The sequence below is a fragment of the Nilaparvata lugens genome, chromosome 12 (genome assembly GCF_014356525.2).
Source record: "Nilaparvata lugens isolate BPH chromosome 12, ASM1435652v1, whole genome shotgun sequence".
Lineage (NCBI taxonomy): Eukaryota > Metazoa > Arthropoda > Insecta > Hemiptera > Delphacidae > Nilaparvata > Nilaparvata lugens.
In genome coordinates, this window is record NC_052515.1 from 14,525,455 (window position 1) to 14,597,543 (window position 72,089).

Genomic DNA, 72,089 nt, shown 5'->3' on the forward strand with positions numbered 1-72,089 from the left:
TATGAACAGAAAGATTATGCAAAAAGATGTGGAGAGGAGAGAATGATATATAGTAACTTCATTATGTTTATCATTTATTATTGCAGAGATAAATGATTGGACCTACACAAGTGATCAGTGTCAAGTAATTAAATAAAATATCTACTCTATGATAATACCTAGAAGCATTCTTGAATTGTATCATGATAATAGTATTGTAAAACTGTAGGCTACAAGAAGGCAGATATGTTTAAAATTGAATATGCTTTCAATTTGAGATAGGATCAATATTTTAAAAACTTTGTATACCTACTCTAAGGCTTTTGAAATTGTATTAATCAAAAATACTAATCGTAATGAGGTGGAATAAAATAAATTTTCATGATGACGCCTTTAGTAGTGCATTAAAATTTTAGTTTGGCTCAATAAATAAACAAATAAATTATCCCACACAGCACAAAAAGTTTAAAAAACGTTTAATAAATGTTTAAAATGTATAAATCCGATAAACGTTATGAAAACAACGTTTAATAAACGTTAGAAAAGTTTACCAAAATAAACGTTTACTCTATAAACGTTTAATAAACGTCTAGAATGTATAATGCTGATAAACGTTATGAAAACAACGTTTGATAAACGTTAGAAATGTTTACTAAAATAAACGTTAGAAAGGTTGGTACAGTATGGAATTTTTACAGTACCTACCCAGTCAACAAACATTTATGTGGTACTGTCAATATATTTTATTCCACCTTGATATGGAGAGATTTCACATCTCTGTTCATAGTGTAAATATCCGTGATGACTTGAACAGGATACTAAAATATTTTCTAAAATTTTCAATTGACAAGTAGATTTCAGAGACCAATTCTGCGTTACTATGGATCGAATTAACTATAGAGTTCATTGATTTGAATTATATTCATGCTCTTCTTCCACTTCAACTTGAGTTGTATCTGGATCTAAATAAAAGAGAATATCTTAATGGGCATAAGAAGCCTATTAAATCAGCCTTGCTGCATTTTTATATTCATGACAAATGTAATGGTATTGGCAGTATTCTATCAACAATGATAAGAATAATATGATGAAGTATGTGGTGATTTTGAAATAATATAGTACATGATAACATAATATCTTCTTAGGCTATTCGTTATCAGACGTTATAAAATATAGAAATTGTGATAGATAACAAAACTTTATTTTTACAATGTTTCTTAAATCGTGTTCAATTTTTAATTGATCCAACTTCTGTTAGTGTGCTAAAAATGTGAATAATTATATTCAGATCAAATTAGAAGGAGTTTTAGCAGAAATATTATAAGGGAGGTACTTCAAAATACTGTATTATCTGTACTGGTAGGTACTGAAAGCATTTTTTGTAGGTACATCAAAAAGGCGTCATTGATTTTTGGTAATAACAATAATATATTCCACTAATACAAGATGGAAATTTTTAATGAGTCATCAATGATAATAATTATTATCCTTCTGTGTTCGATGTTCCTATTTTGAAATACGGAATTCTAACAAAAGTTATTAACATGTAGAGATGGTATCAATTTATTGTAGTACTACCAAAAAATGAAACAAACTTAAATATTTTAACTTTTAAATTTAATATTGAAAGCAGATAGCAAAACGATAACTCCATCAGCATAGTAATCCATCAAATCTATGCTTTAGATGTTCCTCATGGATAATCCGTTCGCTAACTTTTTCAAAATTTGTTATAGAATCAAATAATTCAAAATGTTTACTCAACTTTGTTGTAAAACAATGCAAGCTTCAAATAATGGCGCGCTCTACTGCAGGCAGTGTTGTCAACGCACACATTTTCGTTGTTAGTTTTGAATCTTTCAACATGACCCTTGATAGCTCTGGTGTGATTTTATTTTGTGTTTTTATAAAAATTCCTACAATAAATTATGAATTTTAACAAACATTATTTTTAATCTCATTGCTGATAAAAATAATCAGTCCCAGCCCAAGCTGGTTGGTCAGCTTTCTCGGAATAGTTCTAATTTCATTCATCATCTGGTTTTCAGCTTCAGCTCTCAAGGCTCTGCCCAACAAATTGAGACGATTGTTGTTTCATGTTTTTCGTGTTCGGCTCAGTTTATTGTTATGTATTTGAAAGTTTGTGATATTTGTGAGTTACTTCGCTAATGTTAAATGTATTTATAACTTTGTTGATGCTAAATATTTATTCCAAACCATGTCGAACCGTTCAGACAGCCTTGAGGTTGTTCATGAAGGATGGCTAACAAAATCTCCACCGACTAAACGTATTTGGCGTGCCGTAAGTATTATTGTATTTAATTTGTCAGTCAATATATTCACAAAATCAACTCATAAATATACCAGAGATAACTTCAAATCTTAATAATAATCTACATACGGTAATTTCTAATTTGGATGAATGATTCCCAACTTTCACAAATGAAAACATTGTTGTTTTGATAACTACGCTTTATTCAAATGTTCCACAACAATCAGTACATCAACAATGCTTTAGTACGGGTTTTAAATTGTTGAAAAATAAGTTTAAAATCTAATAACTTTGAATTAGTCAAGCATAAATCAGCTGTGATAGGTTAGAAGCTCTAAACATGTATGTATTATAACTTCCTTATTGAGTTTATTTCAACTTCATATTCTTAAAGCTGCGTTTACACTAAAGTTATTAACAAAATGTTTGTTTTCCCGTCCTTATAGTTTCTATGAGATTGAACGAAACTTGACAAACACATATGTTCATCATCTGTATGAGAAGTTATGTTCAATCTAATAGAATCTATAAGGACGGAGAAATCAACATTTTGTTAATAACTTTGGTATTAACGCAGCTTAATCTCTTAAATTTTAACAATACTCTACATTCTGGCTGCAATACTTTGACTGTTTAGCTTTTATTAGAGGATAGAATTAAATTACTCAAATTAGAAATGTCACGATCAAAAATGACTCAAAACCTAACCAACCTAAACCTAACTCAGCCTAGACTCAAAACCATCTCAACAACCTAATTAAAAAACAACTATGAATAATTCTTATTTAGGTTAAGCCTATTTATTTATTCAATCATTTTACATAGGCTTACACAAATTCCAGAAAAGTTTCATAGGCCCAAAACTGTTTAGTACTAATTTATAGACCCATGCCAGTCCAAATGTAGCTAGGTTACATTTGGATTAAAAGAAATTAGGCTCAGCACATAATTTCTAGTATTGCTGGGTTTACACCAAAGTTATTAACCAAATAATCCTTAATAATAATAATAAGCACTAAATCCTTATAAATTCTATTAGATTGAACATAACTTATCATACACATGATGATTGTCAAGTTTTGTTTAATTTAATAAAATCTATAAGGATCAAGTTATTAAAATTTTGTTAATAACTTTGATGTAAACGCGGCTTAATGCACTTAATTTATGGTAATTATAAAATATTACACTTTATAAATAATATTTTAAGATTAGGGATCATATCCCAATATAATAGGGATTAAAATATAATATTCTGAAATTTGGGTTATAAAATTGCACGATTAGTTTATGGATAATCTACCCTACTCTAATTCATGCCTACATGGTTCAAACGTCCACTTCAGTTGACATGATTAGGTTAGCTTATGTCCCCTTTTATACTATTGTTGAGGTCTTGTTCAAGACCACATAATAAAATTGGACGCAACCTATAGCTTACTAATAAAACTATAGAATAACTTGATTGTAGTATCATAATCTTGATTGAATCATATCAATAATACAATCTTAATTGTATTATTCTTATCATGTTACTTTAAACAAGGACCTAAAAAAGGTTTCCATCCTTTATCCCTAGATGCCTACATTCAATGTTCAATGAGTTTTACCATAGAGAAACAATAGCGTAAGTAGATATCCCATGTCGCAACTTTTACTGTTATCTCAAGCCGATTACTGTCAATTTTTACTGTTTTGACCGGGTAAGAGTGTATGAACGGCACGCTATGAGAGACTACCAGTGTCACACAGCTTCACGGGGAAGAATTACATGAACTATCGGCTTGAGATAACAGTAAAAGTTGCGACATAAACGCCCTATAACATGGGATATCTACTTATGCTATTGTTTCTCTATGGTTTTACACAGGAAATATATTATAAATTTGTAGATTTAATCTGAGTTGAGGCTTGAAGTACTTATAGTTTCTCATTCAACCAATGCTGCCATTTTTAAGTTGATTAATTTTTCTGAAACTTAACTATGAAACTTAACTTCTCCTAGCCAACTTAACTTTTAGCCAACTGAACTATGAGTAGGCTAGATTAAATTCACATTTTTCTTCAATTTTCCTGTGTACAACAGTCCTTTTAGCATTGGGGAAAAATGAACCATTTTCAGGATTATGTTAACATCAACAGTAACATGATAAATGATTGTCGAAATTGTAACAGGTGATTAATCATTGCACGCTGAAATGTGCTTTCAAAAAATTAGTCCACGAGAACAATAGTAGTTTGGTAACGCATAGAGCCTGACAAAATTAAATTCTCTCTTTCCTTGACTTGCACACTTTCCTTTGACCTTTATTAATTAATTGAATGTCAATGCTTGAAAAAAATGTCTCCGAACATGATTATTTGTTCAGGAAAATTGATGTTTTCAGCCCTGTTGAGATTCTTGTTTGATCGTCAGAGTGATTATTTCAATTGAATGGCCTTGGATTAGTTGATTAGTGTTTAGTATAACTTGATTTCCATCCTTTAATGCTGTCAATAAATGCCTAGCATTCTTTCTCAAATATACTGTATGGTCTCAACAACTTAAGATGGTTAGGGAGTAGGGGACAATTAAAATAAGAAAAGAATAAATGAATAAGTTCATCAAATTTATTATAATCATCATGAAACTTAAGAAAAGAATAATTGAATATAAAAGTAAATAAAATTTTTTATATTCATCACGAAGCAGGATCATCACAGATTGCCATTATATTTTCAAAGTTTTTAAATGTCGTGAGATATTAACAATTTCAAGATATCATTGTATTAATAATGATAACACATTAATAATGTCTCTTTGTTGTAGTAGTGCTATGGTATAGCCTAGTTAGATCCAGGTTATAATGGCAGTGGAGAAAGATAGCAGAACAACGTTGCTGATCCTCTGTCTTGTCAATGCCTTCTATAGACAGTAACTAATACAGGTTTATTGATGTAATATTAACTGTTCATCCTCGTTTAAAATAATCAATTATATATTTTTATCAAGCGAGAAATTATATTTTTCAATGGTTTCATAATGAATTTTAATATTATGAAATATTTTGTTAATCTATTATTAATTCTACATTCTTAAAAGACGATCTGGCAACAGAGCAAATCGAGAAAGAGATAGCGCTATCTGCATTGTTGAATGAGAGACAAGGATAGCAATACCATTGCTAATCAAACACTGCCATTATAACGTGGACCTCACTATAGTATCCATATTCATTTATAGTGAGGTCCGTGTTATAATGGCAGTGTGTGATTTACAATAGTGTTGCTATCCTTGTCTATCGTTCAACAAAGCAGATAGCGCTATCTCTTTCATGCATTGCGATGTTACCACATCGTTTATCAACAATGTAGAAATTCAACTAATTGACAAAATATTTAATCTCAATCATGAAAATTTATTATTACATCTTTAAAAATATATTTTCTTGACAAATAAAATATGATTAACTGTTTTCAACAATAATGAACAGTTAAATTCATCAGATATACCAGTATCAGCTGTTTGGGTGACAAGGCTGAGATCTGGCAACCCTTTTCTCCTATCTTCCTACACTGCCATCATAACGTGGACCTCACTATATCTATTCATTTATTAATACAATCTCAAATAATATTCAATAAAACGACTCCAAATTATTGTCATAATGACTTATTGAAAAATTGAACTAGTATCGTAAGTTACACCATTATCAATCTATAGAAAAATTCAAATTCAAATGATCTTTATTCACAAAAAAAGTAATACAGCAGCAGAAACATTAGATAAATAGTGAATATTCCCCACAAAGACAACAAGCCTGGGTGTGGGGAAAATATAAATTTTTTGAGTGAATAATATGTTTCATATAAGTTTCATTGGTAATAAACTAGTTCAACTTTATAAAGCTTATCAGAGATTGATAATTATTGTGTAATAACTGAATCATTTTTCTCAATATTTTTTCATTGAAAGAGTAGTTTGTGATAACTAAAAGTAGTCTTATTTGATAATCATAATCACAGAAGATTATAACCTTAGGTAAATCTGCCTTAGGCTAGGCGCACACGAGTTAGACAAGACAAGACATGATCAGACACGTTTAGTCACAATACTTCACATAGTTGCTTACAAAGACATGTCTAATTGCAATGACTAATCAGTGTGAGTTGCGTCATAAGCAACAATGTGAATATTGTGGCTAAACGTGTCTGATAATGTCTTGTCTTGACTAACTCGTGTGCGCCTAGCATCAATCTTCTTGTCATAATTCACCAACAGTTCTCAATCTATTAGATGGAAATTTCATTCCATGTAGACCTATTTATCAGTATTGAAATTTTGAAATATTTCAGTTCAGTTCTAAATACTTCAAACCAAAGCTCAATTTTTTGGAAACGACATAATATTGCAATTCTTACAACTTAATCCCTCTGAAAAACAGATTTCTTGAAAAAATTGGGCTGTTCAAGTTAATTTTTGTGAAATAAAATATTGTAGCTGCTCAATTCTTCCTAAAATATCCACAACTAACAAACCTTATTCAGCTTCTAGACATCCACATTCTTACATAATCACCCACACTATAATAATAACATACCTGTCCTTCAAGGTAACATTCTAGCTCCAAAATCCCATTCATAAATTCTATAGAAATCCGAACCAACCAAAGTGAGATACATTCCAAACTGTCAGCATCTCTTATAATAATATAATCAATGCCTCCCATTCAAACAATGCTGACAGTCCTAAGTGATTCCCCCTTTAGAAGAAATGACTCACGAGTTCGAATTTTAATGACTGGTTGTACAAAAGTTGTAAGCAACTTCCTGAATGAATCATGCCTCCAACGTAAAATTTAGTCATCATTTACTATGTTTCATTCATAAAATCGTCTAAGAAAAGATGCTGAGTTCTTCCTAGGGAACAACACTACAAGTCAGTTCTTATGAATATGCAGTTTGGCCCACAGCAATATAATGAATGGAGTGATGAGTCTCAAGGAGTGAAGGTTGAATGTGTATTTTTTTGTATGTGAATTTTCAAATTAAATTCTATCTGTTTATTCATTTATACATTGATAGATACAATACATAATTCTCAACTATGAATGATTGGGGAAGGAACAACAGACTTAAAGCCCAAAACTGTTCCTTTCCCAAATTTATATAGAAATTGTCCAAATCCAATTTTAATTATCATACAAATAATTTGGCTAGTAGACACTTGGAAGGTTTGGATTGTAGTTGAGGTTGTGTTGATCTTTTATTGATATTTTGATATATAAGTAATTAAAATTATTTGTAAGTATTGGGTAATGAAGATTTGATTTCAATTAGGTTTTGGCGCAGGAGCCTCTAATTTACAGAAAATCATTGATTGAGTAAAATAATATTAGAAATCTGACGACCGATTTGATTGAGTTCCAGTTTGATCCTCAACTACTAATAAATTACTGATTGACTTAGATAGCGTTTGTGCAACCCTATTACTCAACTAAACTTCTACTTGCTTAAAGAACTTTAACTGACGTCAATGCTTAATCCTTGATTAAAATTGTTCGTTGATCACAGTTTGTGCAACCCTACCACTCTATTAACCATCTCAACTACTTGTTGAAATTTTTAATTAACTGACATCAAAGTTTAATCCTCGTTTAACAATGGTAGTTGATCACCGTTTGTTCAATCCTATCACTCAACTGAGTTTCTACTTTCACAACTAACGTCAAGGTTAATCTTAGATTTGAATTGATTGTTGATCACCGTTTTGCAACCCTATTGCTCGACTGAATTTCCACTTGCTTTAATAACTTTACCTGACGTCAATGCTCAATCCTCGATTAACAATGATCGTTGATCACCGTTTGTGCAATCCTATCAATCAACTAAATTTCTAATTGCTTTAACAACTACTTTAACTGACATCAAAGTTTAATCCTCTGTTAACAGTGATCGTTGATCACCGTTTTGAAATCCTATCTCTCAACTAAATTCTCACTTGCTTAAAGAGCTAGCTTTAACTGACGTCAAAGTTTAATCCTCGGTTAACAGTGATAGTTTCACCGTTTGTGCAACCCTATCACTCAACTGAGCTCCTACTTTCACAACTTTAACTGACGTCAAAGTTAATCTTAGATTAAAATTGATAGTTGATCACCGTTTTTCAACCCGCTCGACTGAATTTCTACTTGCTTTAAAAACTTTAACTGACGTCGAAGCTCAATCCTCTATTAAAAATTATTGTTGATTACTGTCTGTGCAACCCTATCTCTCAACTGAATTTTCACGTGCTTTAACAACTTTAACTGCCGTCAATGTTTAATCCTTGATTAAAATTAATCGTTGATCACCATCTGTGCAACCCTCTCTCACTCAACTAAACTTCTAATTGCTTAAAGAGCTTTAACTGACGTCAAAGTTTAATCCTCGGTTAACAATCATTGTTGATAACCCTTTGTGCAACCCTATCTCTCAACTAAACTCTCACTTGCTTAAAAGAGCTAGCTTTAACTGACGTCAAAGTTTAATCCTCTGTTAACAGTGATCGTTGATCACCGTTTTTCAACCCTATTGCTCGACTGAATTCTACTTGCTTCAACAACTTTAACTGACGTCAAAGTTTAATTCTCGGTTAACAATGATAGTTGGACACCGTTTGTGCAACCCTCTATCACTCAACTATACTTCTAGCTTGAACAATTTCAACTGACTTCAAAGTTTAATCCTCGTTTAACGAAGATCGTTGAACACAGTTTGTGCAACCCTATCACCCAACTAAACTTCTACTTACTTTGATAACTTCAACTGACGTCAAATTTTAAAAAACATCAACGACTGATTAACGTTTGTGCAACCGGCTGTTACTCAAGTAGTTCAAGTGTTCAAGTGTAACAGTTGTTGATGGCACATTTTCTTGGTAAAAACGACAGCCTTTTAAGGCAAGACAAGACCAAGTCAACAACTCTCCACTGACTTGATCTGCAGCCTATAATGCAAGCCATGTATAAGTGAGGTTATTCGATTTGAACTGAACTGTCAGCATTCCTTATGAATAACATCGATGCTTTCAATTCGACCAAAGCTGACAGTCTGTAGTGAGATTCATTCAAAATTCATCTAAACTCTGCAGTGAGTTCACTATTCATTCATCATTCTTATATATATATAAACTAGCCGTCAGGCTCGCTTCGCTCGCCATATCCGTCTAGCCAGGGGGCTCAGTCCCCTGGACCACCGTAAAAAATTAGATCAGCGGGCTCGCTTCGCTCGCCATATCAGGCGATATAATATTCCCAGGAATAGCTCTGATTGAAGTAGCAGTGCCCAATCAATTTTTCCGCGATAAATGCATTTCAATCTTCAACTTAACAAAGTCAACTCAACTTAATGCCAACCTGACAAAATTATTAATCTAGTTACCAGTTAACAACTGTTTCGAAGAGGTACTCTCTCTAGATTATAGTTCTATATTAACATATGGTATGGACATTTTTCAATTATAATTAAGAGATTGGAATAAGAAGAATATACATGCTAAAAGACGAACTTTAAACCCTTAAAAACCACCCTTAGAGTTAAAATATTGCCAAAAGATTTCTTAGTGCGCCTCTAAAGGGCCAACTGAACATACCTACCAAATTTGAACGTTTTTGGTCCGGTAGATTTTTAGTTCTGCGAGTGAGTGAGTGAGTCAGTCAGTCAGTCAGTCAGTGAGTGAGTGCCATTTCGCTTTTATATATATAGAAAAACACAGATCGGGAGAGAAAAACTATGGATACTTTCTAGTATTTTTCTCCCAAATTTCTTCTTCTTTTTTCTTCTTCGTCTACTTCTCCTTCTCATTCTCCTTATTCTTTTTCAATGAATGTATCAACCAATACGTTGGAAAGTTTTTTATTCTGTATAAAAAATCCAAACCAACTTTCCTTATAAAATTATTTCAACTGTTAAATTATTTACATTTCTTTCAAATATTGAGCTGACTCAATCTGTGATTTTCGTCACCGAATATGTTTAATCTCAGTCACTTATCAACACACTTCCTCCAGATAAATTTAAACAAACGTCATACAAACCACTGATAATACTCTATTCTAGTCGATTCATTGCTTTTATTACGGCTGAAACAATGGAACAATGCTGTGGAATGACCATTTAGAACAATGCAATCAGTCGAAATTAATATAATAACAATGGAATCTATCAGTTTTGCTAAAAATTCAGTCATGTATTTATTGATTGTGAGTCAATTGAACTCTGAATTTTTATTTGAACAATATCAGGGCCTAAGAGATTAACTTCAAACTGTCAGCATTCTTTATAAGTTACATTAATGATTCCCATTCAACTAATACTGACAGTTTTGAAAGTAAATAATTATCAACATTGTGCAGACAAATTGTCATATTTTTCATTTTCAAAGCTTTAAAACAATAAAGAATGGTATGATTGATGTATTAGCATCTTTGAGCTATATAATTGACCATGATTCAGACATTCTTTTCTATTTTTAGGAATATTTTTGGGATATTGTTGAACTATTTTGGTAACATGAGCCGTAAATGAAATGTAAATAACATAAATTTTGATTGTTCTGTCATCGAAAAATCACCTTACAATTCAGTCTATTTTGAAATATTTTTTTATTTTGATTATTCAGTGGTCAATAAATCACCACCACCTTTCAATTTAGTCTATTTTGAATAGCTCCCAAAAATTATCAAATTACTCTCAACGCTATATTTTGTTAAATTAGTTGTTTCTCAATATGGTCAATTCATTTTAGTTAGTCTATTTTTATAATCATCAAATTACTAACAATTGTTGTATCTTGAAGGAGGAGTGTATTTGATGAGGTTGACAGCAGTTTTAAAATAGTTTTGATTAATGAGCCGTTTGATAATTTTCGTATTGACTGATATCTTTGTTGTCCAAATTTACTCTAATAGAATTTCCATACTTTCCAATAAAAATCGAATTTCCATCTGGCTTTATAAAATAGAATTTATTGTACCCTTTAAAATTAATAAAATAATAAAACAAGCATACAAATTGTAAAGTCACTTGTTTTATTATTTTATTAAGTTACTATAATTCTATTTTATAAATACAAGAAAGTAGCCCTTAATTCATATATTTCCATCCAGCTGTTTACCCTGTTGTCAATATTTGCAGTAGCAGAAGTCTTCGGGGTGATCTACAGCATTTAATTGGGATTTTCGTTTAATAATAATTATCTAATTGAATTACTTGTATCCTTTCTATTATCTTTCAAACACAAGCATTATTTGCTTATAATATTCAATTTTTAAACTATTTAATATCAATTGATAGAGCTAGAAAATGATCCCGTATTATTTCTAATTTGTATTAATAGAAACAAAGAAATCTCGGTTTATTTTAGATACGGAACATGTGATTGTAAGATCCTAGCTTGTTTTGCTACTGTGTTATTATGATGTATTGCTTTTGCTTATAACAACAATGGTGACCTTGGCATGGGATTGCGGTTTAGAGAGAGAGAGAGAGTGAGATAGAGATTGATATAGATAGAGACAAAGAAAGAGAGAAAATATTGAGAAAGAACAAATGACACATAAATGAACAAGACCTTGCTCCCGTGAGGGCACGTGTAATTTATTGTAACACCTGATAAAAATTAAAGAGAATAAAAAGATGAGAAATATGCCGAAGAGAGAGAAGGATAGAGACAGTGTATTTCCCAGTGCATTTTGTTGCTTGAGATTACTATTGTCTGACGAAGTTGTCTAGAATTAATTTTTCTCATAGTGGTAAGGAAGGGGTAATAGAAGCAATAAATTTAAATTATTTGTAGTTTGTTGCATTTCTTACCGAATACTGTTGTAGAATGCACAGTTATTATTGTAGGTAAATTATTGATTCTACAGATGGAAATTACTAAATTAGCTCATCGAATTTCCATCTAGCTGTTTATCCTGTAGTCAATATTTGCAGTAGCAGAAGTCTTCGGTGTGAATTACAGCATTTAATTTGGATTTTCGTGCAATAATAATCATTGATTCTATTTCATTAAAATCTCATTAAAAAGCAGTTCAATCTGGCAGCAACAATCCTTTGATTGAAGTTGATTTATTGATTGATACAATAAGTACATCATCAAAATGATAGGGAGAAAAAAAAGGTAACCTTGTGCTATTCCTCTCTCAAATTTAGTTAAGGTTACACCTTAGAGAAACAATAGCGTAAGTAGATATCCCATGGTATAGGGCGGTTATGTTGCAACTTTTACTGTTATCTCAAGCCGATTACTGTCGATTATTGTCGATTTTTACTGTTTTGTTGGGGTGAGAGTGTATGAACGGCACAGTTTGAGAGACTGCGATCGTCACACAGCTTCACGGGAAAGAACTACGTGTACTATCGGCTTGTGATAACAGTAAAAGTTGCGACATAAACGTCCTATACCATGGGATATCTACTTACGCTATTGTTTCTCTATGGTTACACATAGTCCAAAATTGGTTAGTCTTGTCAGGCCTTAATTATTTTCAGAAAGTAAAATTATAATTATTACAAAGTTTCATTTATAATGTTGTAATTGTAAGAGAATAATATTGATTATATTCCAATAAAATCTAACGAAGAATCAGTTCAAGATAGGTGCCTACCTATCTGGAAATCACTGGTTTTTTATTGATTAGCTCATTGATTACCAATGATTTTATTGATTTTTAATCCTCCGCTTGTAGCTACATTTATAAAGTAGTAATTGTAGGTGAATGATATTCATTATATTCCAATAGAATCTAGAGAAGAAGCAGCTCAAGGTGTACCTATCTGGAAATCACTGTTTTTTTTATTGATTACCAATATTATTATTCTATTGATTTTCAATCCTCCGCTTGTAGCTACATTTATAAAGTAGTAATTATAGGTGAATAATATTCAAAATATTCCAATAGAATCTAGAGAAGAAGTAGCTCAAGGTATTTATCTGGAAATCACTGGTTTTTCATTGATTAGTACATTGATTACCAACGATTTTATTGATTTTCAATCCTTCGCTTGTTGGTGGTAAAACCCTCATAGATGGATTTGGGATTGAGATTGGAAAAAGTGTGAGATTGTATGGAAAAATTTCTAATTAGAGCATTACATGAACTTGAAACATTGGAAAGAGAGAGAGAGAGAAGATTGATTGATTGATTGATCAATATTACCTTATATTATATGATATCCAGGTCCTATCTGCCACACAACTGAGAGAGAGAGAGAGAGAGATTAGATTTGAGTTCTTTATTTATGTATGTTACAATATTTACTGGCTTATACACTAATTTACATTAAATGATGGTAATGCTAATTATTCAACGAATTTTGCAATGTATAAAAAATAAAAAAAGAGAATAAAGATTCAATGCAATTAGAATAACGATCATATAATATTGTGATGTAACTTCATAAATCGGCGGTTTTTCAACAAATAATTGTCGATTCTCTAAGAAGGATATAAAATAATATCCTTTCCATCAAACACGACCGGGTTGTGATGGAATAGAGCTGTTGGGAATTATAATTCGAAGTAATGTTTAAATGAGAAACTCTACTTAATAAGTTAAGAACTAAGTTAGATGATTTGAATATTAGAATTATGGGATGAATAAGAGGTAGAGAGAGAAAAAGAGAAAGAAAGAAAAAGAGATAAAGGAGGAAATAATTGAGAGAAATAGATTGAGGAAGTTCAATTGATTGATTGAATATGACAAATGGAAAGTTTTGATAACTTTTTCAAAGAATCATGAATCTTGAGGTGCGTACAGACCTACGCGCCGCGAACATGAGCAATTCACTTTTAATCAGTTGACTATATCTGTATTTTTACAGAAAAGCTTGGCATCAGCTGATTAAAAGTGAATTGCTCATGTTTGCGGCGCGTATATCAGTACGCACCTTTAAAAAAGTATGTATTAGTCTGAGACTAGAGACAAGTCGTAGTTTGAGAATTTGTAGTTCAAATCGTACTAGTCTAAGGGCCTTGTACAGTGCCAGTTTAAACTTAATTTAATCTTAAACTGGATTAAATCTATATCAAGTTTCATTTGTTATAATGTGATTGTTTAAGCCAACAGCTGATTGAATTCAGTTCAAGCTTTCACTGTGCAAACGGCCCTAAGTCGACTAAATTTAGTTGGTAAGAAGAAAAATCTAGAAGATTGAAGAATTTAAGTCGTGTACTGTGTAAAGTGTGATTCAAACACTTGAATACCCTGTCAGAATTCCTCATTTATAACATCAATGCTTTTCATTCAACCAATGCTGACAGTTTGAAACTGAAATCTCAACATAAAACAAGTCATGCTGCTCTACCCTTTAGGGATTATATTTTTAGAATTTTCGAATCACTCATGTAGACCCCGTGTGGTCTGTCACACTGGCTAAAGAAGAAGACAGAAGAAGAAGAAGAAGAAGACAGGATAACAGGAGAAGTGGAAGAAGTGGAAGAGGAAGACGAAGAAGATTAAGAAGTCAGGAGAACAGAAGTAGAAGAAGAAGAAAGGAAAAGAAGTGGGAGAGGAAGAGGAAGAAGAAGACGACATGAGAAGAAGTAGAAGAAGAAGGAAGAGGAGGAGAATGAGAAGAAAACAGGAAAAGAAGAAGAAGAAGACAGGATAACAGGAGAAGTGGAAGAAGTGGAAGAGGAAGACGAAGAAGATTAAGAAGTCAGGAGAACAGAAGAAGAAGAAGAAGAAGAAGAAGAAGAAGAATAGAATAGAATAGCTGTCTTTATTTTTACCTAGGAGGGCGGAGTTAGGGCGCAGCCGGCCCTCTCTTACACTCAACCCTCCAATACAACACTAAATAATTTTAGAAGAAGAAGATGGAGACAGAAAAAGAAGAAGGAGAAGGAGACAGAAGAAGGAGAATGAGAAAGGAAATGAAAAAGAAGACAGGAGGAGAAGAAGGATAATAAGAAGACTATAAAAGAATGAGAAGACAAGAGAAGAAAAAGAAGAGGACACAAGAAGAAGCAGACAGGAGGAGAAGAGAAAACTGGAGAGGAAGAAGAAGAAGAAGAAGAAGAAGAAGAAGAATGGAAGATGGGAATCGAAGAAGAAGAAAAGAGAGAGAGAGAAAGAAGTGAGAAAAAATACAAATAAGAAAGTTGGGAATAAAAAAATATTGACGAAAAAAGTAGTCAAGTCTGGTAGAGCATGTTTTGTAGCATATGGCTTCTGTTCTATAGTGAGGTTTACTTGACTGGCAGCTTTAGTTGAATGGAAAGGGTTGTGTTATTTATAGTGTATTGCTGGCTGGCATTTTTAAATAAATCTCATTACGGTATTGTAATGTACTGTGATTCAAGTAGACCAAGGGGTTGAGATTTAGGCTATATACTATTTATCAATTGATATTTCAACAAATAATGGCCCATATGAATAAAACCAGATCAAATGCTCATGAGCTAGAGCATGGAGCTTAAGGTTTTGCTCATGAGCAAAAGGTAGAAGCAAATGCTCACGTATTTTAAAGATTTTTCATCAGCTGATTCGCTTTTGTAGCCTCACTTTGTTTTTATAGCTCACGGAAGCGCTAAATATGCAAGTAGGGTGCACCGCTTGTGTTTGCGTCGTCTGCTCTTTTTTTTATTCATGAATAGAGTTTTAGGTTAGTTGAGTTTAGAATTTTGAAATAATAGCGTGAAAAATGTCATCTTTAAAATAATCTTCAGCATATTCTTATAATATCAATAGCCTTCTTATAATCGTCCACACCCTTATCTTCTTAAATGCCTATTTCCTATCTTGTGATGGCTATCTTTAGAACAGGTAGCTATCTTTTGTATTTATTCTTTTGTAGGGATAATGATTATATATATCATGGTTGTGATCGTATTTGGTATAGTTTCCTCTTTCTCATACGAATTAGTTGAGCCATTTTACTATGAGCAAAAGGTGATAAGCTGCTCTAGACTAGACTCACCTTTTTTGAAGCATTTGCTTCAAAAGTTGAACAAATGCTCTAGTTTATTCATACAATTTTGAGCAAAAGCTTTTACTTTTCTGCAAATGCTCAAACTATTTTTTTGATGAGCATGAGCAAAAGGTTTTGCTCACGTTTATTCATAGAAAATGAAGCAAATGCTCCATATTTTAGAAGTATAAGCAAATGCTCAACTTTATTCATATGGCCCAATGAGTTGATTTACTTGAAAGTTAGTATTTGATTGTATGGTAAGTTATTTTGTGGTATTTCTCCATAGTTGAAAGAATGAACAATGATGTTTTCTATACCACTAAATTTTTTCAAAATAAATTCACATCTTCAACATCAAAATCAGTTCAGCCACTACCATCTGGATCTATAAATTTGTTGACCGAGCGAAGTGAGGTCTATGATTCAAACCGACTGTTTTGAAAAAAAATAAATATAACTTGCCGTGCTACCAATTTTTCCTTAAACGGTTGGAATAGCATTTAACACCTATCAACCTAGGATAGTTGTCGGCTCCAATGAAATAGATACTTGATAAACTGTGAATGGATCTATTGCCTGTGAATGAGAAATCCAGTTTTCAGAGCAAATTAACTTATAATCTTCAGATGAAATTTTGGCAAAACACAGAAATATACAAAGAACAATAACTTACAAGCCTAATTATTTCAAGTAACTACGAACTAAAATACTTATCTAGTTTACAGTTGAAACACAGTGGCTATTGGCTTTACTACACTAATAGCTAATTTTGCACAAAAATTTATATAAAACTCAAACTAAAACATTAATAAACGAAAATGATTTAGAGCAAAACTCCACGACAACATTTGTAGCCAGCCATTTTTCAGAAGAAGGGGAGAACAGGAAAAGCAAAGTTGAAAGTCACGAAACCAACGCCCTGTTCAATATCGATCTCCACAGACACGTCATCAAAAAATTATAACTTATAAGTTTAGAATTCACATTCTACATCTATTCTCAATAAAACTTTATTTTAAAAATGTTATTTTAAATTTTTATATATATCTCGATTTAAATAAACCATTTATTCTGTATTTTGTTAACCCTGCCTCGGTGACACCATGGAACATGCAACAAACATTTACGATAATAAATTCTCCGTCAAAAAGTTTATCCGTCTATTGATAACTCTGACATTTACTATAAAGTTCCATAGATCTCGAATTGAAGATTCGATTCCAATGTGAGAAGAAAAATGTAATATTACAAATACCCCCCTCTTGACATAAAAAATTTTACTGTTTGAAAATTCAAAGAAAAAATTTACATTGAACCTAATGAAAATTGTTGAAATTTAAATTTGAGAACAGTAACAATTTTTTCTAGAAAAACATTACATGTCATCCAAAAATATTGAAAATTATTATAAAATTCATCAATAGCGTTTGTTATATGTTTCCAAACAATATCTCAAAATATAGAATATCAATATTACTTTTGATTTAGCTTTATAATTTAAAGAAAAATATCTCAACAGAAAGTTTAATATGTAGAGAATAGTTTTTTTTTTTTTTTTTTTTTTTTTTTTGAAATTGCACATAAATTTGATAGATAGAAAATTTAATTTTTATTGCATAAAAAAAATTTAGTATGTTGAATGAAAAAATTATTATTATTATTATTTTTTTTTTTTAAATGAATTGATGAATTGTTACATTTAATTTTCACATAAAATTTCAATAAATCAAAAAATGTTCATTTCTTTCACTATTGACGCGGTTGATTTTATTGATGCACATTTTGGAAAACAGTCCGTTAAGGCACTCAGTATGATTTTCAGTTAAGTGTGACTCCAATGTGATGACGTTAAGTGTTGGGCTGATCTGGATGCACGAAGTGTTGGGCTGATACTTGTAGTCGACTGCTGCATACCAAACTCGATACAGGTGACATCTCAGTTAGCATTGCTTCATGTTTGTAGTAGACGGCTGCATTCCAAATTCAATACAGAGTCACATAAATTTTGTATCATATTTGTAATTATACAATGTACATTTCAGGCTTGAAATGACAATGTAATTCTTTTTTTGGAAAAGAGATAGACGCTGCATACAGGATTAATTTAGGTGAGGATTAATTTAGGTAAGGTTTGGTTTTTTGATATTTTCAGCTTTGAAGGTTTAGAGCTCTGCATACAGGAATAATTTAGGAGAGGATTTTTTGAATCAATTCTTTCATGATACTGTGACTGTTCTTCTGAATTCAAAGTTGTGAATGTGAACATGGATGGCAATTACCTCCAGGTAATGCAGTAGTGTTGAAGTTTGAGATACAGAGTCAGCAATAAGCATTGGCATTGCTATTGGTGTATGCTTTGGTGTCGGCTTTGGTATCGGCGTTGATATTGGCATTGGCGTTGGTGTAGCTATTGACATCAGCACAGGCATCGGCGTTGATTTTGGTGTTGGCATCAGCATTGGCGCAGGCATTGGCGTAGCTATTGGCATTGATTTTTGTTGTTGGCATTGGCGCAGATTTTGGCATTGGCGTAGCTATTGGCATTGATTTTTGTTGTTGGCATTGGCGCAGATTTTGGCATTGGCGTAGCTATTGGCGTTGACATCAGCACAGGCATCGGCGTTGATTTTGGCGTAGTTATTGGTGTTGATATTGGTGTTGACATTAGCGTAGTTATTGGTGTAGGCCGCAGCGTAGATTTAGGCGTAGATATTGGCGTAGTTATGTCACACTAGTTTGAAAATCACCCAAATGTTCTTAACACTCTTCATGGCGTTCACTTGTTACTGATTTCGAGATTCACATGATAACTATTTCAATGTTAATGTCTGTGCTGTACCTGTTATCTTAAAATGCTTATAAACTAAGAAGAAAAACTTGATTAGGCTATCCATACAATCTAATACACATAAAATTAATTTTAAATATATATGAAATTGAAATTTGTTAACATCTTATTATACAGTCAGCAATACATAAATTGTGAAATATGGACATATCAATGATAAATAAAAAAAAATCATTCATTTATTCACTGTTCAAATATCAAAATTTAATCCATTCTTCAAAATAGAAATATAATTTCATAACACCCTGTATCATTATCAAAATTGTAAAAAACAAACATCATATCATCACAACAAAATTTAATTTCAATACATATTTCAATAATTTCAGACATTTGGTCTTCTATTCAATCATTTCATAATATATCTGCATTTCATTATTATTTAATATAACATTTCATTTATAGCATGTTCATTTCACATTTATGATTTATCATTCAGGGTTTCAAAATTATTTAGTTTTAATTTTGTTCAAAAATTGTATAAAAAGCAAATTATTTAATATTATTAATCATCGTTTGTTGGATACTATAGTTTATTTCGACTCTTCAATGTTCTAAACACAAACTACATTTCATGACAAAACTTTACTATCAATCATTAAACAAGAAACCATTCAAAACATCAATAATATTTTGCTTCAAAGGCAAACAATATTCATAATTAATCATCATTTTGCATCTATGGCAATCAACATAAGTAATCAACACAAAAAATATTATCTCATTACTGCCTCTCTAAGTCATAACCTCTGTTATTCCTTCTTTAGGCAATAATGGGTTTCCATCTCAAAAAACAATCACATACCAGCAAAATTCTAATCAACAAACCCCACTAAAAATTCTACATACACTCCAGCATCCATTTCAAACGATAATCAATCATATCAAAATTTATAGAACAAACAGTTTTAAAATTAAAAAAAAAATCAATTACAAAACACTTATTTCAATTAATAATATAACAAAACGTTTTAAATTAAACCAATTATTTTTAAAATAATTTAAAATTTAAAGACTGTATAATAAGTACAAACATTTCAAGATTATAATACAAAGATGATCAAGATGAATACTGGGTAAATAAGTTCCCTAAAAAATACAAAAAAGAGAAATAGAAAACTGGGTAAATAAATTCCCTAAAACAATACAAAGAAGAGAAAGATTAATTAGAGCCTATCCTACATGTCAGTACTGAACTTTCATGAGGAAGTATATTTAATAAAATATACTACTATGGAATTTTGTAAATTCCAAGTATGACTCTAATTTGTTATAATTGTGAGCTATCACTCCCACAAAAACAACTGGTGAAGGAAAAAAAATGTTGACTATTGTGACTGGGTGGATAGTTCCTAGATGTCTGTAAGGCAATGTGATAGCAGACTCTAGTATCGGACCACAAAAACAAAAGTATGCAAAAGGTTTTACAAACATTTATTGTTGCAGTCTTAAGGTTTTTATATCGCAAACAAGTAGGTCAGATAATCGAGTCCAGCCGTATGTGGTTCACGCCCACACATCTAAAAAAAATCACACCTACTTGTCTACCAAAAATCCAAAGTATTGGACAGCAAAGAAAAAATAAAATGCAAAATGGGTTAAAAGCCCAGAAGAAAACTATAACCTAATTACATATGGCTTATGGCACAATATGCAATGAAAGATGAGAACATGGGACATAATTGCTCTGAAAAACCTAATTACCTAATATGATACCTAAAAAAAAAATAGACATGATTAAAATATGTAATACATGATGAAAAAATATACCGCAAGCAAACAATTATTTACACAACAATGGATAGATTTTGGAAAAGTTAAGTTTTATCAACAATTTAAAGATTAGGAAAATAAGCTACTATTTCAACTTCTAAAATTATTTCAGAAAAAATACAAATTTAAATGACTATGGACAAGATTGGTTAAGATATGCATCATAGAAGAAATTTACTGAATATTACACAAAGACAGGAAAGAATCGAAAATTGAAAAGATTAAGGGCCAAGAAAAATAGGCTATAGGAAAGAAAAAAGATACAATTATGGACTCTTACCATACGTAGTATTTACGGTCATTGCTATTCTGAATCCCGGCATGACACAGGATTCCTAATCATTGTGTGTTGGGGAATACCCTTTCATCATGTGATTCATTGTCATCATCTTGTAAATAAGCAACTTGAAACAACCTTTGAATACTAGCACATCAATGGAAACTTTGTGTTTTGTTTTCTTCAATAACATGATTTTATTCATGGGTTCATTTGTTTTAACAAAGCAATTTTGCTCACAAAAGTCAATCATGCTCACTTGAGAATGCATTGCATACACCTTTTCAATTCTCAGTTGAAAGTTGAACTCATCAACTTGACTCAAAGCAACATTCATTTTGTTTACATTATTCCTAACCTCCACAGAAACCTGTCTCATGTAATCATTCATTTTATTTACTGTTTTCCTAACTTTCGATGTAGTAATCTGATCCATAGAAACATTCGATTTTTTTACTGTTTTCCTAACCTTCAATGTAGCAATAGTACTTTCTTGATAGTTGACTTTCAATGAAGACAACTCCCTACCTACTTCTTTACTCAATTCTACTGTCTCACTATGGTTGACTTTTTCAACAACAGTAACTAGGCCTACATTGTCAGAAACTTGAATGAGTTGATCTTGTAACTTAACACTACTATCATCCTGCTTCAATTTGTTTTCATATTTCAATGTTTCATGTGCATTTTTCAATAGAAGGTTTATACTAACCTGCTCTAGTCTAATGCTAGTACATTCTTGCTTCATATCATCAAACCTAGCATTTTGATTTTCAAACATTTGGTCTAACTTAGCATTTTGCTTATCAAATTTAGCATTTTGCTCATCAAACTTTTGTGTTAAGAATGCTATAAGATTCAGATCATTTTTAATGTTTGCCATTTTGTAATATGCACTGATTCATTAAAACTTGATCTCTCTTGAACCGACCTCCCACTCAGCAACAAACCATTCATAACCTATCAAGATATCTATCCACTAATAATTTTTATAACCAGGGATTTCATAGTGTACCATTTGGGACATATTTATTTTGTAATTCTGTCCCACCACAGGGGTAACATTTGCCGTGCTACCAATTTTTCCTTAAACGGTTGGAATAGCATTTAACACCTATCAACCTAGGATAGTTGTCGGCTCCAATGAAATAGATACTTGATAAACTGTGAATGGATCTATTGCCTGTGAATGAGAAATCCAGTTTTCAGAGCAAATTAACTTATAATCTTCAGATGAAATTTTGGCAAAACACAGAAATATACAAAGAACAATAACTTACAAGCCTAATTATTTCAAGTAACTACGAACTAAAATACTTATCTAGTTTACAGTTGAAACACAGTGGCTATTGGCTTTACTACACTAATAGCTAATTTTGCACAAAAATTTATATAAAACTCAAACTAAAACATTAATAAACGAAAATGATTTAGAGCAAAACTCCACGACAACATTTGTAGCCAGCCATTTTTCAGAAGAAGGGGAGAACAGGAAAAGCAAAGTTGAAAGTCACGAAACCAACGCCCTGTTCAATATCGATCTCCACAGACATGTCATCAAAAAATTATAACTTATAAGTTTAGAATTCACATTCTACATCTATTCTCAATAAAACTTTATTTTAAAAATGTTATTTTAAATTTTTATATATATCTCGATTTAAATAAACCATTTATTCTGTTATTTGTTAACCCTGCCTCGGTGACACCATGGAACAATGCAACAAACATTTACGATAATAAATTCTCCGTCAAAAAGTTTATCCGTCTATTGATAACTCTGACATTTACTATAAAGTTCCATAGATCTCGAATTGAAGATTCGATTCCAATGTGAGAAGAAAAATGTAATATTACAAATTGTTTAAAATTGGGTCTTTCTTTTTGAAACACCCGGTATAGTGGTATTGACAACATCAACGTTTTATTCTTTCAATTAAAAATTAGTAGTTGTTACGTAATTATAATATATTAAAATATGAATCATTTAATGATAATAACATTTTAACAGCACATCAATATTTATAAACAGTAATCTCTACATTTTTCATTAGCCAACATTGTTTGGTTGAGTCTTAAAATTAATGAAGTGTGATTCACAAACACATTGTTGACGTTTTGACCTCTGATGAGTAATTGATTGTTTCAACCTTTGATTTCATCGAGAAGAAAATTTCAACATTGATGCTGGATTATCACATATATCAGTATCAGCTTACGTGTCCGGTTCAGTGAAAATATAATTTACATGAGTTATAATGAGACTATTCATACTAGCTCGGCCGGTCTGTGTGCGAATAGTCACGTTAGAACTCATGGAAATAATATTTTCACTGAAACTGACGCGTAAACTGATAGAATTAAGCTTTATATGTGTGATGACTTCAATGCTCTATTTTATATGGATTGCCTCATTTTTTATTGTGAGAATCATTATCGGTTTTAGAATATATTTTTAATAGGTAATTGAATAACATTTTAGATTTATAAAGGCTCAAATCACACTTACCAGACTAAAGTCGAGAAGAGACTGCGACTCTAGTCGAGAAGAGACTGCGACTCTAGTCTCTTTGTGACGCAGCATTTGTGTTTTCAAATGGTGACACTCAGACCAGTTGATTCTAGTCTCCGCGACCTCACGACTGTGAGACTGAGTCGAGCCTCGACTTAAGTTGCGTAGTATCGTGAATTTTTAATGAAAGTGATGATTTATCAATTTAGATAAGACAATAATAAGAATTAGATAAGACAATATAGACTTATTTATAATAATTATTATAAAATTTGTTACATGCTAAGTAGTGACAAATGATTAAATCTTATATTTTTACTTTCCTTGCCCTATTACCATAGGTAAGGAAAGTATTGTTTTCCGAAAAAAATTAAGGTACCCCAATTTCTGAATTTCTATACGTTTCAAGGTCCCCTGAGTCCAAAAAAGTGGTTTTTGTATATTGGTCTGTATGTGTGTGTGCGTGTGTGTGTGTGTATATGAGTGTATGTGCGTCTGTGTACACGATATCTTATCTCCCAATTAACGGAATGACTTTAAATTTGAAACGTAAGGTCCTTACAATATAAGAATCCGACACGAACAATTTCGATCAAATGCGATACAAGATGGCGGCTAAAATGGCGAAAATGTTGTCAAAAACAGGGGTTTTCGCGATTTTCTCGAAAACGGCTCCAACGATTTTGATTAAAGTTATACCTGAAATAGTCATCGATAAACACTTTCAACTGCCACAAGTCCGATATCTGTAAAAATTTCAGGAGCTCCGCCCCATCTATGCTAAGTTTGATTTTAGATTCTCAATTATCAGGCTTCAGATACAATTTAAACAAAAAATTTCGAGTGGGAAAGATTGAACATGAGAATCTCTACAATTAATGTTCAGTAACATTTTCACCTAAAATTAAAAATAAGCTCGAAATTCGAGAAAATGTTATTATCCAATTGCAAACTGTTAGCAACTGTTGATTCTATCATAGAGAAACGATAGCATAACTAGATATCCCATGGTATAGGGCGTTTATGTCGCAACTTTTACTGTTATCCCAAGACGATAGTTCACGTAGTTCTTTCCTATTCAGCTGTGTGACGCTGGTAGTACCTCAAATTGTGCCGTTCATACACTATCACCCCAACAAAACAGTAAAAATTGACAATAATCGACAGTAATCAGCTTGAGATAACAGTAAAAGTTTCGACATAAATTCCCTATACCATGGGATATCTACTTACGCTATTGTTTCTCTATGATTCTATTGAATGATTCACTATGAAGAGATTGCAGACCTCGTGGGTCTCCAACGTTATTGCCCTGTCATCAGCTGGATCAAATCTTTGAATAGTAGACTTTTGATGCGCGGGAGCACTAGCGTCAGGTGATCAATTTTCATAACGGCAAGGAAAGTTGTGTGAGTGCGCCACACCAGATTTTTAATAAAGTGAGGTTAGAAAATGGAGTAGCATGGAACTGAAGTAGTGACAATGAGCAAGAAAGTCGTAAAGTGGAGAGACTGGAGTATCGTCGACTGGAGTCGTACGATTTGAGTCGAGGTAGTGTGAGTTGAGTCTGAGGCTGTGATTTTATTATGATGTAAATATCCAATTCCTAAGCGACGACTCTAAGGCTGGGCACACACCGGTTAGTCAAGACAAGAATAGTCACGTTTAGTCAAAATACTTCACATAGCTGCTTGTGACGCAACTCACACTGATTAGTCATTGCAATTAGACATGTCATGTAAAACTATGTGAAGTATTGTGACTAAACGTGACTAGTCTTATCTTGACTAACTGGTGTACGCCCAGCCTAAGCGGAATTTGACCTTGAAAGAAAACAAATAATCCTTTTCATTAGTTTTCATCTAAATTTTTATTTTCTGTCAACAAATTAGATTAATTCATATCAGTCTCTTGGTGGAGATTTATTCACATGTTTATGCTGATTTATTTATTCGTTTTATTCATGTAGATTCCTTTATTTATTTTTGTTTTATTTGTTACAGAGATGGAGAAGAAGATGGTTTGTACTGAGGCATTCTGGAGAGCTGCCTGGCCAGTATTTCCTCTACTACTATACGGACAGAAATTGTCGCAAATTGAAGGGCCAAATCGACTTGGACCAATGTGAACAGGTGTGTATTGTCTGTAGAATTTATTAATATTTACATCGAAAATATACACAAATCATGTGAATGATTGGAAAAGGGTTAACAGGATCAGTCCTGTTTAGAAAATGATTTATACTCTACATAACTACTGACCAATAGCACTCTGTACACAGGGAAACTGCAGACCATAGAGCACCCTGTACACAGGGACCATACTGACCATAGATCACCCTGTACACAGGGACCATACAGACCATAGATCACCCTGTACACAGGGACCATACAGACCATAGATCACCCTGTACACAGGACCATACAGACCATAGATCCCCTGTACACAGGGACCATACAGACCATAGATCACCCTGTACACAGGGACCATACAGACCATAGATCACCCTGTACACAGGGACCATACAGACCATAGATCACCCTGTACACAGGGACCATACAGACCATAGATCACCCTGTACACAGGGACCATACAGACCATAGAGCACCCTGTACACAGGGACCATACTGACCATAGATCACCCTGTACACAGGGACCATACAGACCATAGATCACCCTGTACACAGGGACCATACAGACCATAGATCACCCTGTACACAGGGACCATACAGACCATAGATCACCCTGTACACAGGGACCATACAGACCATAGATCACCCTGTACACAGGGACCATACAGACCATAGATCACCCTGTACACAGGGACCATACAGACCATAGATCACCCTGTACACAGGACCATACAGACCATAGATCACCTGTACACAGGGACCATACAGACATAGATCACCCTGTACACAGGGACCATACAGACCATAGATCACCCTGTACACAGGGACCATACTGACCATAGAGCACCCTGTACACAGGGACCATACTGACCATAGAGCACCCTGTACACAGGGACCATACTGACCATAGAGCACCCTGTACACAGGGACCATACAGACCATAGAGCACCCTGTACACAGGGACCATACAGACCATAGATCACCCTGTACACAGGGACCATACAGACCATAGATCACCCTGTACACAGGGACCATACAGACCATAGATCACCCTGTACACAGGACCATACAGACCATAGAGCACCCTGTACACAGGACCATACAGACCATAGATCACCTGTACACAGGGACATACAGACCATAGAGCACCTGTACACAGGGACCATACAGACCATAGATCACCCTGTACACAGGGACCATACAGACCATAGATCACTCTGTACACAGGGACCATACAGACCATAGAGCACCCTGTACACAGAGACAATAGTAGTGTCAACTATAGTGAGGTCCACGTGATAATGGCAGTGGAGAAAGATAGGAGAACAACGTTGCCGAACCTCTGTCTTGTAAATGCCTTCTACAGATGGTAACTGATATAGGTTTATTTATGTAACAATATTAACTGTTCATTCTCGTTTAAAATAATCAATTATATTTTATTAATTTTTCAATAATTTCATAATGTATTTTCATAGTTAAAATGAAATATTTTGTTAATTAACTATTAAATATCGGGGGATTAACAGAGCTTCGCTCTGGAGTACAAAAGCATACAAATTTTATAACGAAAGAGGAAATTATAATATATATATATATATATATATTATATATATATATATATATATATATATATATATAAAAGCGAAATGGCACTCACTCACTCGCAGTACTAAAAATCTACCGGACCAAAAACGTTCAAATTTGGTAGGTATGTTCAGTTGGCCCTTTAGAGGCGCACTAAGAAATCTTTTGGCAATATTTTAACTCTAAGGGTTGTTTTTAAGGGTTTAAAGTTCGTCTTTTAGCATGTATATTCTTCTTCTCCCAATCTCTTAATTATAATTGAAATTTCCATATCATATGTTACTATAGAACTATAATCTAGATAGAGTACCTCTTCGAAACAGTTGTTAACTGGCAACTAAATTAATAATTTTGTCAGGTTGGCATTAAGTTGATTTGACTTTGTTAGGTTGGCACCAAGTTGAAGATTTGAATGCAGTTATCGCGGAAAAATTGATTGGGCACTTGCTACTTCAATCCTGGGAGTAGTATATTACTAGCCGTCAGGCTCGCTTCGCTCGCCATATCCGTTTAGCCAGACGTTTAGTCTGGCCCCCGACTGGATTGTCCTAACATATGATAAAAATGCTCAAATGAAAAATGCAGGCGAGCGAAGCGAGCCTGCTGATTTCATTTTTGGTCGATCCAGTCGGGGGTCCAGGGGGCGGAGCCCCCTGTCTAGACGGATATGGCGAGCGAAGCGAGCCTGACGGCTAGTAGTTTAGAGAATGATATACTATGTTTGCTACAATATTTGTTAATGTACTATTTACTATTCTACACTAATAGTATCTATTTACTATTTTGGACTTTAAAAAATTTAGCCCAAAATTCACTACTATATTACGATGAAGTTTTCACTTGAGAATTACTTCTAATTTTACTATCCAAAAAAGGAATGTTATTCATACACTATGAACACTGAAAATGGTCATTGCCTATACTATGTCTCATCACTTTATTAACAAAATACTACCATAGAGAAACAATAGCGCAAGTAGATATTCCATGGTATAGGGAATTTATGTCGCAACTTTTACTGTTATCTGAACCCGATTACTGTCGATTATTGTCAATTTTTACTGTTTTGTTGGTGTGATAGTGTATGAACGGCACAATTCGAGAGACTACCAGCGTTACACAGCTGTATAGGAAAGAGCTACGTGAATTATCGGCTTGGGATAACAGTAAAAGTTGCGACATAAACGCCCTATACCAAGGGATATCTACTTACGCTATTGTTTCTCTATGATACTACACATGTAAAGGCCAACAGCTGTGTGCATCTGCTAAAAAATGTTTTAGTGTTGAAGAATTAAAAGGCGAAATTGCTCGCTTAATATAATAGGATTCTACATTGTTAAAAGACGATCTGGCAACAGAGGAAAGCGAGAAAGAAATAGCGCTATCCGCTTTGTTGAATGATAGACAAGGATAGCAATACCATTGCTAATCAAACACTGCCATTATAACGTGGACCTCACTATAGACCTGGTCATTAGTTACGGCTACTAAAAGTCCCTGTGAGAAGTGGTTTACTGCTGTGACCCCGTGTAATGGCGTTTTGTCGCTAATGGCTGCTACTAGTGGACGCCTCTATTGTTCCTGTGTACAGGATGCTGAACTAAATTAGAGCTACATTGTAAGAGCATTTGAAACTGATTTTAGTGTTATTTGCAGGTTGACGCCGGGCTAAGGTTTGAGAACAGAAAGCAGAAGTACCAGTACATGTTTGTGGTGAAGACCCCAAAACGCACCTATTACCTGGCCACTGAGACTGAGCTCGAGATGAACAAATGGGTCGACTGTATCTGCCAGGTGTGCGGACTCAGGGCTTTCCTCAACGAAGAGAATAACTGTGAGTCAATCTTTCAAGAAAAATGTGCAATTTCGCTTTAATAAGTTAGTTGAGATACAATAGTTATTTGTATATCTAGAGTGAAAAGTACGACTTTTTCTCCCTGAGGGAAAAAGTTTGAAGCCCGAGGCGAAGCCGAGGGCAACAATTTTCCTGAGGGAGAAAATGTATTTTTTGCTCGTGATGTACACAACATTTCTACATTTTTTTATAAAAACTGCAATTAAAATCATTTTTATAACTTACGTATTGGTGACAATGTTTCCTAACAACATAACCTAAAATCTAAAACCTAAAAACCGGTCGGCTGATTGGCACTGCCAATAAAATCATTTTAATAACTTACGTATTGGTGACAATGTTTCCTAACAACATAACCTAAAATCTAAAACCTAAAAACCGGTCGGCTGATTGATACTGCCAATTGCGCTATCTATCGGCAAAAGTTGTAACAATTATATCAGCTGAGCGGCTACCAAAAATGGCTGACTCCAGATCACGCGTTTCAGATTTGAATTGCAGATCAAAAATATTTGTTGGCTGGTATTTTGAATACAATAGAATATTTTAAAAATTGTATAAATTTGTATCGTCTACTAATATTAAGAATATAATAATTATCATACAAACATATATTTCATGAGTTGATCAAATTTCTTGTTGTGGTATTGAATTCAGTTGACTCAATGACAGACACCTCTATTACGCTTTCTCATCTGAGCTTAGACCTTCTAACCTATTACAATGTAAGTTTTAAAATAGAGATGCTTCCCATGTAATTTAAATGGAGTCACTTTTCCTCCCTAGGGAGTTTTTCTGTTTTTTACTACCGAGAGCGAAAAAGTGACACTTTAGTATTATGTTTCATGGAGTAAAGTAAGTACTTTAGACAGTAGGTGGAGGAAAAGTAAGTTATAAGATACTAAGGTGCACTTGAGTCTGGTTTTCACTAGTAGAGTTAGTGGTCGAGTAACTGGTATACTAACTCTACCGAGCTAACTCTACTGTACTTACTTGGTCGAGTTTTCACTACAATTGAGAATAGTAGGTAAGTGTGTTGTCTAGTGAACAGAACTAACCTTCAAATGTCAATAGGGAACATTCATTATCGCCGTTCAGCCACAAAGGTTGAGAAGTGCTGCACTCGACGCAGCATGTGTTTTCAAATGGTAACACTCAGACCAGTCGATTCTAGTCTCCGCGACCTCACGACTGTGAGACTGAGTCGAGCGTCGACTCGACATGTTGGTCGAGCCTCGACTTGAGTTGCGTAGTACCGTGCATTTTTAATGAATGTGAGGCTATGTTTTATTAAAGTGATGTTTTATCATTTTAGATGAGACAATAATAATAATTAGATAAAGCAATATATACATAACAATCATTATTAAATTTGTTACATGCTAAGTAGTGACGAATTAGATCTCATATTTTTAATAATGTGAGGTTAGAAATGGAGTAGCATGAAACTGAAGTAGTGACAATGAGCAAGAAAGTCGTAAGGTCGAGAGACTGGACTCGTACGATTTGAGTCGAGGTAGTGTGAGTTGAGCCTTAGAATATAATAGTACAAGGTCATAAAAATATCTTTTTCTATTATTTCCTCATTTGTCGTTTTAATTCAACAAAAAATGTCTGTATTCATTTATTATCAATCAATCAATCAGTAATCAATAACTTCATTCAACACAAACACACAATAAAAATGAAAATACAATCAAAATTCAAATTTCTAATGAACATTCTCTCATGTTTTTGCTTAGGTTACGAATACGGCGGCCACGAGCAGGAGGACGAGCCGTCAATAGCCGAGGAGTCGAGTCAAAACGCAGAGTCTCCACCCGTCTCACCCACATCGACAGCCTCCGGGCCCTACATCCCGCTCAACGAGTGCTTCACGGGCAAACTGCCCCTCGCCAACGGTGATGAGTTCTACGACGCACCTCGCAAGCTCCAGCCGCCTCCCAACCTCGAACTGAGGGTGTCTGAATCCTCCACACCTCCACTACAATCCCCTGTAACCGATGCTGAAAGTGTGTTCACTGACGAGGAATGGGTGAACAACACTCAGATGAAACCTCCCGTCAACTGGAAGACATTCCCGAAACCTTCGGACAGTTCTTTGGAGGGAGATGTTGTGCCACGTTCGGCTACCCTAGCTACGGTTGCTAAACGGTTTACGAGGGTTCTGACCGAGGATGAAGTGGTGGGGGTTTTGCCGGTGGCACCTCCCCGGCCTCCTAAACCGTCCCATCTGTCTCCTCCGGACCCCAACGATCACAACTATCTGAACCTTGAGAACTGTGTGGAGGTGGGTGAACAGGTGGGGGGTGGGGTGACGGATGACATGTATGATTTCCCGCGCACCCACAACGTACAAGTGGACGGATCCCTGCAGAATGCGCCCGTGGCTCAGAAACGTAACTGTTACACTAATTACTCTACAAATAAATCCAATGGAGGAACTGTGTTCCGATATGATTTCGACCATCATCATCAACCGCAGAGTTTGGACGCATCGGAACCGGTATCGCCGAACGTGTCGGAGAGCTCGTCAACAGCGGCAGCCCAATATTCTAACCTGCCCTCCCCGTTGACTCCTTCACTACCTACGCCGCCCCCCGGGGGTGGGAATGGTGGATTTGTGGTGCCGCCTCCGTTTGTGAATCGTGGATTGAAACCGCAGCGACGGAATCGGTCGGGCTCGGTTACGTCCAACGATGGACCGTCGCCTGGGGTGGTTGGCGGTGTGACCCCTGGGGGGGCAGGGGTGGTGGGGCCCCCCAATGTGGACCGTGCCCTCAAACCGACACCAGTCGCTAGGAAGAAGTACGATGTGCATCTGGATGAGGGTGGGTGGTTGTTTTTTCATCTTCACTGTTTTTTTGTCATGTTCAATGAAATCAAACAACACGAACAGCTCTAGTTGAATGTCTTGTCCTCCAGAGAAAGGTATAGCTAGGTACAGTCACCTGACCATTCCGAGTTGAAAGCAAGTAGAATGTCCAAGATGGATTGGAATACGTTATGTAGTTATGCAATGAGTCTTATCAGCCCCAGAGACTATTGTCAGAGTATAGGAAATGTGTTAATAAATTTTAACAATTCCTATACTCTGATAAGAGATTCTGGGAAGCTTTTAAAACAAAGTGTTGCAAAGCTGGACCTAGACCTACTATTCCAGCGTTGCAAGCTCGTTTGGCATTCATTGCATTCAACTATATGATATTCACGTTATTAAGTCAGTGGAAAAGGTAGGATGGCATAGTTGTCATTTCTCTTTTTCCTTTGTCTTCTTTAGCATACAGCTGCGATTCAAGTATATCTGATATAATACAAGTTGTTTAGTCTTGGTAATAATGAACGTTGTAGCTAAAAAATTGATTGCTTCTCAGGAAAATACCTGCTATCATGAATAGCGATATGCAGTTATTGCAATGTTCAGTTAACTGTATTGTAATGGGAAATTACTCATATCTCAAGTTATTACAACGAATTAGGTACGGTACTTGCACATGGAAATAGCGGCAATATTTGCATGCCAACTATTTCCATTACCCACTAGTTCATCATAGTTTCTCATGATATTGGAACTGATTGGAATTATTGCTTACTACAAAACAGAACAAAATAATATTCAAGAATTAAGTGGGGTGAAAATAAGTGGAAAATAACTTTGAACCCACATTTTAATGACCAATGCACACTGCAACAGACTATTTCAATGGTCAAGAAAATAAATCTTTTCATGATTTAATGATAAATGTTCATAATATTGATATTGAATATTCCGGTGATTCATTATATCTCTTAATAGCCAACAAACGATTTGGCAACAGTGCAGAGGTGGAAAACGATTAGCTATGTCTAATGACAGACTAGAGCCCGGTTACACAAAAGTCGGTTAGATTTAAATCGTGATTAATTTCACGAGAACCAATCATAGAAGACCTTTTGAAAAGACGGCTTCTCTGATTGGTTCTCGTGAAATTAATCAGGATTAAAATTCAACCGGCTTTTGTGCAACCGGCACTAGGTTTTTAAACCAATGTTGCTGAATATATTGTGAAACTCCCTACTATAAGACTGCGCTCATTGTGAACATATAGCCTTGTACAGATACGTTATTGAACAGATAGTTTGTTGTAACTTAATTGGTAATTTTATCTCAGAGTTCACACCTGTAGAGGCTTTATCAAGATTCTAATCTACCAGATTTGAGAAATCTGAATGTTTTCCGTTTCTCAGGCTACTATAAGGGATCAGAAGTTGGCTTGAAAATCAACTTAAGCGATCTCTAGTGGCAAAACTTCCCTATGGAAATTTCACTTCTTCTCCATGGAAGCATTAATGTTCGAGCTTATGTCAAATTAATTTGAAGTGATAATACAAATAGTATCATTTGAATTTAGGAGCTCAGCCTCTGTGATCTTTTAACACGGAAACGCTACTGTTCGATTTTCTGGTCTTCTATAATATTCATTTATTCATAGACAATAGATACAATGCAGGAAAAAAACAACAGGCATTCGCCCAAAACTGCTTTAAACCTTAATTTGGAATACACAGTCTAGAGGTTATGTAAATGATAACTATTTTGAGTCCAAAAAATGTATATACTACAATAATATTTGTTCTCCTTTTTTAAAATCTATTTAATCCAAAACGTTTCGGGTTTTTATTTTTCAGGCTCAAGCCCCGGCGCCCTAGTACTATGCGCACCACCGGGCGGACGACGCAACAGTGCAGTTGCCAACAAATCGACTACAGTAGTTGCCAACAAATCGACAATGTTGCCAACAACCACAGCGGTTGGCAACAAATCAGCGGTGTTGCCAACAAGCACAGCAGTTGGCAACAAATCTGTGGTGTTGTCAACAGGCACAGTGGTTGCGATCGGCGATTATGGCTCGCTGAAGGTGGGGGGGAGCAGAGGGGGATCGGGGCGAGCGGCCCCCACCCCGTCACCGCCCGTAGCGGGGCTGATGCTGCACTTGCTTCAGCCTAGGCGGCACTCGGATACCTCTGAACCGGATTTGCGGAATAGTGATCATGAGGTGAGTTATTATTCATATTTATTAAGTTATTATTCATATTTTATTAGTTATTTATTCATATTTATTAGTTATTATTCATATTTATAGTTATTATTCATTTTCATTAAGGCTGTGCAAAGGCTAAAAATATACTTTCTACTGGTGATATTTTTCAAAGTTTTTCGATTTGTATACTATCAAGCTACTCAACTAATAGTTATTTGTGCAACTAGTGCGCAAAGTGACAGTTTGCTGCACCGAAGGAAACGTTTACTCGGAATGGTTTCTTGAGTGCAGCAGAGGAACTTTGCGCAAGTATTTCACATTAAATTTTTCCTACAGTTACCATTGAATATGAAAAGTGGGTAATTATGGGTAAAATTCCCTGAAATCCATCAAATGTTTTTCTGTGTAATTTTATTATTAATAAAAACCTTAATTCATTTAAAATTGAATAATAATAATAATGTAGTAAATGAATGAAGGCGGCACTCATGTGGTGGCTGTCGCTGTCATCGTTGTCCATTCTGCCATATTATAACGTGCACCACAGTCAGTGTTACCAACTTAATTTTGATTTTCGTGCACTGATGCTCCATATAACCTACTAACTATTTTGCGTTGTCATGCTGCAAATCTGGAGTACGCAAAGTATTACTTTGCGCACTAGAGCGGAAAAGTGATTCTTTGCGGCCTGCAATCAGTGCACAAATGGTCACTTTTCAGGGTATCTGTAGGAAAAAGTTATTTTTGGTCATTTTTAGTAAATTGATTAACTTTCTCAAAAATTGATATTTTCAGAAAATGTTTGTTTTATCAGATCAACAATACCATGAAGGATCTATCCTCTAAATATCATGGATTTATCTTTTACCGAGCTTGAAATGTTCTGTCCCAAAAAATTAAACTTTAGGCGCTCATATCTCAAAAAGTAATGATCGGAAAAAAATGTTTTCCTGAGAAAACTTTCATTTTTATAGCTTGATAGTATACAAATCGAAAAGCTTTGAAAAATATCACCAGTAGAAAGTTTATTTTTAGCCTTTGCACAGCCTTAATACCGGGTGTTACAAAAAGAATGACCCAATTTTAAACAGTTATATTTATTTTATAAAATTGTTCCACAAACCAATTTTACATCAAATTACTCACAGAAGTATCAAGTTTATGATGATGTATTATAAGTGTTCTATGTGCCCTCCTTTTGAGGCTCGGACGACATCTAGACGGTAGCCAAATTCATCCCAGACTGTTCGCAAGATTTCTGTCCTCTGGGACTGTAGCCACTGCATCAGTTATCCTGGTTTTTAGCTCCTCAATATCATTTGCTAGGGAGGAACATAAACACGATCTTTAAGGTTGTTCCTCCCTTAGCACTTGATATTGAGGATCTAAAAACCAGGATAACTAATGCAGTGGCTACAGTCCGAGAAGACAGACATCTTGTGAACAGTCTGGGATGAATTTGGCTACCGTCCAGATGTCGTCCGAGCCTCAAAAGGAGGGCACATAGAACACTCATAATACATCATCATAAGCTTGATACTTCTGTGAGTAATTTGATGTAAAATTGGTTTGTGGAAACCATTTTATAAAATAAATATAACTGTTTAAAATTGGGTCATTCTTTTTGAAACATCCGGTATTTAGAATACTTTCAACACAACATATTTAAAGAGTGAGTTTCACTTTCAATTGATAGTAGCAGGACCTCCTATATACTACTGGACCTGAGCCTAAAAAAAATGGCCGCTTATGTGGTGGTCTTATAGGAATTCCTACTGAGAAAAAAATCACTAATCAGCTTTTAGAGAGCGTCTCAGTTTGTCTAAATCTCAGTTCGTCTAGTTCCCGTTTAAAAATATCATTGCCAGCCACCACCTACGGCGGCCATTTTTTTTTTTGTAGGTGCTGGTCCGGTATATAGGAAGTCCTGATAATAGATATTTAAGTCACGTGACAAAAATCACCCTCATAATGTTGCTGAGAAACTGAAAACTAGGAATAATATTCTACAATATCTCTGTGGAACAACATGGGGTGCATCAGCAACATCTTTGCGCTGTTCTGCCCTAGGACTAGTATACCCCACAGCTGAATATTGTGCAGCTGTGTGAATAAATAGTGCCCATGTGAATAGAGTCAACACATAGCTGAATAATTCCATGCGACTTATTTTTGGGATCATTAGAACCACGATATTTAGATGAAAATTCTTCTTCTATATACCGTGATTAGAACCACATATTGTTTGCCAGTTCTCAGCAGCATTGCTCCACCAGATCTGCAAAGATCTTTTGCTCTTGTTCGTAAGTATAATAAGATGAAAAATGACAGAGCACCCCCAATCCACAGAGATCTTCTGGAGCTCGGTAACAGGCTGAGGTCAAGGCGCCTTCTCATGCGCTTGGCTGAGCAGATAGATCGTGAGAATTTCACTGTCGCTGATAGCTGGGAGGAAGAGTGGATGGACAGTAGATCTCAGTGTGAGTCTGGGGTATTCTGTTGGGAGGAGTGTAGCTGGGTTTGATCTGCCAAGGCGAACATGGACAGCACTCAGCAAGATTAGAACTGGGCACGGAAGATGTAGAGAGCATCTCTTAGAGACTGGGGTAGATTGTCCTCCTGTGCTTGTGACTGTGGAGAGGCTAGACAAACAATGAATCATATCATCCGACATTGTGATATTCGAGCCTATCAGGGCAGTTTTGATGATTTTATAGCAGCTTATCCACAAGCCATAGGCTACAAACTGACCTGGACATCCAAGTTTAACATGATTATTTCCTTGTGCATGTATACACTTTCCTTCGTCATATATTTGTATTTGTATGTTAGAACCTAGATAGATAGTTTTATTTTATTACAGTAGAACGTCAATAATCCGGATTAATTGGGACCGGACCCCATCCGGATTATCGAAATTACGTTGAAAAAACGGTCAGCACGCACTATTCAAGAAACAAAGCTGTTAAAATTGCATATACAGTATTCAATTATTGGTAGGTAGAGTATAAGGTAATATATACATTAGAGCCATTCTCCCGTCGCCCGCTCTAAAGTAAGGAGCTTAGCGCCGAGGGCAGAAGGTACGAACATTTTATTTCTTGCCAGAGACGAATCCGGATTATTGACGGTCCGGATTTTTGACGTCCGAATTATCGACGTTCTACTGTATTTTTTATGACGCTGACAAAGGTCAAAGGCCTGAATATATTTATGTGTGTTTCTATGTATTTGCCATACGCTAATAATAATAAAAAGTCACGTGGCCGGGAAGTAACCGTTTGCAGCTCGAGCATGATGTTTCCAGTCGAGGCCTTAGCCGAGTCATAGAAAAACCGACATGCAACTTGAAATCATCGCTACCTTTCATTTTTTGTAAGATTGAGAAACTAGTTTCGGTTGATACATCGTTATCTATATCTAGTGAACTCTTTTACTAAGGTTACGAATAAATGTAATGGTAATTTCTGTAAACTCAACAACTGATCTTGTGATCTATTGAAATTTAGTTGACAACTCATAAGCTTTGAGTTGAGCATGATTTCTCAAACTTCATGCCCGGTTGCACAAAAACCCATTAAATTTCAACCGTGATTGAATGGCTCGAGAACCAATCAGAAAAGGCTTTTTTGAAAAGAAGCCTTTTCAAAAATTCCTTCTCCGATTGTTTATCTTGGCATTTAATAATGACGGTCGAAATATTAGACAGGCTTTTGTGCAACTGAGCCCTAGATTGGGTAAACTTAGGGTAAACTAGGTGGGTAAACTTATGCTCCCATTATTATTATTATTATTAGCATTATTTTCAATTATAATTCAGTACGATCTTTGTAATCACTTATAATTGAACAAAAATTCAAAGTTAATACTGTGTAAACCGATTAGCAACCATTGAACCGACTGAAACCATTTATTGATCAGCTTTTTAATAAATGCAATTTCTCATCAATTTCCATCTGTAAACTTTGTGATTTGAAAGCAAATAACTAAATGAATGAATGAATTGAATTACAGATGCTACAGATGTACAAACAAGGTGACCTTTGGCTTTCGAGCAACCCGCATCTGATTGGCTCAAAACGCTGGGACGAAATCGAGTATCTTGATTTGGATCTGAATTCGGCTGACTACAGCGGAACTGGAACAGCCAATAGGAAAGCGGGACCCGGAATGACGTCACAGGTTGCCCCGTCAACGCCTTTTACGCCCACTGTTTACAAAACGGTTGATTTCCTCAAAACGGAAGCGTTCAATCGCACTCGACAGTCTGTGGAGGCCGAACGGAAACACCTATGACAAGTAACGGTTAACAACTGGTTGACGTTGATCATCTATCTAGGTAATTTAGTTGGAATTTCAAGTTACGTTTTGGTAAAGTTGTTGAGAATCAACGTTTAACTGTTCAACGTTGATCAACGGTCAACTGGTCAACGTTGATCAACTATTAGAGTTAATTCTATCGGAATTCGAAGTTACTTTTGAGTTGAAGCTGGTTAACTGTTTTATGTTGATCAACCATCTGTAGTCTGTGAAAACCTTAGTTTGCCCGTGCTGCAAGGGACTAAATGGTTAAATGCTATTTCAATATCTTTGAAAATATAACAATAGTTATTTGTGTATCTAGAGTGAAAAGTACGACTTTTCTCCCTGTGGGAAAAAGTTTGAAGCCCGAGTCAAAGCCGAGGGCAACAATTTTCCTGAGGGAGAAAAAGTATTTTTCGCTCGTGATGTACACAACATTTTTCCTCCATCTACATTTTTTTATAGAAACTGCAAATAAAATCATTCTAATAACTTATGCATTGGTGACAATGTTTCCTAACAACATAACCTAAAATCTAAAACCTAAAAACCGGTCGGCTGATTGGCACTGCCGATTGCGCTATCTATCGGCTAAAGTTGTAACAATTATATCAGCTGAGCGGCTACCAAAAATGGCTGACTCCAGATAACGCGTTTCAGATTTGAATTGCAGATCAAAAATAAAAGTGGCTGGTATTTTGAATAGAATAAAATATTTTTGAGATTGTATAAATTCTTATCGTCTACTAATATTAAGAATATAATATCAAAAAACATATACTTATTTCATGAGTTGATCAAATTTCTGGTTGTGGTATTGAATTCAATTGACTTGATGACAGACACCTCTATTATGCTTTCTCTTCTGAACTTAGACCTTCTAACCTATTACAATGTAAGTTTAAAAATAGAGATGCTTCCCATGTTATTTAAATGGAGTCACTTTTCCTCCCTAGGGAGTTTTTCCGTTTTTTAGTACCGAGAGCGAAAAAGTGACACTTTAGTATTATGTTTTAGGGAGTAAAGTAAGTACTTTAGACAGTAGGTGGAGGAAAATGCAATTTCAATATCTCTGAAAATATAACAAAAGCTATTGCTATGTGTAACCTTATCTAAATTTGGGAGAGTAATAGCACAAGGTTATCTTATTTTTTCTCCCTATCATTTTAATGATGTACTTTTTGTATGAATTGATAAAGTATAATAATATAACAAAAGGAGACGGTTGCCGTTTTTGATCACACTAAGGGTGTGGTCACATTGAATGCGTATATGTGCAAGTGCAAGCTTGGTTGTGCATTAGAAACAAAATCTGAAAGAGCATTAGGAACACTCATACTGAACGCTTGCACTTGCTGGTTGCGTTCAGTGTGAGTCGCTACATTAAAGTTTCAACCTTTTTCAATGGCACTTTTCAAATTTTGTTTTTCGGCTCATGCATGATTTGACGTGCTCTTACACGTATACGCATTCAATGTGGTCACACCCTTAAGCTACGTTTACACCAAAGTTATAAACAAAATTTTTATCTCTTTCGTCCTTATAGATTCTATTAGATTGAACGCGGAACTTGACAAACACATATGTTCATCATGTGTATGATAAGTTATGTTCAATATAATAGAATCTATAAGGACGGAGAAATAAACATTTTGTTAATAACTTTGGTTTAAACGCAGTTTAATTCATCAAAAAGGCCTACGCTCTCTTTTTCGCTCTTTATCTGAGACAATTAGCTCACAGGCTCTCTAGATTCTGTGAAATTTGGTAGCACTGTAGTACTCCATTAGAGCAATGCTGTAATCCAAGCTTTCCACAGACTATAGATATTTTGTTGGAATTCAACGTTGATTAACAATTCAGTTAAGTTTTCAGTTCAAGTTGAAGTTTTCTTCAGTTGAAGATGTTAGTTTTAAATTGTCTTGTTGAGTTAGAACGTTTGAATTATCTAGTTAAAGTCAACGTTTAATTAATTTAGTTGAAACTTTGGATTTGCTGTTTTGAAAAATGGTGAACTGTTAATACTTGATAAACTATTTAGTTGAAGTTATTAGTTTTGAATACGGTAGTTCAGTCGGAGTTGACGTTTCAGTTAAAGTTTTGAATTTGAAGAAAGTTAGTTTCCAGTTGCCAAGAATATAGTCTCATATATTCTATATTGATCAAATTTATAGTTAGTTTTGATGAAGTAATTCATTTGGATCTTTTAGTTTTCAGTAGTTGCAGAAAAAACTGTCAAAATTTATGAAATCTCAAAGTTATATGCTATGAAGTTGATAGTTTTGTTATCTCTTTCAAATAAATTTTGTAGTAGATTTAGTTGAATCTAATGTACTTTTCAATTACGATTGTATATCATTATCTATAACTTATAAAACTAGTAATCATTCTATAACATATCAGATAAAAGATTATTTTGAAAAATGTTATACACTATGCTATACAATAGTTTCAATTTCTTTGCTCAAAGTATTTGAAAAGACATCAAACAATATTTTTAAAATATCATAATATTTTTGAATGCCATCATAATATTAATTTTGATATAGAAGTTTTATCATCAAATATATATTTTAGTAGAAATCGTATTTTCATAGTAATTATATAATGTTTTAGCTGCACATCGACATATTATATAAATTCTATTATATATTTTGTTGTGCTTTTATATTGAGCACGCTATTTTAGAGAAAGTTTTATGGAAATTAGAAAGCAATAACAAATAATGCATATGAAACATCACAATAAAGTCAATTAGATGATTTCAAAAAAGGAGAAAGTTTGAAACATATCTCATTTAGTGATATTTTGGGGAATAAGATTTATTTTTCTAAAAAATCCAAGTATTTTCATCAAGGATTGCATATAATAATATGGTATTAGGATTTGGAGAATTCTCTATTTCCTTATAAGGTATGAATGGTATTTTCTTTCCAATCATTGACGGTCTATGATGCTGGTATGTGTGGTCATCTATGTACTCTACCAGTGTATAGTAGGGCCTCATAGTACGGTAACACATTTTCAATTATTTACAAAGTATTGGACATGTTATTCTCTAAAACTCTCTGACCGGAGAAAGAAGCTTTCTTTTTTTCTGTGATCCTGGTCGCGGTCAGCCGTTCGGCCGCTGGCAGGAAAGAGCGCTCTGAGCCGCTTACTGGGCGAGGTGGCCGTTCTTGGCAACCAGCCGGTGCTACTACTGCGGTGGCGTCTGCTCCTACTACTCTGCCCCTGCAGCACGCGACCGCGACCGCTCGACTTCAGCCCGGCCAGGTTCTGCTTGTCAGACACCTCACTTGTCTCACTTGGCAACACTCGACCTACCGACACCGATCGCCGACGTCTAGGATTGCCACTCACAGACTCATCTTGACGTTCCAGTATAAATGTCTGAGAATCAGTGTCTCTCTCTTCTGATTCTAGTGGAAGTGCATCAAGTGAGAGACTCCTTCTTGCATAAGACTCTTGGGTGGTTTGAGCAGACGATGTATGTGTGACTGCGTTATGTGTTGGATCATAGCTCGATCGCAGCTCATCATACAGCCTCTTCATTTCCTGGTATCCGTCTTGCATGCGGAGCAGTTTGTTATTTGTCTCCCACTGCAGAGTACTCACTTCGGTCATGTGTGCTTCGACTTCCGCGATCTTATCTTCGTATTGAAGCCATTCGGACTCGAATTCTTTGGTTTTATTAATGACATCTTCGCGCCAGTACCCTTCCATCGTTTCCTTTAAATCAGTTGCACGTCGTTCATATTCATTCCGCTTTGCTTCTCTGTATGTATTGAACTCTTTCCTCAATTGGTCAATAGTTTCTCCCTTTTGAAAAGTTTCTGATTCTTTCAACTTCATATTCTTTTTTAAATCTGACAAATTCTCCCTCAGGCTGAATATCTGATGATTTTTCAAGCAAACTTCGCTGGTTAATAGTTCAATTTTGAGATTTTTAGCTTCAACGGAATGGGTTTGGTGTTTAGCTATGCTGTCCAGCTCTTTTTTCAACTCTGAAATGGTTTTGTCACGTGAATCTAATGTTGTGGTCAACTTGACTAATTCCTGTTGCTTGATTGAATATTTTTCTGCAAACTCCTCCTTATTCTCAAGTTGCCCGAGTAGTGTTGATATCTCATGCTCTTTACCGGTTACTTGTTGCTTCAACTTTTAAATTTCTTGACTGAAAGATAAAGATTCTTTAACCAAGTCGGCGATTTCTTCTTGTTTAAAAATTTTATGGTCTGAGAATTCTTCATGTACAAGATACAATTCATTGTTCAAGCTATCTATCTGTTTTTCCAACTCCAAAATTGTATTGAAATTGGAGTGATCCGTGGTCTAGTGGATAGAGTGCTTGCGTAGCAGCACAGAGATTCCGGGTTCAATCCCTCTCATAACCAAAAGTTTTTTAACCAGATCACTCCCGTGTTATCGGATGGTCCCGGCTGAAGTATGACAGTTGTAAGGCCCATTGACGGCTTAAATTATATATTCAGGTGGTGGGACCTTCCCGCAAGGGACTCCCCACCAACAAAAGCCATACGAATTTACTAATTTACTTGACAAACATATGATGTGTATCATGTGTTTGTCAAGTCCCATTCAATCTTGTAGAATTCATAAGGACGGCTAACAAATGTACCTCCAAAGGTGCATACAGACTTTCGCTCTGCTCCGCAACCGAATGTCACTCCAGCAGAGCGATTGATGATCGACCGGGGAGCAACAGTGGTTCGACCGGGGAATGCGAGAAGATCTAACTTGTGACTGAAGAGCGGGGGCGGAGCGACTGCGGTACGATGGAGGAACAAGGGCGGAGTGTGCTCGGTGCAGGTAGGAAGCGCGTATATGTGTACACAGCTCAAAAATCAACATGGGATTTACACACCATGTATGTTTTACTAAATTTGTACTTGTCATCAGTAGTATAATAATGTGTGTTCTGGCACAACATGCTCCACCTAACCTAACCTAGCAAGCCTAACCTAACCTAACCAAGGTCAAAGGTCAAGGTCAAATTATCAAAAAAAATTGGAAAAAAAACTTGGAAAAAACTTAGAAAAAAATTGATAAAATTAAAATAAAAATAATAATGAAAAATATAAATAATGAAATTAAATCAGAAGGTCTCCCACCCACTCTGGAGTGTATATAAATAGTGTTCACAACAGTGGGGGCGGGACCATCAGTGTTCAGTTAAGAGCTATACAGGACACATCTCGCACATTCAGCTTTATAGAACCTGACGTTTCAGCAAGACTTTATGAATAATTCAAACCCAAGTCCTCTGGAATGGAAAGCAGAAGTCCCAACCACTACACCACGGTGGATATCTATTTACTTGTTGTTTATATGTATACTTTAACAACTATATCCAAGCTCATTGCAGCTTCTAGTGAGCTGTAAGTGAACACTGACTGAACAGTAACTGAACACTGACTGAATACTATGGAATGCTATTATGTTAAATATAACTAGGAAAAAATATTCCTTGTGATACAATGATTTGATCACACTCTAGAATTCATATCTGAAAGCATACATGCTACCCAGAGGATATCTCATTACTGTTTAGATATTCAAGCTCCTTGTATATTCTAAGAAAGATCACTTCTTCTTACATTACTAAATGTGGGTGAAGAGGATTTGAGGAATAAAAATCAGCAATTCATTGCTACTTTTATTAAACATATGCTATTTTATTGAAGATCAAAATGGCAGCCATGTGTCCTAGGATACTTTTTCACAAAGTCTTGCTGAAACGCCAGGTTCTAGAAAGCTGAATGTGCAATATGTGTCCTGTATGGCTCTTAACTGAACACTGATGCCCCCCCCCCACTGTTGTGAACACTATATATACACTTCAGAGTGGGTGGGAGACCTGATTTATTTTTGTTATTTTTTATTTATTTTTGATTTTTCATTATTAATTTTTTTCAATTTTATTAGGCTAATTTTTTTTCTAAGTTTTTTTTCAAGTTTTTCTTTTTATAATTTGACCTTGATCTTGACTTTGACCTTGGTTAGGTTAGGCTAGGTTTGCTAGGTTAGGTTAGGTTAGGTGGAGTATTCTGGGGCATGTTGTGCCAGAACACACAATATTATACTACTGTCATCAATAGTAATGTGTGTGTTTATCCAATCACTGTATGCTACCTCTAGTTTACAGCTGAAAGTGCCTTCAAGTAATCACACTCGTCTACCAATATATTGCTCGGAGTGGAAACCTTAACAATAGACCACGAAAATGTCGAAATTCAATAACAATAGGTGACCACTGAAGGGTCTCTAGAACTTCTACCTGTCCATCTATTGTTTTCGGCGGCCCCGTCTCATATTTTTAACCCCTTGTCTGTGCTGGTATGTTTATGCTTGTTTGATCCTCTATGTTTCCGTTTTTTGGGTTGAAGCGAATTTGAACCGTTTTATCCTTATTCATCGTTAAATTTAGTTTCTTGCATAATTATCTCGTTTACTTCATTGAGTGTTTTGTCCACCACTTATTCGGTGTTCTCATGCTTTTCAGATGGTATTAAGATAGTGGTGTCGTCAGCAAAGAGGATACAGTTCTTCCTATGGTCCATTTCTGTGGGGAAGTCATTTATGTAGATCAGGAATAGCAGTGGCTCCAGTATTGACCCGTGAGGAACACCTTTATAGACTGTCCGTAGAGAGGATTTTTAGCTTACAATGCTGTTTTGCTTCTGATGGTTTATTTCAACATATTGCTTTCGATTCAAGAGATAGTCTTCCAGCCATTGGTAGGGCTCTCTCTCTTTTTATCTTGAGCTTCCGTTTCAGCAGGCCAAGGTCAGTGGTATCAAATGCTTTCTGGATGTCTATAAAAAGACCTGAAACTGTTTTACCTTCCTCCCAGAGTTTGCTGATATTGTTACATAGTTCTGAGGCCCTTCCTGAATCCGTGTTGTGTGCTGAAAGTAGGCTGTTTTTCTCAAGGTATGCAATAAGTTGGTCATATATAGCTCTTTCAATCAACTTTGATGTTACAGGCAAGTTAGCTATGACAATTGTCACTGTACAAGTGATCAGTTAAATAGTAATTTTTCTCAATAATTGGAAACAAAAATATCAGTAAGAATGTTTTCTTTGATCAACCAATTCTCAAGTTTTGTTATTTTACCATATATATTTTATCTCATACAGATGTTGTATTTGTATTGTAAGCTTCTCGGTAATATTCTTCTTGAAATAAAAAAGTAATAATGTAGGATAATAATTAGATATTGCAATCGTTGTCTTTCTAGAAGTATATTCAAGACTTTTTAAGTCAAATTTCCAAATTATTCTCAACTTCTCCTATTTATTTCTAACAATTCAGATTATATTCAAAAAATGTATATTTGTTGAACAACTTGAGCATATTTTTAGCTTGTTGAGTTTAGTCAAAATGTACAGACTGTATTATATAATTGCGAATTATCTGGTCCATGTTCTATAATATGATTATGTAAAATCTATTCGTTGTTACGTTTTTATATTTTAATACTAGGCATGTTTTAACAATATTTTGTATATTTTTTTAAACAACAGTGCTATAGATTAGTATTTTTGTAATTATTGGATATAGTATCTTCTTTCTCTGTAATTAGATGACAATATAATATGATTTACCAAGAACTGACTAATTTATTTGTATTATAATGTAACCTACACCTAGCATATACCGTCCTTGTTATAATATATTATTATGTTGAAGGAATGACCGTCCTTGTTATATTATGTTTATAAACAGTCTGATTTTATAGTATATGTACTCCGTCTAATTTCATAATAATATGTAATAAGTACCCTAATAATCTAAAAGTTTATGATTATTTTTCAACATTTGTTCACTTTTTTAATCATGTTTTAAAGGTAAAAGAAAAGGTTAGTGAGGTCGAGTTTTGGCTTTTAAATACCAATATTTTTATATTATTATTTGCTGATAATTAAATTCTGTAATGATTTTAGATAAATGAAGAAAGTAGAAACACTCGCACATCTGATACTCCGCACTTTTGAAAGTTTCTCCCATTTTGTCGTGCATGCTCATTGTGATGTAATTTCCTCCAGAGAGACTGTCACTTTGAAGATCTTGACTATATAGTGAGGTCCATGTTATAATGACAGTATTTGATCAACTTTGGTTTTGATATCCTTGTCAATCATTCGAAGAGGAAGAAGAAGAAGAGGGGGAAGAAGAAGGAAAAAAAGAATAAGAAGTGGGGGAGGAAGAATAAGTAGAAGGGGATGAAGAAGGAGAGAAAGAAGAAAACGAATAAGAAGGAGAAGAGCAAAAGGAGAAGAAGAGAGAGGAGGAGTTATCAGATGGATATCTTCTTTCTTCTCTCCCTCTCACTCCCTGTTTCCCCTCTTCTCACCCTATTCACACTCATCCACACATCTCTCTCCTCTCTCTCTCTTTTTCCTTCTTCTCTCTTTCCTCACTCTCACTCTTCTCCCTTCCTCTTTTCACCCACTCTCTCTCTCTTCTCCCTGTGTATCAGCCTGCAACGTTCACTTGATGCCATCACATTTGACCAACTGAACGGCTCAACTTCCCACTTGCTTTACTTTCTAAAAAATGGTCAAGATAGGCACATGAGGGACTGAGACCCTTCCGGAGCAATGACAGGCAACAGGTAGGTGTATAGAGAGCCTGTCCATTGCTACTCTCTTCCATTGTACATAGCTCATAGCATGTCACTTGTCTCAGATACTGTAGCCGGGGTCTCCCACGACTCCTTTGTATGTGTAGTGTCTTATTATGTGTCCAATTTAAACAGCAAGTGTATCAGCATAGAAAAAAATCTGGTGTGGTACACTCACACAACTTTCCTTGCTCATATTTGAAACTACGATCAGACTTCTGTATAATATGTTTATATATAATTGTTTTCAGAGTACTTTTTCCAATGTGTAAACTGTGAAATTCGATGATTTTTTAGTCGTCATTTTTTTAAAGTCATCAAAACAGCTGTTCTACAGATGAAATATCTCGACTATGTGTTCTTTTTATGAACTGCTCTACCTACCTACGTCATGCACGAGAAGGAGGTTACAAAGTCCATTTCTCAAGGATGGGGTGGACCCCCCATTAGTTTCCCAGAAAGGAGACTCATGCCAGTTAATAGAGCTGATAAATAACTATACAGGGTATGAATTTGAAAAAAATCGGTCAAGTTATTTTGAGAAAATCGTGAAAAACATGGTTTTTTTAGTAATTATCCGCCAATTGTCTCAGAAATGAGACTCATGTCAGTTGATAGGGCTTATAAATAGCTATCCATGGTATGAATTTAAAGAAAATCGTTAGAGCCGTTTTTGAGAAAACCGTGAAAAACATGGTTTTTTAGTAATTATCCGCCATTTTTTCCGCCATTTTGAATTCAATTCTATTGAATTTCCAATTGACAGATCCTCATGGTATAAGGACCTCAAGTTTAAAATTTCAAGTCAATCGGTTGATTAGGAATGGAGTTATCGTGTTCACAGACATACACACACACACAGACCACCACCCAAAAATCATGTTTTTGGACTCAGGGGACCTTGAAACGTATAGAAAACTTGAAATTAGGGTACCTTAATTTTTTTTGGAAAGCAATACTTTCCTTACCTATGGTAGTAGGGCAAGGAAAGTGAAAATAGTATAAAAGATATCTCATGGTATAGGTCGTTTATTTTCCAAATTTCACTGTTAACTCAAGCCGATTAAGTCGACTACTAACTATTATTACTGGTTTGACCGGGTGAGATTGTAAGAACTGAACACTATAGTATGGGCCGGCTTCCGAGCTCGGGATTTAGCTAAGTTCTTGACTTAAAACATCTGGAGTCAGAAAATTGGCTTTCCGGAACTGGGCGTAGTCGTAGTCCGCGTTTAAATTAAATTTCGTAAAATTAGAAAATTGAACACAACATAAAATAAAGAGAACATAGTGTAAAATTTCAGCTATTTTGAATTATTTAGGAATGTTTCATTTTGTCAATGAAAAACGTTTCCAATTATAGAAATGAGAAAATAAAGATTATTATAAAAACTACAACTACGCCCCGTTTCGGAAAGCCAATTTTCTAACTCCAGTCGTCTAGAACTAAGCTAAATCTGGAGCTCGGAAACCGGCCCTATAAGAGACTAGCAGCGTCAAATAGCTTCACGAAAAAGAACTACTAGGACTATCGGCTTGAGCTAACATTGAAATTTGGAATATTAACGCCCTATACCATGGGATATCTTCTTATGCTATATTTTCTCTATGGTATCACCCTGAATGATTCAGTATCACAAAATGATACAGGATCAACACAAAATGATACAGTATCATCTCAACTTGATACACAACACCAACATTTGATACACAACTTTCAAACTTTGAATGAATTCTACAAACCATGGGATATCTTCTTATGCTATATTTTCTCTATAGTATCACTTTGTCAAATCAGCTACACCGTTGCAAACTATCTCTCTGAGAAAGCTCTCAGATTGGCTGGTTCTTAAGACGTGAACCTAAAGCGGTCCATTCACTACCCGATATCTTGTCCAATTTGAGGCCCAACATTCAATGTTGGATTCGACGTTGGACCATGAATGGGATGTTGGGTCGAATGCTGGATGTGTAGTCGGACGAGTTGGGTCCCAACATCCCAAGGTCAGCCGTCTAGTCGGAGTCATAAAGTGAAAAATTAATGGGTGAAAATGTAATTACTCTTTCTTTAGTTGCACCATACTTTTTGGAATTAGTTATTTTTATACATTAATAAATGTATAATCAATTAATTGATACATGTGTCATACGTTTTTGATACATATCCGAATAAATGCTATTCAGATTTCATGAATGTAGTATACATTTTTCACATACTTTTAGGACTCTTCGCAAGCTCAATTTAAATTTGATGATGAATTTTCCAAAATGTTAATGTTTTCGTATTTTCTATGTTGTAGGAATGAAGAGATCAGTTTGGTTGTGGTGAGGACATGGAATGTTGGAGTTTGCAGCTTGGCATACTGATTCACTCCTGTCATGGACCACAGCTTTCAAGTATGGCTCTTGACTTGTACTTACCACTACTCAATTTTACTTTCGTATTTTTTAAAGTAATCTACGTTTTTCAAGTTAAAAATAGTTTTATGCCGGTGCTCCATTCTCACCGAGTTTGTACGAATGGCGACGAACGCGAGAGTGTGGATGACTACTTTGCCATCGCTCGGCCCACCTTCGCTCCGATTTATGTCAATCGGAGACGAGCGACTCGGCGAGAGTGTAGCGGAGGCCTTAGAGCGCTAAGGTCTTCTAGCTCGTTACTCAAACGAGTGATGATGCGCTTGGCTGTATGTTGAACATATTGAATATTATGCATTTTATACTGGATAAAATCCTTATTCCTTAACGGAATACATTTCTTTACAGTGTCTATGCTTCGGTTCAGGTCCTGTTTAGTATTAATGTGCTCTGACTTTTGTGTGCATTCAACCGTCATTTTACAAGTACTCTGTACTTCCGTTGGAAGGCTGACAACTTTTTAGCCTGTCCCAATTAACTCACATTTATGTTGTTTTGGTCTCCGATTCCAATGATTTATTTATCCATTATCTATGCACATGGTGGAGCAGCGGTGGTAGATGATAGCGGAGAATGTAGCTAAGAGTGTTTAGAAGTAATGCATGTATTCAGATGTGTCAACATATTTTATCTCAATTACAGAATATGCCTGTTATTAAATCGATGAAACATATATTTTCTTGACGAATAAAATAAAATTTATTTTTTTTAACTATAATGAACAGTTAATATTACATCAGATATCAACTATCCAGGCAGAGAATCGGCAACAATGCTCGCCTATCTTTCATCACTGACATTATAACGTGGACCTCACAATAGGCCTACCTGATCGTTTCCGTTTTTACTTTCCTTACCCTATTACCATAGGTAAGGAAAGTATTGCTTTCCAAAAAAAATTAAGGTACCCTGATTTCAAGTTTTCTATACGTTTCAAGTCCCCCTGAGTCCAAAAACATGATTTTTGGGTGTTGGTCTGTGTGTGTGTGTGTGTATGTGTGTGTGTATGTGTGTGTGTATGTGTATGTGTGTGTGTATGTGTGTGTGTGTATGTCTGTGAACACGATAACTCCATTCCTAATCAACCGATTGACTTGAAATTTTAAACTTAAGGTCCTTATACCATGAGGATACGACAATAAGAAATTCAATAAAATTCAATTCAAGATGGCGGATAAAATGGCGGATAATTACTAAAAAACCATGTTTTTCACGTTTTTCTCGAAAACGGCTCTAACGATTTTCTTCAAATTCATACCATGGATAGCTATTTATAAGCCCTATCAACTGGCATGAGTCTCATTTCTGGGAAAATTTCAGGAGCTCTGTAATATTCTTGAGAAAAATGGCGGATAATGACGAAAAAACCATGTTTTTCACGGTTTTCTCAAAAACGGCTCTAACGATTTTTTTCAAATTCATACCCTGTATAGTTATTTATCAGATCTATCAACTGGCATGAGTCTTTTTTCTGGGAAACTAATGGGGGGGTCCACCCTATCCTTGAGAAATGGACTTTGTAACCTCCATCTCGTGCATAAGGTAGGTAGGTAGGTAGAGCAGTTTATAAAAAGTACACAGTCATAGCCAAGATATCTCATCTGTAGAACAGATGTTTTGACGACTTTAAAAAAAAACCATCTAATTTCACAATTTACACGAAGGAAAAAGTACTCTGAAAACAATAATTATATATACACATATACAGTAGTCTGATCGTAGTTGCAAATAATATGTTGCCGCCAATAATTGTCATGATGTTATTCCCCTAAATTATTCTCGTTTGAGAATGAGGCTTACAGTTCAATGAGCAAGGAAAGTTGTGTGAGTGTACCACACCAGATTTTTTAAGTTACTAATCTCTTGATAAATAATAATCTATTTTAAATGTGATGCTTAATTTTCCAGATTTGCAATGCCTTTTATTATTATTTTCTTCAGGTATGAACTGGATGAACTCTTCTAGATTGCTGAAGTGGAGAGATGCATGACAACATTTCTCAGTGCAATGCATCGATGCTGATATGAGCTGGAGGACATCCTTATGTGACTTGAGTCATCGACCAGAGCCTTCAAGTGTGGCTGTTGACAGCTGGTGAGTGTTGAAACATACCTCTCTATCTCGACTTTTTATTCTGTTCTTTTATTGAGCTTAGAATATTTATTGCAAGCTTATAATAGGCCTTGCAGTCTATCACAAAACTGGATCACATATGCTCTTGTGCTCATGTAAGATTTGCAGTACTCCATAGAATAAAGCTACTATTCAACTCACATGTTTTTCGGTGGTGTTTCATCAACATCACTTAGCTCCACATCACATTCAACAGAATGTTGCTTTATTCTATGGTAGCTTTATTCTATGGAGTACTGCAAATCTTACATGTATCATGCCGCTTCCACACTCTTGTCAAGTGCGTACAAATCACGACGAGCGCGAGAGTGTGGACTGCTACTATGCCACCGCTCGCCTTCAATCCCACCATATAGATGTATACAGCGAGCCGCTTGACAAGCGATTTGACGAGAGTTTGGTGCCGGCATGACGAATGAAATGCTGTAGAACTGATGGTTCCTTTTGTGTTGTTGTGGAGCTGCCAGCTGAGTTAACTGTTGGCTGCCACATATTTTATTGAATTCATAATTTCCAATGCAATAGACGCCGTTGAGCCAAGGAGAGCTTGTTCGCTATCGACAATTCAATGATTTTTAAATTGTTATTTTATCTAATTTATCAGTTGAAAATATTCAGTGACATGCTACATCTCGTAAAAAAACTATAATCGTTGAATTTTCTTATAATATTGTACAAGTTTTCTTCTTACTCATTCCTCAATGCTAAATGTAGAATTGTGTCAGAAACTGAGCCGATATTTCATTTATTACATAGCCTCTTGTGCAGTAATAAATTTGTGAATTGACTGCTGATAATCCTAAATAATGTTCAATGTCTGTTTGTGTCTATTGTTGTGGTTGATCACTTTATTCCATTTCCAAAAAAAGTTAATAAATTAGATTTATAGACCTCTATTTGTCTGGTCTCAAAATACTTGAAATTGACACAACCACTTGGAAACTATCCTGGATTGTTTTAATATCAATTATCTAGTAAACAGCGCTGATCATGGATTAAGAATGGTGTAACAACTGATACTAGTATTTCGCTACTGTAATTCAACAAACGAGAGTGGTTGTGACACTTCAAATATTTTTTATTCAATACAGATGAAATGTATCATAGCTGTGATTTTGTTTTCAAGTTCAGTTATTTGCTTTTAAACCATTTTGCTATGGTTTGCAATCCACCTCAAACCATCAATATCACTTGAATCTATTGAAAACATTGCAGTCATTGGCCTACCTCCAAAATTACTTCCCTTTTTTGTCACATCCACATTTATTAGACTTGTATACAGGACTGAAGTTTCATGTTGAAACCAACATATCTTCAACTGAAGTTGTTTTTTGATACAGAACTGCAGTCCTGTATACAAGTCTAATAAATGTGGATGTGACAAAAATAAAACTGTGTTTCTTCAGTTATGGAAAAATCCACAATATCAACTCTCATCCAACAAATTTTATCAAAATTACTCAAGTTTGGTTCACAACATAAAACTTGACACTTTAGTTGCTCAAGCCTAAGCTTCGTGTAGGCTTACCCGTTAACAGTGAAAACTTAGAAATGATTCAATCAGTTTTCAAAAATGTCAAGTTCCTAATCTGTCAACTCAACATATTATCATACTAGTTTATGAAATCTATCTACTTGGGTTCCATGTTTATAGTAAGGTCTGCGTTGTAATGACAGTGTTTGATTAACATTGGTGTTGCTATCCTTGTCTATCATTCGACAGATAGCGCTATCCTTTTCTAGTAACGTTGCCAGATCGTTTTTCAACAATGTAGAAATATAATTGATTATTTAGAATATTCAATCTTAACTATAAAATTTTATTATTCAATAATTGAAACCCATATTTTCTTGACGGATAAAAGAAAAATGATTATTTCAAACAAGAATGAACAGTTAATATTACATCAGATATACCGGTATCAGCTATCCTCCATAGAAGGTTGTGATAAGACAGTGAATCGGCAACGATGTTCTCCTAACTTTCTCCACTGCTATTATAACGTGGACCTCACTATAGGCTCTTATCATATTAAGACACCAGTGGGTCGGCAAGTGTCCGAGCGAGTCGCGGGGCATTAGTTGTTATTGCGCTCATTACAGCTATTCTCATGTCAATAATATTGTAATTATTGTGTTATGGAAGCAATTTTCGGGAGAAATCCTGTTAGCTTCCATGTTTTCATAAATAGATAATTAAACTAGGGTCGCCAGCCGAGACACCAGATTTAGGCGGCCGGCTGGTGTCTCACTCGGGTCACCAATCCTGGTGTCTCACTGGTGTCTGAACTTGCTTTACATTCGGCCGCCAATGGTTGCTCTCTGGCGTCCCACTGGTGGCTTGGTGTAATATGAGCCTCACAGTTCCATGTGAAGCGAATTTGCTGGATCAATATTGTGTCAGATATTAGAATGTTGTCTAAAAGCTGTATGGAATGTATTATGTTGATCAACGATTGCTTTCATAGAAAGCATTGCTTCAGCTGAGAGTACTGTACAAGGTTTGTAATTGCTTCAGCTGAGAATGTATAGTAAAAGGTTTGTAATACTTTTATCTTTATAATATTTTGGCATCATTTATCATTAAGTTGTTGTCTGTTGTGTTGAGTGACCCCCTACAGAGCAATGCGCTGCTTTTTTAAATATTCTTGTTTGTTTGCTATTCACCGCTGTTTTCTCTAGATATTGTATATATTACGGTATTGATATAGGTTTGCCTAAATTCCGAGAGTTATTGCCATAATTATTTGAAATTTATTTTGAATATTTGACCATATTAATATGATTTTTCATAATTAAAATTAAACCTGTTTACCTGTACACAAAGTATCTAGCTTGGCACAAGCCGCTTGTAAATTGACTGACATTTAATTTGACAGTTTTCCGTTTTTTCAAAAACAACTTCTCTGATTGGTTCTCGTGAAATTAATCTCGGTTAAAATTTAACCTGTTGTTGTGCAACCGGATCTCAGTTACAGTATAACAGTTACAGTGATTTTCAAATTTCAGCAAACATAATTGAAGATTTTAATTTTGTTTTACATGCTAGTAGCTTTAAATAAGAAAGTGAACATTAGCAAAAATAATATGAAATTGTAGTATTCTTCGATTAGTATTCATACTTCATATACTAACTAACGCACTAATATCCAGTAGCGAAAATTATTTATAGAATATTATTTTCATTAGTTTGCATAAATTATTAAAAGATTCAGTACATCTTGAATTTGTTTAGGGACCAGCCCAAAAGACTGCTTCCTGATTGTTTCACAAATGATATTTTTCACCACAGAAATAATTATTTGCCCCCGTAATAAACTGTCGATTAGAATAGGCCAGTAATTCCCAATGTAGGAATAGGGAAATCCTCCAACCACCCTCAACATGTCTTTTGGTTGATGGTATATTTTTGGTAATTGATTCGATTGTTTCAACTTGGGACATGTTTTTAAAAATCCTACCTTAATTTTGGGATTCGTATTCACATTAGAAACAGGCTCTCCAATAAGGAAAGTAATTTTTAGTTAGGGGAATAATTTTTGAATTATAAGCAATTTGAATTAAATCTACAGACATTTTCGACATTTTGTAGTTTGATCATTTGACGTCAGTAGTAGAAGGAGAGAGCTTAGCTTGGCATGCTACAACGTGCAACACGCCAGTCGACCGTTCTTCCTTGTCTGTTGAAATGCTAGTGCTTGTCTCTCGCTATCCTCTTATTACTTTTCAAATAGTAATGCACTAATTACTCCGTACATTATCAAGAATATGTTTACTAAGCGCTCCCTTGTATGTATTTTATTTTGGAGTATCTTTATTTGACTGTCTGTATATGTTTTCGAAACCATTCACAGAGCTACAACGGATAAAGTTAAAATATGAAGCATCAAAGTTAGCTCCAATGACTATTGTGATAATTTCAAGAAATGTGCAAAAGTCAGTAGTACATTTTATGGAATATTCCAGAAATGATTGTGATATTAATCTCAATAACCATTGGTTTCGTTGAATAAATTTATCATCGATGGATGATAAAACCATGATGTGTATATTGATAATAGTAAATTATTTTTTATAACCAAAGGTGGGCTATCTCATATTTGGTTGGAACTTGCACCACGGACAGCAATGGACCTGAGAAAGGTCATTATGCATATTATATGCATAATGAATGCGGTCAGTTTGGAATAATTATTTCTAAAGAAGTACTGGTACTTCTCACTTCCATTTTACATAATTAATTTTGTAATTAAAGTGATCCAGACTATTATGTGTTGAAGTTGGGTAAATAATTTTCACTATTAGTATAACATTGCATTTATTTATATACATTATTCTCAATTCAATTTTTACATTGATATTGCGCTAGCTATTCACATATATAAAACTATATAATAATAATAAACAGTACAGAAAAATCAACTCTGTTTATCAATATCTAACTATTCAATTTCTTGTTACTCCCAAACATAAAATATAATAATATTATTGGTTTGAATTTATTAAAAAAAACTATGAGAAATTATTTGATAAAGAATAATACAATCAAACTACTGAGTATATTGAGCCCAATGATTAATTTTCAAGGTGTGGAGGGAATGGAGAAATTCGATGCAACTTTAGGTATGTAGAAGTCAATTTATATAGAGAATATCTGAGGTATTTAATATGCCATGTATTAAGAAATATCATTAAAACATAGTGTGATCAAAAATCTTATCAAAACAAGAACCAAAAAATGTTGACAAAAATATGTATTGTTGCCTGAAAGCAGTGATATGAGTCACTTTAAATGCAAATTCCCATCAGTATCAGTATCAGTGTACGTGTTCTGTAGAATGAATATATTATTCCCATGAGTTCTTATGGGACAATTCACACTCATCCCGGTCGATCAAGGATGAATAGTCCCTTAAAAACTTATGGGAATTATATACTCACTGTACCGAACATGTAAACGTCATTTATATGTGTGAGAATACATAAAAAAAATAATCAAATTTATCAAAAACATAGAATTTTGAAGATATTTTCAAGTCAAGGAGTAAATCTAGTACTAACTTCAATCATTGGGCTCACTCTTCACATTCACAGACCAATCACAGCTCTTCCTAAATTACTATACAACAACTAATAGTAATATCAATAGAACAAAAATCTCATAAGAATTTATTTTCTTACATTCAACTCACAATGAGGCACAACTCACACTCACGCGACTCAGGTCGAGAAGAGACTCGACTCTAGTGGAGAGCATGTGTTTCCAAGCGGAGACTAGAATCGACTGGTCTGAGTGTCACCATTTGGAAACACATGCTCTCCACTAGAGTCGAGTCGATTCTAGTCTCCACTAGACCAGTCGATTCTAGTCTCCATTTGGAAACACATGCTCTCCACTAGAGTCGAGTCTCTTCTCGACCTGAGTCGCGTGAGTGTGAGTTGAGCCTTTGTATTTTATTATAAAGTACAAATATGATATCATTCTTAGCTTCAACGTCAATAGAATATAAAATTTGGATAAACTAGCTTTAATTTATAATAATATTTACTCTGATTAAAAATATGCAATCACTTAATTGAATAATAGTCTAATTACAATATTTATAAAAAATACTCTAGTTCATGTGATATATTCACTCTATTACTGTTTGTTACTATATTATAGAATTAAGATTGTTGGAACATTACGTCTGCAGAAGTCGATCTATATTAATAGAATATCAGAGACACATAATACTAAACAATTCAATATCATCATATATCAATATCATATATTATCATCAATTCAATATCATATATTATGACAAACACTAACATGATTTCAATGTATGTTTTATCTGAGGAATAACAAATTTATATCTCATCAATCTCAAAAAGTTTCAAATTTTCTTCCATGACTGTTATATTGCAACGTCGCAGTGTAGGCATAAGAATCTAATACATGATTGGTGAAAAAGATCAGCTGGTATTTTTAAAAATCTTTTTCACCAATCATGTATTAGATTCTAGGCCTACACGGCGACGTTGCAATATCGTAGGCCGGGGCCTTGTATTAGAGGTGGCTATGCTGTTGTTCATGTTAGTTACAATTAAAAAATGAACAATTTATAGGCATGATGGGATGTTCAATTGAATTTAAATCAATAAACTCACTAGAAAAATGGGTGAAATTTTGATTAGTGATTAGACTTCTTGAACAAAATATTGTTTGGAAGTGAATGAAACGTTTTTTTGTCAATGATTAGATGGAAACATCTGAAAAACTTCCAAATTAACAAAGCTCTTAAAGAGGAAATATAGGCCTACACGAATAGCATTACAGGTAATTGAAACTCCTGCGAATTGATAACTATATTTTCCTGAAATATCTAATTTAAAATTAAATAGAATGATTGTAGCCTAAGATTGGAATAATTGTGTTTAAAACACTGTACAATTACATGCATATTTGAGAGAAAAAATACTAGTACACATCCCTCCAGTTTTCTTGAAAATCAGTTTTCCATGAACCATGTTTAACAAACAAGATTTACATTTTCTCTCATATTCTACTGAGTAGGCTATAATATAATCATCTATTTTACTAATTGTCTTTCACATAAAACGGTTTAGAGTAAACATGAATCTATCGATTTTTATACACAATTATTTCAATAATATCAAATTTGTATTAGTACAGCATGGAACTACATTTCAAACAAGTCACATTATTTAGGAAACAACCTCTAGAGGTGATATAATCAACCAGGATAATCACAATTTTCACAAACAGAATACAGAAGGCACTGATTTTCAACATCACAAAGACAATCAAGAAGCTCCAAGATTATCAATAAATTGGGTCAATAATCAATAATAACTTGTACTGAGTCCTTAATTCTAAGGGCCGTTTGTACAGTCAAAGCTTAAACTGAATTTTAACCAGTTGGTGGCTTAAACTCAAAATGAACCAGATTATAACGAAAGATACTTAATATGGATTTATTCCAGTTTAAAACGAAATTTAGTTCAAACTGACACAGTGAAAACGGCACTCAGGCCCGGTTGCACAATCGGTTATATTTTAACCGTGATTAATTCCACAAGAACCAATCAGAGAAGGCGTTTTTGAAGAGGCGGCTTCTCTGATTGGTTCTCGTAGAATTAATCACGGTTAAAATTTAACCGCCTATTGTGCAACGGGCACTTAGTATTGCACTACTTATATTAATAATAAGTACACATTTAGCTATTTTTAAGGATAATCCTCTATTATCAAACTCAAGTACTAAGCTTGAGGCTAAGTAAAACTTGATATGAATTATAGCAACTCAGCATGTTTGGAAACATTGACTAAATTTATTGATAATCTAGAGACTTCTCTAGTAGAGCTGCGTTTACACCAAAGTTATTAACAAAATGTTAATAACTTAATCCTTATAGATTCTATTATATTGAACGGAACTTGACAAACACATATGTTCATCATGAGTGTATGATAAGTTATGTTCGAGGATTGAGTTATTAAAAGTTTGTTACTTTGGTGTAAGTGCAGCTTAAGGATTGGTTAACAGAGATATGTCGACAACTTGAACAATATTAATGAGTTTCAACACACAGAAATTGAAATATTTCAAAAATAGAAATACTGTATCAACAAATAAGTTTGATTCAAGACTACACTATTAATTTTAGAATACTTCAAAAGCTATTATCCAAATATCAGTTATTCTAATATAATATCATAGAACAATAAATTGTTTAACCTAGTTTGAATAGTTCAATATTGATTCTCAATTCAAATCGAAATGCTTCCCTCTTTACAGAACCAAAAAAGTGATTAAATTCGATTATTTTTCTAAGAAATACATGTCCTATCTTCAATAGTTTTATTGATTTTCATTTTGTACATTGTGGTATGTATTCACATATTATATACATAGATTGGTCGAGTTGAATAGTACGAGAAATTGTGAAAGTATGATCTATAGATTTGAATTAATGGTACAGCAGTTGAAAACGGGATGAAATACTATTTACAGTAATATTAATGAAAATTTAAACTTCATGTCAAAAATAATATCAAAGGTAAGGGATTGAAGAAAATATTATTTACAATGAAAGAAAGCTTGATTAGTATAAACATCTATAGTATTATAAAATGATTCATCTGGGAGAAGTAAGCATAAATTAATATCATTCGAATGGATGATTTTACTATTTATTTAATCTATGATTGCTAAAAATGTGCTCTAAAGTTTTGGTTTCTGTTGGCTGCAAGTCTATAATGAGAATTGTTTTAAAAATTGATACAAAGGACGAGAAATATATTATAATTTAAGTTAGTTTGTACATTTATATATTGATTTATTTCCGTTATTATTGCTTTATTTGAAGCTTAGCTCTATAAAATGAAACTGAGTTAAAATAATTTTATTTTGATATGAATATTTTAATATAGTGAAATCTCTTCATTAAAATAACTTCTGAAGCTTATTGAACTTATTAAAACATTTATTATATTGTCAAACGTATAGAATGTACTCTGGAATCTATCACAATAATATCTCTTTCAATTATTAAAATTTAATCACAATTTTCAATATTTATTTTTCAAGTAATCTAACATTACTATTGTATTTATTTGATCACATTGTATTTAATCGATTTTTAGGAATTTTATCATTGCTATTGTCATTATTAGTTTAGTCTAGTATAAGTATAATCTAAGACAAACTTGGAATTTGAATTGGGAAAAATTATGGGGAAATGTTGAAGTTATGAAAAAACAGTGTTTTAATAATTTGATTGTATGGTATGAGATGTTGTGGTATTTTTCCATAATTGAAAGAATAAGACTTTGATATTGTCAATACCACTTTAATTTAATTTATCCGAAAATTGATTCATATTACAGAACCAGGTCCCTTAACAATAACAAACACATTAGTTCAGCTGAAGATGTTACCATGAAAACTGGTTCTGTAATACGAATTAATTTTCGAATAAATTAAAGTGGTATTGACAATAACAACGTCTTATTCTTTCAATAAAACAGTGTTTTTCAATCTGATAAAAGGTATTCTACAAAACTATTTTTAAAATGATAAAGGCTTAAATCATTTTGGATTTTATAATTCATCTACAAAACCTCATAGTTAATTTGTTTCTGTGTCTTGAGAATTCAGAAATAATCATTTTTAAAAGAGAATACAGATTTATCGACTAATGAAACATACATGACTTTACAAGCGAGCTTTCGACTAATTCCAATAAACTTTAGAACGTATTGTACATGCTGGTTTTTCTATTGTTCAGCACCAAAAATTCTATAGTAAGATTTACTTTAAACTGTCAGCATATTTTTTAATAAGAGGTACTGTGTTGATGTTATTTCTTATAATATTTAATGCCGTTTGTTTAGAGTGAACCTCACTATAAAAAAATCTTCCACAATTAGTACAATACTGAACCGCAAGTAGATCAAACAATTCTGACTATCTATTTTCTATATAAATATTAAGGCACTACTACAACTTCAAATATTTTAATTTATATATATTATGCAACACACGGTTGAGATTATTCCAAGTTAGGCAACCTAGGTACATTTTCAAATATAATATTTCTATAAGAGCTTCAAAAGTCAACACTTAACTGTAAAAATGGTCAACATTTCTATGAGGTACAACACTGAAAAATACATTGACATTTTCTAAATATCTATCCTCTTAGTTTCAAGTTGTAAATTTGAAATAATTCAACACCTAAATATGAAAGAATAGAGGTATTACACTGAACATTGAACTCAATATCTTTTGATAAGACGTCTAACCTAAAATAATATCTGTGTTTGATAGTTTCAGGAAAAAGATGATTTTATTATACATTATAAATTCTCTAGGAGAATGGTTTAACAGGAGTAATAATTAATTTCATAGTTACTATAGAACTCTTCTCTGGTTCAACTAATTACTTTGAATCACACAGTTGAGAAAGCTTGAAATACACAAGAATAAGTTTTGATAGATTCTGAGGAACTCTTCATTTCTCGGTGAGAACAAATCTTGTAAATATCTAAATAAAAATACAAATCTCAGTACCATTTTTTGAATAATTTCATCACAACATGTTTCAACATTCATGCCATTTTCAAGTGATTTTTCACTTAAAATCACTGTTTGTGATTTGAATGTTGTGAAAAATTACTTGAAAATGGCATGAATGTAGAGACATGTTGTGATAAAATAATTCAAAAAGGGTACAGAGATTTGTATTTCTATTTATATTACAAGTAGCCCTAAATAGAAAAGAGACTTGTAAATATCTGTCTGCTCTGACAGGCAGAAAACAAAACCTATTCAATGTTATGGGAGTATCCACACAATTCCATTCCGCCAATGTGTGAACATTCCCATAAGATTCAATGCTATTTATTTTAACCTAGAAGAGCTGATACTCATGGAAATTAGAAATTGGATTCCGCCAATGTGTAAATACTCCCATAAGATTCAATGCTATTCATTTCCACCCAGAAGAGCTGATAGTCATTGGAAATTAGAATTGGATAAAAATTGCTGCTTCCAACAGAGATTTCTCAATATTTTAAACATTATTTCTGAGATCAACCCAACAAGTACTATTGTACTGGCAATAACATTGAATAGAAATTTTATACTTTAGAAGCTTCAAGCGTTATTACATCACAATGTACACGTTAAGCAGAGGGGTAAAATAGTTCGAGTTTTATACAAGACAGTAACCTAAGCTGAGAAAAATTACTTTTATATACAATATTCATGTCTTATGTACCAATATCATTTATTTGAATATAAGGAATAACAGTGAGGTATTTCTGTATCTACACTGCAGAATATTGAAATATTTTATTGTGAATTACACCCGGACTATCAACAAAACTTGATTGCTCCCATTATAGATTCTTTTAATACGTATTGTTTTCTTTCAATAAATTATTATCATTTGCATCAATATAATTATTAATTCCTCTCAAACAAATTTTGACGTTTCCTTTTATCATTAGCATCAATAGAGTTATTAATTTCAACAAATTTATTGCTATCATTATCACCTCTCCAACTATTAATGATTAATTTCAATAAGTGTTGATTCATTTCAATAATGTTTTCTTGGGATATCATAAACATCTCTTCAACTACTGATTTCTTTCAATTTACTTGAACTTTTTGATTCAATGATACCTTATGGAACAATTTTCATCTTCCAATATTTAATCATCACAATTTTCATGACTTTTATAAGTCTGTAAGAAAGAATACAATCATTCTTTCTACTAGTAGCTGATTAATTTCACTTTTGAAACAAGTATCACTTGTAACAATAGGCCTACTAAGTACATAATTTACCACGTACATAGGTACAAATTTGTACAACTACCGAAACGAACCAAGTACATTACGTACAGATTGTACTTGATGTTAGAATGATCAAACTTTTCATGACTTTCAAACCAATATAGAGGGACATTATAATAGTTTTGAAATTTGTTATCAGGGCCGAATTCCATAGGGGAATTCAAAACATGTAGGCAATAATACTCATCAAATTTTACGGAAATCATTGGTGTTCTTTATTAAGGTGCGTACAGATACATGCGCCGCGAACATGAGCAATTCACTTTTAATCAGCTGATTCCAAGCTTTTTATATCTGTATCTTACCGTTTCTGTAAAAATACAGATATAGTCAGCTGATTAAAAGTGAATTGCTCATGTTCGCGGCGCGTATATCTGTACGCACCTTTAGAACACACATTTTTATACAACTTCATAATCTTGTATGAAGTGACATTATTATAATCGTGTAGTTTCTCACTATACAGCAAGGTTCATTCAAGACTGTCATAATAGGTCGAATGGGAAGCATTGGTCTTTTTTATAAGGGATACTGAATACTATAGTGAGATTTACTTTAAACTGTTGAAATCCCTAATAAATAACATCAAGACTTCCCAACATTCAATCATTGCTAACAGTTTGAAGCTTATCTTGCAAGGTTGATAAAATCAAAACAGTTTGAAGCAAATTGATTTGAATCACAATTTAGTGCTACTTACTTTCAAGATGCACATATTTTTGTGAACATCACAGAACTAAAGTGGATTAGTTCCCTCACTAGAAACATTTCAATTTCTAGGACAAATTCAAAATTCCTAAATCATGGATGACTCCGTTTCACGGACGCCAACTGAGCCCTCTTCTCCCACTCCTCCTTACGCTGCTGAATCCTCTTAAAAAGAGGAACATCGTTTTCAGAGTTGTTATTATTCTCACTGACCTCCACCGCATTCTTAGATCCTTTGGGACCTTCCAAACTGATCACCTCAACGTCCTTCTCCTTGAAAACATCCTGCAGGACACGCTGGGGCACAGGACGCTTGGGAGGCTCCAGGATTTTCTGGTTGTCGGGGAACGTCCGACTCCTTTGGCGTTTGTCGTAGGAGGTCTGGTTGTTTTCTTTCAGGAGCACATCAGATGTATCCTTATCTTCAAGGATGTTATTCTTCGATGGTTTCACCACAGAACTTGAAACTTTGGGTGTGTCTTTAGTGTCAACAAAAGCCTCCTTAATCTTTTTCCTCTCTTCTGGCGGGGAATCCCCACACTCATTCTCCTTATCACTGTCTCTTGACTTGGTGGAAGGTTCTGGAGCAATCTCAAGGTCACTAGGAAGGTCACAGTCCTTGACCTTCAACGACCTTCTAGCGAACACCTTCAACAGTTCTGGTTCATCATCATTTTGCCGGGTAACTTCCCTTGACAACGGTTTGCGTCTCATCACAACATCACTACTTTCCAATGCATCACAGCTTCCAATCGAATTCCTCTCCCTGACAACTTCATCATCCTTGCTTCTGTTCTTTCCATTTTGCTCCCCGACAATCCTATCGTTGAACTCTTCAAAACTTGACTTCCTGTTCCACTGGTTTTCAACTACTCTGTTGTTCTGTTTGGTAAAAACGCGTGGAGTTTGTTTCATCTGAGATACTCCTCCTAAAATATTATTATCTGTTCCCTCAGAATTGAACGACTTCTTCCTAGGTGTCAACTTTGTGACAGGAGCTTCACTGTCTGTTCCCTCAGACTTGTTTCTTGAGGTCAACTTTGAAGATTCACAATCCGTCCCCAAAACTTGTTTCACTTGAGATACTCCTCCTAAACTACTATCTGTTCCCTCAGAATTGAAAGAAGTTTTCCTTGGTGTCAACTTTGTAACCAGAGCTTCACTATCTGTCCCCTCAGAATTGAAAGACTTCTTCCTTGGAGGCAACTTTGAAACAGGAGCTTCACTATTACCCTCCCTCTCATTCACCACATCTCTGTCTAGATCTGTTTTCCTGTGGTTCTGTTCTGAGATCACACTTTGCGCATCTTTGATGATTGACTTTTTGCGTAGAATCTGTGTCTGACTTTTTGGTGGCTCACTGCTAGGTTCCGAACCCTTACTGGCTGTAATTGACACAATGGAGTACCTGGGATTGGGTACAGGGCGTGGTGGAATACCTGCAACTATGGGGGTTGGGTTGGAGTTCCATTGCTTCAGTTCGACAACTTTTGGGGTGTTATCAACTGATTTAGCTGGTGAGACATTCACTTCGACTACAACCTCGTCAACGTTTTTATCACCAGACTCCTGAAGGCTGTTCATGGGATCATCATGGTTTGATCCACACTGATCTTCAGGGTCCTCCACTACTTCAGTGGATACCACATTACTACCATCCAATGTTACATTCTTGTCAGTGACAGAATTGTCTATCACTTTTTTTTCCATGACAACTTGATCAGGTTTTGTGGTCACTTGATCAGTTTTAGCGGTCACTTGAGTGACATTAGGTACAACATCCTCCATTTTTGTGGGGCTGGTGGGGGGTGACAATGGTCCTGTTTGAAAATAGTGTTGGGACTAGTTGAGAGGATAACGTTGGACAGTTTCCTGCCATCGAAACGATTCAGCTGGACCTTCATGAATTCAGGGATTTCCACTGGTGCCGACTCACGCTTGGAGATACGTGGTGCCGGTATAGGGAAATAGGTCAAATCATCCGGTGTCCTCTGTCTGGGTTCCGGTTTTGCTGGACTAGTTGGAACTGAACCTTCCACTTCATCACTGAGATCAGCAATGTCCATTTCCACCTCTTCCAAACAATCTGTCCCAGTTTCCTCTGTGGTTTTATCGGTATCCACAATACTAACCACACTCGCGTTAACTGGGATTGTGATCTGATGTGACAAAGGCACTGGCAAGCTTTCATTGTTCACTGTTATCTCATCATCCCAGGCGGTGGTTGGAGTCAGCTTTGTCTCCTTCTCCACACTGACACTCTCAATGATGTTGGTGTCATCAGGGCAACAGGGGAGCATAACTGATTTGATATACACAGAGCTGCAAGATTCGGATTTAGTTTCAGAAATGGGTGGTGATGGATCTTTAGTGGCACCTTCTACAAGATTTTTGTTGAGGGCACCAATTTTGTCATCGAGATTTTTGTTGAGGACATCCTTAACATCTGAGGAGTTGTTGTCAGGTTGAAGATCATCCACTATCGGAGGTGATGAAGAAAGCATCACACTACTTGAAGATTTCTGGGAAACAAGTATTGTGGGGTCCAGTGATTTGGGAGCTGCATCAGAGGTCAAACGGAAACTGTGAGACTTTTTCACCAGTGATCTCCTCTGGAGTTCCAAGTCAATGTCATCAGGGATAACACGGTTGGTGGGTTTGAAGATGTGTTGATGCTGGTGGGTTTCCGATGATGGTGGTTCTGAGGAGGTGGGTGCTGAGTAGGAGACATGCATACGGGTGATGGAGCATGGTTCAGAGGGGATACTGATCGGCTCCATGCGTTGCCGGGTAGCGGGATGGTTGCGGGTGAGTTTGGGAGGTTCCTGTGCATAACGACCTTTGTCATCCATACGTTTCTGCGGCAACTCCAACGGTTGTTCAATACATTTCTGTGGCAACTCCAATGCAGGTTCCTCCAGATTTGCCTTCTTCTTCTTGCCACTGCGTCTCGACAACAACCGACCAAAGAACGATGTGTCCTCCTTTTTGGGAAGCTCCTCCTCACTTTCCACAACAGACGCAGCGTCGAGCGGCTGCTTCCTGTCTGTAGCGCTGGATTTGCTGCGAGACAGCTTGCAGGCAGGATCGCTCCAGCCTGACAGTGCCATGCCCAGTGGTAGTGAGGCAGACTTCAGCTGTGCGTTAGTCAGCTGTGCACCAGTCAGCTGATCAGCTGATGTCGGCTGCTGCATCATGCAAGCTGCATCTGTAAACAAAGCCGTGCAGCACACTCAGTGGCAGTTCAAAGCAGTGGCAAAGCAACAGTTAAAGCATCACTAACACTATTCAGAAATGAGAAGGTGGGTAACATTTAGCATGAATTTATCATCACTAAAACTAGTAAGAAATGAGAAGAAAGAGGTTTCACATTTAGCATGAAATCATACAACTATAGGATTTTCCTTGCAGGTGATTGGTTTCTCATATTTTTGCTGAAAGTTTTGTTTTTGTATATTTATTGTCGTTGAAGAACCAATAAAGAATTTTTGATTTTTTATAGTCTAAATAGAGCAAAGATGGAGGATTGATCTTTGGACAGTCTCATTCTTCAAATTTCCTTCTACTATTTATTTCTTTGGTAAATATTTGCAGTAGCAGAAGTCCTTAGTTCCATTTATATAATTTTCTTAATATTTGAATTAATTATTATACAGTAATAGAGCAGGTTGAGACTTGGAAAAAATATCCTTGTTGCCAAATAGTACAAGATTTCAATTCATTTTATGCAAGCCCTTATGACTGGATATATTCAATTTGACAACACAGAGTTGTCAATTTGAATATATCCAGTCATATGGGCTAGCATGAGACGGTTGAAATTTCGCACAACTTGGCAACACGGATATTTGTCAAAGTCTTTATTTGTTATATTCAGAGTTCAATTTGACAGAACTTTTTGATACAATCTCAGCCAAGCATGCTTTGGATGACTAGTGACAGTAACCAATTAATATTTTGCTCCTGAAACCAAGAGTGTTTGGCTGAAAATGGCTTGAAAATTGTTTATCAATAAGGCTCTAATTTGACTTAGTTGCCTAGCAGCCATCATACAGATTGGTTTCTGTTATTATTTTGCTAGTTAACTAGCAAACTATTAACAAGTTAACGCGATTTCTGTTATTAGATGCTAGTTAACTAGTCAACTAGTCGATAAGTTAAGAAGTTAACTAAGTTGACCAAGTTAAGCTTCGTTTACACCAAAGTTATGAACAAAATGTTAATAACTTAATCCTTATAGATTCTATTAGATTGAACGGAACTTGACAAACATTAAACACACATCTTCGTCATGTGTATGATAAGTTATGTTCAATCTAATAGAATCTATAAGGATTAAGTTATTAACATTTTGTTTATAACTTTGGTGTGAACGCAATTAGTCGTAGTTTTTCTAGCCTTTTAAAATGTCACTTACAAAAATAGTTCAAAGAGATTTCCTCGCCATATTTTAAGAGTATTCTGACTCCCTTTAGAACCAAAGGAACTCATGTTTGAGATGATACTGGAATAGTACTATACAGATAAAGTAATCAGTAGTAATTCAGTTTAGTAAGTACAAAAATATTACAATCTTATGATAGTTATACAAATAAATATAAGAATTTATTATTCTCTGCAAAATTCCTAAACCTTCTCAACTCAAATCCATTAAAATTTTTATCCACAATAATTGATTGCCAAGAAATACACTTGACAAAAAATTATATTTTTCCCGATCTATCTTGCACTTTTCATTTACATTCCCCTTTATTATATTCGATAAATTTTCCTTATAATCATTTCCTACCTTTCATGACAACTTACAAATATATCATTGGTTTTGACAGGATATCCTCTGCTCCTACTCTAGCTCTCCTACTCACCTTTCTTACTATAGTTACTCCACTATCTCATTGTAGTTAAATGAATATTAATCATGGGATAGTTTTCAAATAATTTTCCCCAAGTAATTCCTAATCCTTCTAAACACATTCCCCCAATCCCCAACTATCAGTTTCTCCTCTTGTAGAAAACTTACCACTAGTTTTCGGAGTCTCTCCTCCTTCTCCTACTACTACTCCTCCTCCTCCTCCTCCTCATTCACTCCTCATCCTTCAAATTATCATCACTATAGTATTTACCTTACTAAATAACTCTCCCCAAATAATTCATTATCCATATAAACACATTCCCCCAATGCCCAACTATAAGTTTCTCCTATTGTCAAAGACTTAACACTAGTTTTAGGTGGGCCGTCCACTGGAACCGATTTCGTCCGAACTAGCATCGGCCGAAAACTACCGATCTCGTCCGAATGATCCCCCAACAAAGAAAGGAATAGATGCTCGTCCATTGCAACAGGTTCATACGGCCGATCAATTTTTTGATCCGAATAGAATGGGATTTTCCGGCTCTATCAGGCCGAACTAACTGAGAGAACAATGTGTTCCTAACCTAAAATTGTTTCACAGTCTTGTTTGTTTGAAATTGTTCTGTTTTATAAAGTTGTAACTATGGACGATGAAAAGTTGATAAGTTTGGTTCAAGAGCATGTTCCATTGTGGGATATGCGAGACAAAAGATATCATCTTCATGATGTTCAAAGGAATCTGTGAACAAAGACTGCTTAATAATGAATAACTAATTTAGTGGATATTTGTTGAAGGTGAGATTATTGTAATGAATAACTAATCTAGTGGATATTTGTTGAAGGTGAGATTATTGTAATGAATAACTAATCTAGTGGATATTTGTTTATTCAATTTTCAAAATCTCAATATAATCATTGTTTATGAAACTTTTGGTGGCTATGATAGTAGTTAATTGAATAATTGGCAACCAGCCTACTACTGAACTAGACTGACGTAAACGGTTCCAATGGACGACCATATTCGGCCGACTTAACGGCCGGCAGATTCGTCCGATCCAACGGCCGAACGGATCGGTTGAATACGGTTCCAGTGGATGGTTACTCTTAAGAGTCTATCTTCCTCCTTCTCCTCCTAATTCTGACATTTTATGTTTCATATGATTCTCCCCAAATAATTCCTAATCCTCCTGAACACATTTCCCTTACCATCAGATCCTCCTCTTGTTGGAGACTCAAGAGGGTCTCCTCCATCTCCTCCTGCTCCCTTAGCATCGGTTCTATCAGCAGGCTCGGGACTAACACTCCTCGCCGATCCGTCCTCGTTGACTTCCGGTGTGGCCGGAAGTAGACTGGCTGCGTTGGCCATTTGGCGCATGCGCGAGCGACGTGGCGCGCCGTATGTACGCTTCGGACGAACGGCCATTTTGTGGCGCGCCGCGCTGTGCGACAGGGGAGCCACACTGCCACCCAGGTCCAGGCCGCCCGAGGCGCCAGCCAATCGGGTGCTGGTTGCTGGTGACGGAAATCAAACACAAATATTTAAATCATCCACGCAATCATGATATTATTTTTACACTATTATTTTGTAAATATAATAATAATAATATTTATTCATGCATGTACATTTCACATTAAATATTTCGCATTTGTCAGTTACAATAAAATCATACAATCTGTCAGGTCATCAAAATCTCCGTGAATATTTGAAGTCCAAAAAATAAAGATGATATCATCTTAACTATTATAATATTTCGCTAGGTTTATTTCTCACACTGTCTTTGAGAAAAACTCCAGTAAACTGGAGAAACATCTGTCTTGTAGCCAATTCCTCAGTAGTCTCTTGAATGTTCTTCTATTTGAAGTATCGATAGTTTCCACTGGTAGTGCGTTTAAGATCCTTCGACTGACATGCTCTGGCTCAGCTTCAAAAAATCTTGTTCGATGAGGTTGGAGTCTCAAAAATATGCTTTTTGATGAATGAATGAATAAATGTGAATTTGGATATTGTTGGTTCTATAGATTTCAAAAAAAATATTCTATTATTTCTTCTATTTATTCATTTTCACAAACAAGAACCATACAATGATTGGCAAAGAACAACATTTTAATCCTGCAACCAAATTGTCGAATCGGTTGCAGCTGGCTGGTGACGAAAATCAAACGAAAATACTGTAAGTTCTTTCAATTTTTATCAATTTATTCATCGCTCTTTTTCCATCAAAGAGTAGATTTGAAGGGAATAGAGGCTTGGATTAAGGAAAAGTATTTTTTCCCCTGGGACCTGAATGGTAGTCATATTTTTCATTTGATCTTTATTTTGTTTTAGTTTTTCCTATTACAGAATCTTATTTTGATTTTCTCTCTCAAAATTTGTTATCACTCTTTTGTTTTTTGCAGTGATATGGAATAGTTTTTCCTGTTATCAACTTGATTTTGTATTGTGTTATTTTTACTTTCCTTGCCCTATTACCATAGGTAAGGAAAGTATTGCTTTCCAAAAAAAATTAAGGTAACCTAATTTCATGTTTTCTATACGATTCATTACTTTCCTTGCCCTATTATCATAGGTAAGGAAAGTATTGCTTTTCAAAAAAATTAAGGTACCCTAATTTCATGTTTTCTATACGTTTCAAGGTCCCCTGAGTCCAAAAACATGATTTTTAGTATTTATTTTGAATCTGACTTTTTTGCGACTGCCACCAGCGGACAAAAACTTTTCTTTTGCTGGTGGTGCCTGAAACCATTTTTAGTTCTGGGTAGTTAATTTTATTTCATTTTCTTGTGATAAGTGTTTGATTTATTAATCTTCGATTTGTTACGTTGTTAAATTTTGGCAATAAAGAATTGAATTGAATTTATGGTTTCAAAGACACAAAAACCATACAATGAATGTTCTTTTTCGCTGCGTTTACATTGGTCAGGTTCACTTGCATTCAAGTTTATTTCAACGCTGAATTCTCACTTATCAGTATCAAGGTCCGTGTCCGGTACAGTGAAAATATTATTCCTATAAGTTCTAATGGGAGACTATCCATACTCACGCGGCTGACTGGGAATAGTCCTATGTCCTATCTGATCTCATGCGAATTTTCATCAACTCATTTTCACTGTAACCTTTTCACCTGACAGTTTGAAGTGTTATACTTCAAAGCCTATTACATATAGTTTTCTTCCCCCCGTTACATATTTGGTAGAGGTCCTCCACATTAGCTTACAAAACTAATTATTTATATATTTATTTTCTCAATTCTGCATGTTTAAAACTGGGAATGTTCCAAAGAAGTCATTGTATTTGGAACTAACAATAGCAGCATACGATTTTTTATTTAAAAAATATTACCTTAAATACCGTACACTTTAATTTCAACAGCAGAACACTCATAAATTCAATCACTTGATTTAAAAAGTTTCTAAAATACTGAAGGAGCACTTATTGTGTAGACATGTTAAATCGT

At 34.7% G+C, this 72,089-nt stretch overlaps 2 protein-coding genes across 2 annotated transcripts in view; one reads left to right on the forward strand and one right to left on the reverse strand.

Moving 5' to 3' along the window:
- The first annotated feature begins 1,998 nt into the window (after positions 1–1,998).
- LOC111056543 (protein daughter of sevenless) lies at positions 1,999–46,134 on the forward strand. Its single transcript, XM_039438904.1, has 7 exons — positions 1,999–2,281; positions 25,603–25,731; positions 28,978–29,155; positions 30,919–32,007; positions 33,845–34,212; positions 38,212–38,536; positions 45,023–46,134. The coding sequence occupies exons 1-6, from the start codon at positions 2,198–2,200 to the stop codon at positions 38,491–38,493; spliced, it is 2,130 nt and encodes a 709-aa protein (XP_039294838.1). The 5' UTR covers positions 1,999–2,197; the 3' UTR covers positions 38,494–38,536; positions 45,023–46,134.
- A 17,336-nt stretch (positions 46,135–63,470) lies between these two features.
- Positions 63,471–72,089, reverse strand: part of LOC111056542 — a 183,376-nt gene continuing 174,757 nt past the window's right edge. The window contains 3 exon segments of the mRNA XM_039439458.1: positions 63,471–65,543; positions 65,546–66,990; positions 69,841–70,146. Of these exon segments, the coding sequence (XP_039295392.1) occupies positions 63,876–65,543; positions 65,546–66,990; positions 69,841–70,146 (3,419 nt within the window). The 3' untranslated portion in view covers positions 63,471–63,875.

What these genes read in the sequence shown, in the direction of transcription:
- LOC111056543 (XM_039438904.1), top strand. Translation starts at nt 2,198, where the DNA reads ATGTCGAACCGTTCAGACAGCCTTGAGGTTGTTCATGAAGGATGGCTA. An exon ending in CTAAACGTATTTGGCGTGCC is followed by an intron (nt 2,282 to 25,602) that starts GTAAGTATTATT and finishes TATTTGTTACAG; the next exon opens with AGATGGAGAAGAAGATGGTT. An exon ending in ACTTGGACCAATGTGAACAG is followed by an intron (nt 25,732 to 28,977) that starts GTGTGTATTGTC and finishes TGTTATTTGCAG; the next exon opens with GTTGACGCCGGGCTAAGGTT.